The sequence below is a fragment of the Triticum aestivum genome, chromosome 7A (assembly GCF_018294505.1).
Source record: "Triticum aestivum cultivar Chinese Spring chromosome 7A, IWGSC CS RefSeq v2.1, whole genome shotgun sequence".
Taxonomy (NCBI): domain Eukaryota; kingdom Viridiplantae; phylum Streptophyta; class Magnoliopsida; order Poales; family Poaceae; genus Triticum; species Triticum aestivum.
This window is the reverse complement of record NC_057812.1, coordinates 821,597-893,685: the sequence shown is the minus strand read 5'-3', so window position 1 is coordinate 893,685 and position 72,089 is coordinate 821,597. Positions and strand designations below refer to the sequence as shown.

The 72,089-nt window shown below is 46.0% G+C and overlaps 1 protein-coding gene across 1 annotated transcript; it reads left to right on the top strand.

The window, feature by feature from the left end:
* The first annotated feature begins 57,888 nt into the window (after positions 1-57,888).
* Positions 57,889-60,341, top strand: LOC123150639 (uncharacterized). Its single transcript, XM_044570475.1, has 2 exons — positions 57,889-59,589; positions 59,886-60,341. The coding sequence occupies exons 1-2, from the start codon at positions 58,470-58,472 to the stop codon at positions 59,921-59,923; spliced, it is 1,158 nt and encodes a 385-aa protein (XP_044426410.1). The 5' UTR covers positions 57,889-58,469; the 3' UTR covers positions 59,924-60,341.
* Positions 60,342-72,089: the final 11,748 nt, after the last annotated feature.

The following is a 72,089-nucleotide window of genomic DNA, read 5'->3' as shown; positions in this document are numbered from 1 at the left end:
TTCGTCCCTTGCAATGCACAGGCCCTTTTGCTAGTAACTCATATAAGGATGATGCATCATGAGAAATAATCTTTTTGATATAAATAATCTTATGTTGAATTGCCCCAGCGTCGTCCATTGTGCGGTGATCCGATCCGTTTTTTTGGTCGTCCTTTCCCTACGACCTTTCAGGCTCTGCCATCTACGTATAAGAAGATTATGGTCATAGCTTTATGGACTGAAACGCAATGACCTGATGGGCAGCCTACCAACGGATCTGATGGGCAGCCACCGTCCCCGTCCCCGTCCGCCTCGTCGTCATTAGAAGATTATGGTAGGCGGTGAATCCGTTTGAACGCGCTCTTGGGCCGTGAGCTGGGTGCGCCAGGGGGTGGGCCGGTTCGGAGTGAGTCGGGCCCGTGCGTGTTTGGGCCGGTGTTAACTGGGTATGAGGCCCATCCTAACCAGGCAACTACGTCGATCCCTCCTGCAGCCCCATGCACGTTTGTTGTTCCTCGACTTTGTCTGCCATCGATTCGATCTAGGGTTTCGAGTCAGAGCCGGCCGAGGTTTTGTGATCGTGGTGCGGGGCGGGCAAGGCGCATCCCCCCACTCCACGTCATGGCTGGTCGAGGTGCTGTGCCACCCCCTGGCATGTTTGTAGCCCCGAGTGGTGCTGGCCGCGGAGGGCTAGTGCCGCCGACGGGGGATGGCCGCGGCGGGAATGGTCCGCCGCCGGGAACGGGCCGCGGTGGAGTCGGCCTGCAGTCCTGGACTGGCCGCGGTGGGGTTGCCCCGCTGCCGGGAGCTGGGGACAGCAGGGCGGTGCAGGAGGCCAACAGCCCTAGGCTGCTAGCGGCTGGCGGAGTGCCTGGACATGGCGCAGTTGGCCACGGGTCTGTTCCTGTGGGCGCTTGGCCCCGGACGCCGGTGGTGGTTCCGCAGCCGGCTATGGGTCGGGTGGTCCTAGACCCTCGGTGCCAAACTCGGCTGCCGCCGCGGGCCGAGGCACTTCGGGACCGAGGCCGCCTCCTCAAGCTACTGGCTTCCAGCCACGTCCGGTGACAGTGCCACCCGGTGCCAGGCCGCCGCATTTTGTGGCCCGACAGTCGCATAATTCAGTGGCGCCAGTGCTGACGTAGGCACAATTGCCGCATGCTTCGGTCGGTGGGGGTGATTCGACTGCGCCTCGTGGTCAGTGGGGCGACGATAGGTATAACGATTATGGTGATGGATAGCCCCGAGGATACTCATCCACGGGTGGTGGTCGGGGGTATTCCTGGCAGAGCAATGGTTCGGCTGAGAGGCCTTTCATGGGGCCAACGGGAGGCTTTGTCGAAGGGGCGTATGGACCGGGACATTGATGACCCACAAGTATAGGGGATCTATCATAGTCCTTCCGATAAGTAAGAGTGTCGAACCCAACGAGGAGCAGAAGGAAATGATAAGCGGTTTTCAGCAAGGTATTCTCTGCAAGTACTGAAATAAGTGGTAACAGATAGTTTTATGATAGGATAAATTGTAACGAGCAACAAGTAACAAAAGTAAATAAAGTGCAGCAAGGTGGCCCAATCCTTTTGTAGCAAAGGACAAGCCGGAACAAACTCTTATAATAGGAAAAGCGCTCCCGAGGACACATGGGAATATCGTCAAGCTAGTTTTCATCATGTTCATATGATTCGCGTTCGATACTTTGATAATTTGATATGTGGGTGGACCGGTGCTTGGGTGATGTTCTTAATTGAACAAGCGTCCCACTTATGATTAACCTATATTGCAAGCATCCGCAACTACAACAAAAGTATTAAGGTAAACCTAACCATAGCATGAAACATGTGGATCCAAATCAGCCCCTTACGAAGCAACGCATAAACTAGGGTTTAAGCTTCTGTCACTCTAGCAACCCATCATCTACTTATTACTTCCCAATGCCTTCCTCTGGGCCCAAATAATGGTGAAGTGTTATGTAGTCGACGTTCACATAACACCACTAGAGGCTAGACAACATACATCTTATCAAAATATCAAACGAATACCAAATTCACATGACTACTCATAGCAAGACTTCTCCCTTGTCCTCAGGAACAAACGTAATTACTCAAAAGCATATTCATGTTCATAATCAGAGGTGTAATAATATGCATATACGATCTGAACATATGATCTTCCACCAATTAAACCAACTAGCATCAACTACAAGGAGTAATCAACACTACTAGCAACCTACTAGCACCAATCCTGGACTTTGAGATAAGAATTGGATACAAGAGATGAACTAGGATTTGGAGATGAGATGGTGCTGGTGAATATGTTGATGGAGATTGCCCTCTTCCGCTAGGAGGAGCGTTGGTGATGATGATGGTGATGATTTCCCCCTCCGGGAGGGAAGTATCCCCGGCAGAACAGCTCTGCCGGAGCTCTAGATTGGATCCGCCAAGGTTCCGCCTCGTGGCGGCGGAGTCTCGTCCCGAAAAGTTCCTTCCTATTTTTTTCTCATCGAAAGACTTCATATAGGAGAAGATGGACATCGGAGAGCCACCAGGGGGCCCACGAGGTAGGGGGCGCACCCTAGGGGGGCGCCCCCACCCTCGTGAGAAGGGTGTGGGCCCCCTGGCCTTCATCTTTTGCGAGGATTTTTCTTTATTTATTTTAAGATGTTCCGTGGAGTTTCAGAACTTTTGGAGTTGCGCAGAATAGGTCTCTAATATTTGCTCCTTTTCCAGCCCAGAATTCCAGCTGCCGGCATTCTCCCTCTTTATGTAAACCTTGTAAAATAAGAGAGAATAGCCATAAGTGTTGTGACATAAAGTGAAATAACAGTCCATAATGCAATAAATATCGATATAAAAGCATGATGCAAAATGGACGTATCAATTCCCCAAAGCTTAGAACTCGCTTGTCCTCAAGCGAAAAGCTGATAACAATAAATATGTCCTCATGTTTAGAGGTAGAGGCGTCGATAAAAATAAAATACGGAAATGGAGGCATCATGATTATTCTCATAACAGCAACATATATAGATTTTGTCATATGATTACTTATGTTCAAGTGATGATCTATTCACAATGCAAAAGTGTAAATCATAAACCTTATTGGGCTCCAACAAACTATAATCTCAGTCATTGAAGCAATTGCAATTTATCATAACATCGGAAAGAGTCTATGTCAGAGCTAAAAACCAAGTCCACATACTCAACTATCATTTAGTCCTCCATAATTGCTAACACTCATGCAATACTTGTGGTTACAGAGTTTTAATCGGACACAGAGAAAGATAGGGGCTTATAGTTTTGCCCCACAACCTTTTACCTCAAGGGTAATGTCAACAATAATGGTTCATGCTCCCCTACATCCAATTAGATATATATATATATATCATGTTCTTTCCAACATGCTGAGCTTGCCAAAGGATAAAATGAAAAAGGAAAGGTGAAGATCACCGTGACTCTTCCATAAGGTAGAAGATAATAATAAAGGATAGGCCCTTCGCAGAGGGAAGCATAGGTTGCCATGCGCTTTTATGGTTGGATGCACAAAATCTCAATGCGAAAGAACGTCACTTTATATTGCCCCTTGTGATATGAACCTTTATTATGCAGTCCGTCGCTTTTATTACTTCCACATCACAAGATCGTATAAAGCTTATTTCTCCCACACCAATCAATCATACATATTTAGAGCAATTTTTATTGCTTTGCACCGATGACAACTTACTTGAAGGATCTTACTCAATCCATAGGTAGATATGGTGGACTCTCATGGCAAAACTGGTTTAGGGATATTTGGAAGCACAAGTAGTATTTCTACTTGGTGTTGAGAATTTGGCTAGCATGAGGGGGAAAGGCAAGACCAACAAGTCAGAGGAACCATGACAACATACTTTATCTCAGATATAAGAAAGACATAACTCATTACGTTGTCTTCCTTGTCCAACATCAACTCTTTAGTGTGTCGTATTTTAATGAGTGCTCCCAATCATAAAAGATGTCAATGACAATATATCTATATGTGAAAACCTCTCTTTCCTTATTATTTCCTATTAATTGCAACAATGACCAAAGCTATGTCTGCCAACTCCCAACAACTTTTAATCATCATACTCTTTCTATGTGAAGTCATTACTCTCAATAAGATCAATATGAACTTTTTGTTTCTTTTTTTCTTTCTTTTTTCTTTTCTTTTATTCACCCAAGATCATGGCAAAATAGTTAAGCCCTTGACCCAACACTAATCTTTATTATATATAACTCACAGACTCTTTTACATAGGGAGATCATAAAGCAAAACTCAAAACTAGATCATGCCATAAACTTTATTCTACTAGATCAAAATACTACTAATAGGATCGAACTAAGAAAAACGGCAAAGATAGGAGTTGTGATTGTGATACGATACCGGGGCACCTCCCCCAAGCTTGGCAGTTGCCAAGGGGAGTGCCCATACCCAGATACTTAATTCTTCTTTGTTGGAGGAGACAGTGGGGGTGTTGTTGATGATGCGGGCTTGTCATCCATCTTCCAAGGCATAGGTTCACCATCATAGAAAGATGATTGAGTCTCCGGAATCCACAAATCTGCAGACAAACTCATTCTTTTGAATCTATATTCATACACACAGTTTTGGTTTTGAAGGTCATAGACTTGGGCTTGGAGGTGCTCGATCTTCTCATGTAGCTTGAAGATGGCCTCCTCGGTGTTCTTGGCATCCGGCTTGTAGTTGTTAGTGAACTCCGCGAGCATCATGTGGCTAGCGTTGATTCCACACTCCACCATACTTTGGCACTTGAAAACTTGTTGCTCCACTGCTTCGAGCCTCGTCTCCATGCTTCCGGTCCCCTTTGGTCCCTCTTCATCGCGGATGTGCAGCAACCCATCACGCATCTCAATGGTTTGAGGGTGTCGCAGCACCTCCGCGAGGTAAGGGTTGATGACCTTCTCGAAGAACTTGTCCTCGGAGGCACTTGGGGCCATCATGATTGAAGGAAATATGCCCTAGAGGCAATAATAAAGTTATTATTTATTTCCTTATATCATGATAAAAGTTTATTATTCATGCTAGAATTGTATTAACCGGAAACATAATACATGTGTGAATACATAGACAAATAGAGTGTCACTAGTATGCCTCTACTAGAGTAGCTTGTTAATCAAAGATGGTTATGTTTCCTAACCATGGACAAAGAGTTGTCATTTGATTAACAAGATCACATCATTAGTTGAATGATCTGATTGACATGACCCATTCCATTAGCTTAGCACCTGATCGTTTAGTATGTTGCTATTGCTTTCTTCATGACTTATACATGTTCCTATGACTATGAGATTATGCAACTCCCGTTTGCCAGAGGAACACTTTGTGTGTTACCAAACGTCACAACGTAACTGGGTGATTATAAAGGAGATCTACAGGTGTCTCCAAAGGTACATGTTGGGTTGGCATATTTCGAGATTAGGATTTGTCACTCCGATTGTCGGAGAGGTATCTCTGGGCCCTCTCGGTAATGCACATCACTTAAGCCTTGCAAGCATTGCAACTAATGAGTTAGTTGCGGGATGATGTATTACAGAACGAGCAAAGAGACTTGCCGGTAACGAGATTGAACTAGGTATGGGATACCGACGATCGAATCTCGGGCAAGTAACATACCGATGAAAAAGGGAACAACGTATGTTGTTATGCGGTCTGACCGATAAAAGATCTTCGTAGAATATGTAGGAGCCAATATGAGCATCCAGGTTCCGCTATTGGTTATTGACCGGAGACGTGTCTCGGTCATGTCTACATTGTTCTCGAACCCGTAGGGCCCGCACGCTTAAGGTTACGATGACAGTTATATTATGAGTTTATGCATTTTGATGTACCGAAGGTTGTTCGGAGTCCCGGATGTGATCACGGACATGACGAGGAGTCTCGAAATGGTCGAGACATAAAGATTGATATATTGGAAGCCTATGTTTGGATATCGGAAGTGTTCCGGGTGAAATCGGGATTTTACCGGAGTACCGGGAGGTTACCGGAACCCCCCGGGAGGTATATGGGCCTTAGTGGGCCTTAGTGGAAGAAGAGAAGAGGCAGCCAGGGCTGGGCCGCGCGCCCCTCCACCCCTAGTCCGAATAGGACAAGGAGAGAGGGGGACGGCGCCACCCTCCTCCTCTCTCTCTTTTCGCACATCACGAATCCTATTCCAACTAGGAAAGGGGGGAGTCCTACTCCCAGAGGGAGTAGGACTCCTCCTGGCTCGCCTCTCCTGGCCGGCCGGCCCCCTCCCTTGAACCTTTATATACGGAGGCAGGGGCACCCCTAGAGACACAAGTTGATCTTCGTGATCGTTCCCTAGCCGTGTGCGGTGCCCCCTCTCCACCATATTCCACCTCGGTTATATTGTATCAGTGCTTAGGCGAAGCCCTGCGACGGTAGTACATCAAGATCGTCACCACGCCGTCGTGCTGACGGAACTCTTCCCCGACACTTTGCTGGATCGGAGTCCGGGGATCGTCATCGAGCTGAACGTGTGCTAGAACTCGGAGGTGTCGTAGTTTGGGTGCTTGATCGGTCGGGCCCTGGGGACGTACGACTACATCAACCAAATGCTTCCGTTGTCGATCTACAAGGGTACATAGATCACACTCTCCCCTCTTGTTGCTATGCATCATCATGATCTTGCGTGTGCGTAGGAATTTTTTTGAAATTACTACGAAACCCAACAGTGGTATCAGAGCCTAGGTTTTATATGTTGATGTTATATGCACGAGTAGAACACAAGTGAGTTGTGGGCGATATAAGTCATACTGCTTACCAGCATGTCATACTTTGGTTCGGCGGTATTGTTGGACGAAGCGGCCCGGACCGACATTACGTGTATGCTTACGCGAGACCGGTTCTCCCGACGTGCTTTGCACATAGGTGGCTTGCGGGTGACAGTTTCTCCAACTTTAGTTGAACCGAGTGTGGCTACGCCCGGTCCTTGCGAAGGTTAAAACAGCACCAATTTGACAAACTATCGTTGTGGTTTTGATGCATAGGTAAGATTGGTTCTTGCTTAAGCCCGTAACAGCCACGTAAAACTTGCAACAACAAAGTAGAGGACGTCTAACTTGTTTTTGCAGGGCATGTTGTGATGTGATATGGTCAAGAAATGATGCTAAATTTTATTGTATGAGATGATCATGTTTTGTAACCGAGTTATCGGCAACTGGCAGGAGCCATATGGTTGTCGCTTTATTGTATGCAATGCAATCGTGCTGTAATGCTTTACTTTATCACTAAGCGGTAGCGATAGTCGTGGAAGCATAAGATTGGCGAGACGACAACGATGCTACGATGGAGATCAAGGTGTCGCGCCAGTGACAATGGTGATCATGACGGTGCTTCGGAGATGAAGATCACAAGCACAAGATGATGATGGCCATATCATATCACTTATATTGATTGCATGTGATGTTTATCTTTTATGCATCTTATCTTGCTTTGATTGACGGTAGCATTATAAGATGATCTCTCACTAATTATCAAGAAGTGTTCTCCCTGTGTATGCACCGTTGCGAAAGTTCTTCATGCTGAGACACCACGTGATGATCGGGTGTGATAGGCTCTACGTTCAAATACAACGGGTGCAAAACAGTTGCACACGCGGAATACTCAGGTTATACTTGACGAGCCAAGCATATACAGATATGGCCTCGGAACACGGAGACCGAAAGGTCGAGCGTGAATCATATAGTAGATATGATCAACATAGTGATGTTCACCAATGAAACTACTCCATCTCACGTGATGATCGGACATGGTTTAGTTGATTTGGATCACGTAATCACTTAGAGGATTAGAGGGATGTCTATCTAAGTGGGAGTTCTTTAAGTAATATGATTAATTGAACCTAAATTTATCATGAACTTAGTACCTGATAGTATCTTGCTTGTTTATGTATGATTGTAGATAAATGGCCCATGCTATTGTTTCGTTGAATTTTAATGCGTTCCTTGAGAAAGCAAAGTTGAAAGATGATGGTAGCAATTAAATGGACTGGGTCCGTAACTTGAGGATTATCCTCATTGCTGCACAGAAGAATGACGTCCTGGAAGCACCGCTGGGTGCCAGGCCTGCTGCTGGAGCAACACCAGATGTTGTGAACGTCTGGCAGAGCAAAGCTGATGACTACTCGATAGTTCAGTGTGCCATGCTTTACGGCTTAGAACCGGGACTTCAACGACGTTTTGAACGTCATGGAGCATATGAGATGTTCCAGGAGTTGAAGTTAATATTTCAAGCAAATGCCCGGATTGAGAGATATGAAGTCTCCAATAAGTTCTATAGCTGCAAGATGGAGGAGAACAGTTCTGTCAGTGAGCATATACTCAAAATGTCTGGGTGTAATAATCACTTGATTCAAATGGGAGTTAATCTTCCAGATGATTGCGTCAGTGATAGAATTCTCCAATTACTGCCACCAAGCTACAAGAGCTTCGTGATGAACTATAATATGCAAGGGATGAATAAGACTATTCCCGAGCTCTTCGCAATGCTGAAAGCTGCGGAGGTAGAAATCAAAAAGGAGCATCAAGTGTTGATGGTCAACAAGACCACTAGTTTCAAGAAAAAGGGCAAAGGGAAGAAGAAAGGGAACTTCAAGAAGAACAAAAAACAAGTTGCTAATCAAGAGAAGAAACCCAAGTCTGGACCTAAGCCTGAAACTGAGTGCTTCTACTGCAAGCAGACTGGTCACTGGAAGCGGAACTGCCCCAAGTATTTGGCAGATAAGAAGGATGGCAAGGTGAACAAAGGTATATGTGATATACATGTTATTGATGTGTACCTTACTAATGCTCGCAGTAGCACCTGGGTATTTGATACTGGTTCTGTTGCTAATATTTGCAACTCGAAACAGGGACTACGCATTAAGCGAAGATTGGCTAAGGATGAGGTGACGATGCGCGTGGGAAACGGTTCCAAAGTCGATGTGATCGCGGTCGGCACGCTACCTCTACATCTACCTTCGGGATTAATATTAGACCTAAATAATTGTTCTTTGGTGCCAGCGTTAAGCATGAACATTATATCTGGATCTTGTTTGATGCGAGACGGTTATTCATTCAAATAAGAGAATAATGGTTGTTCTATTTATATGAGTAATATCTTTTATGGTCATGCACCCTTGAAGAGTGGTCTATTCTTATTGAATATCGATAGTAGTAACACACATATTCATAATGTTGAAGCCAAAAGATGCAGAGTTGATAATGATAGTGCAACTTATTTGTGGCACTGCCGTTTAGGTCATATCGGTGTAAAGCGCATGAAGAAACTCCATACTGATGGACTTTTGGAACCACTTGATTATGAATCACTTGGTACTTGCGAACCGTGCCTCATGGGCAAGATGACTAAAACGCCGTTCTCCGGTACTATGGAGAGAGCAACAGATTTGTTGGAAATCATACATACAGATGTATGTGGTCCGATGAATATTGAGGCTCGTGGCAGATATCGTTATTTTCTCACCTTCACAGATGATTTAAGCAGATATGGGTATATCTACTTAATGAAAAATAAGTCTGAAATGTTTGAAAAGTTCAAAGAATTTCAGAGTGAAGTTGAAAATCATCGTAACAAGAAAATAAAGTTTCTACGAGCTGATCGTGGAGGAGAATATTTGAGTTACGAGTTTGGTGTACATTTGAAACAATGCGGAATAGTTTCGCAACTCACGCCACCCGGAACACCACAGCGTAATGGTGTGTCCGAACGTCGTAATCGTACTTTACTAGATATGGTGCGATCTATGATGTCTCTTACTGATTTACCTCTATCGTTTTGGCGTTATGCTTTGGAGACGGCCACATTCACGTTAAATAGGGCACCATCAAAATCCGTTGAGACGACGCCTTATGAACCATGGTTTGGCAAGAAACCAAAGTTGTCGTTTCTGAAAGTTTGGGGCTGCGATGCTTATGTGAAAAAGCTTCAACCTGATAAGCTCGAACCCAAATCAGAGAAATGTGTCTTCATAGGATATCCAAAGGAGGCTATTGGATACACCTTCTATCACAGATCCGAAGGCAAGACTTTTGTTGCTAAGTTCGGAAACTTTCTGGAGAAGGAGTTTCTCTCGAAAGAAGTGAGTGGGAGGAAAGTAGAACTTGACGAGGTAACTGTACCTGCTCCTTTATTGGTAAATAGTGCATCACAGAAAACTGTTTCTGTGACACCTACACCAATTAGTGAGGAAGCTAATGATAATGATCATGAAACTTCAGAACAAGATACTACTCAAGCTCGTAGATCAACCATAGTGAGATCCGCACCAGAGTGGTATGGTAATCCTGTTCTGGAAGTCATGCTACTAGATCATGATGAACCTATGAACTATGAAGAAGCGATGGTGAGCCCAGATTCCGCAAAATGGCTTGAAGCCATGAAATCTGAGATGGGATCCATGTATGAGAACAAAGTATGGACTTTGGTTGACTTGCCCAATGATCGGCAAGCAATTGAGAATAAATGGATCTTCAAGAAGAAGACTGACGCCGACGGTAATATTACTGTCTACAAAGCTCGACATGTCGCAAAAGGGTTTCGGCAAGTTCAAGGGATTGACTACAATGAGACCTTCTCACCCGTAGCGGTGCTTAAGTCTGTCCGAATCATGTTAGCAATTGCCGCATTTTATGATTATGAAATTTGGCAGATGGATGTCAAAACTGCATTCCTGAATGGATTTCTGGAAGAAGGGTTGTATATGATGCAACCAAAAGGTTTTGTCGATCCAAAGGGAGCTAACAAAGTGTGCAAGCTCCAGCGATCCATTTATGGACTGGTGCCAGCCTCTCGGAGTTGGAATAAATGCTTTGATAGTGTGATCAAAGCATTTGGTTTTATACAGACTTTTGGAGAAGCCTGTATTTACAAGAAAGTGAGTGGGAGCTCTGTAGCATTTCTGATATTATATGTGGATGACATATTACTGATTGGAAATGATATAGAATTTCTGGATAGCATAAAGGGATACTTGAATAAGAGTTTTTCAATGAAAGACCTCGGTGAAGCTGCTTACATATTAGGCATAAAGATCTATAGAGATAGATCAAGACGTTTAATTGGACTTTCACAAAGCACATACCTTGACAAGATTTTGAAGAAGTTCAAAATGGATCAAGCAAAGAAAGGGTTCTTGCCTGTGTTACAAGGTTTGAAGTTGAGTAGGACTCAATGCCCGACCACTTCAGAAGATAGAGAGAAGATGAAAGATGTTCCCCATGCTTCAGCCATAGGCTCTATCATGTATGCAATGCTGTGTACCAGACCTGATGTGTGCCTTGCTATAAGTCTAGCAGGGAGGTACCAAAGTAATCCAGGAGTGGATCACTGGACAACGGTCAAGAACATCCTGAAGTACCTAAAAAGGACTAAGGATATGTTTCTCGTATATGGAGGTGACAAAGAGCTCATCATAAATGGTTACGTTGATGCAAGCTTTGACACTGATCCGGACGATTCTAAATCGCAAACCGGATACATGTTTACATTAAACGGTGGAGCTGTCAGTTGGTGCAGTTCTAAACAGAGCGTCGTGGCGGGATCTACATGTGAAGCGGAATACATAGCTGCTTCGGAAGCAGCGAATGAAGGAGTCTGGATGAAGGAGTTCATATCCGATCTAGGTATCATACCTAGTGCATCGGGTCCAATGAAAATCTTTTGTGACAATACTGGTGCTATTGCCTTGGCGAAGGAATCCAAATTTCACAAGAGAACCAAGCACATCAAGAGACGCTTCAATTCCATCCGGGATCTAGTCCAGGTGGGAGACATAGAGATTTGCAAGATACATACGGATCTGAATGTTGCAGACCCGTTGACTAAGCCTCTTCCACGAGCAAAACATGATCAGCACCAAGGCTCCATGGGTGTTAGAATCATTACTGTGTAATCTAGATTATTGACTCTAGTGCAAGTGGGAGACTGAAGGAAATATGACCTAGAGGCAATAATAAAGTTATTATTTATTTCCTTATATCATGATAAAAGTTTATTATTCATGATAGAATTGTATTAACCGGAAACATAATACATGTGTGAATACATAGACAAACAGAGTGTCACTAGTATGCCTCTACTAGACTAGCTTGTTAATCAAAGATGGTTATGTTTCCCAACCATGGACAAAGAGTTGTCATTTGATTAACAAGATCACATCATTAGTTGAATGATCTGATTGACATGACCCATTCCATTAGCTTAGCACCCGATCGTTTAGTATGTTGCTATTGCTTTCTTCATGACTTATACATGTTCCTATGACTATGAGATTATGCAACTCCTGTTTGCCAGAGGAACACTTTGTGTGGTACCAAACGTCACAACGTAACTGGGTGATTATAAAGGAGATCTACAGGTGTCTCCAAAGGTACATGTTGGGTTGGCGTATTTCGAGATTAGGATTTGTCACTCCGATTGTCGGAGAGGTATCTCTGGGCCCTCTCGGTAATGCACATCACTTAAGCCTTGCAAGCATTGCAACTAATGAGTTAGTTGCGGGATGATGTATTACAGAACGAGTAAAGAGACTTGCGGGTAACGAGATTGAACTAGGTATAGGATACCGACGATCGAATCTCGGGCAAGTAACATACCGATGACAAAGGGAACAACGTATGTTGTTATGCGGTCTGACCGATAAAAGATCTTCGTAGAATATGTAGGATCCAATATGAGCATCCAGGTTCCGCTATTGGTTATTGACCGGAGACGTGTCTCAGTCATGTCTACATTGTTCTCGAACGCACAGGGTCCGCACGCTTAAGGTTACGATGACAGTTATATTATGAGTTTATGCATTTTCATGTACCGAAGGTTGTTCGGAGTCCCGGATGTGATCACGGACATGACGAGGAGTCTCAAAATGGTCGAGACATAAAGATTGATATATTGGAAGCCTATGTTTGGATATCGGAAGTGTTCCGGGTGAAATCGGGATTTTACCGGAGTACCGGGAGGTTACCGGAACCCCCCGGGAGGTATATGGGCCTTAGTGGGCCTTAGTGGAAGAAGAGAAGAGGCAGCCAGGGCTGGGCCGCGCGCCCCTCCACCCCTAGTCCGAATAGGACAAGGAGAGAGGGGGCCGGCACCCCCCTCCTTCTCTCTCTCTCTCTTCCCACATCACGAATCCTATTCCAACTAGGAAAGGGGGGAGTCCTACTCCCAGAGGGAGGAGGACTCCTCCTGGCGCGCCTCTCCTGGCCGGCCGGCCCCCCTCCCTTGAACCTTTATATACGGAGGCAGGGGCACCCCTAGAGACACAAGTTAATCTTCGTGATCGTTCCCTAGCCGTGTGCGGTGCCCCCCTCCACCATATTCCACCTCGGTTATATTGTAGCAGTGCTTAGGCGAAGCCCTGCGACGGTAGTACATCAAGATCGTCACCACACCGTCGTGCTGACGGAACTCTTCCCCGACACTTTGCTGGATCGGAGTCTGGGGATCGTCATCAAGCTAAACGTGTGCTAGAACTCGGAGGTGCCGTAGTTTCGGTGCTTGATCGGTCGGGTCGTGGAGACGTACGACTACATCAACCAAACGCTTCCGTTGTCGATCTACAAGGGTATGTAGATCACACTCTCCCCTCTCGTTGCTATGCATCATCATGATCTTGCGTGTGCGTAGGAATTTTTTTGAAATTACTACGAAACCCAACAATGATAACCTAGATCTGTCAGAAAATCAGCTCGAAACAAAAACAAGAGATTTTTGCGTGATACGGGAGTCAAAACCTTCGGGAGGTTATATAGCGAATTTTTACCGACCAAAATATGTAACGTGCAAGAAAACGGAGTCCGGAAGGCACACGAGGCGCTCACGAGGTAGTGGGGCACGTCCACCACCCTCGTGGGGCCCTCGTGTCCTTCCCGGACTGCCACTTACTTTTCTATTTTTCTAAATATTCCAAAATGGAGAAATATTGCCTTAAAAATTGTTTTGGAGTCGGTTTACTTACCGTACCACATACCTATTCCTTTTCGGAGTCTGAAACGTTCCGGAAAGTGTCCCTTATGTATTCCTCCGGGGTTATGGTTTCAATAATATTGGTTTCTACATTTATGGGATACCTGAGATACAATGTTTAATTCTTTGACCATTTACCACCTTCGGATTTGTGCCCTCGAAGTTGTTGATTTTTATGGCACCGGAACGGTAGACCTCCTCTATAACATAGGGGCCTTCCCATTTAGAGAGAAGTTTTCCTGCAAAAAATCTTAAACGAGAGTTGTATAGCAATACATAATCACCTACATTAAACTCAAGCTTTTGTAACCTTTTGTCATGCCATCTTTTAACTTTTTCTTTAAACAACTTGGCATTTTCATAAGCTTGGGTTCTCCATTCATCAAGTGAGCTAATATCAAATAACCTCTTCTCACCGGCAAGTTTAAAATCATAGTTAAGCTCTTTAATAGCCCAATATGCCTTATGTTCTAGTTCGAGAGGTAAGTGACATGCTTTTCCATAAAACATTTTATACAGAGACATACCCATAGGATTTTTATATGCAATTCTATAGGCCCATAATGCATCATCAAGTTTCTTAGATCAATTCTTTCTGGACCTATTAACAGTCTTTTGCAAAATTAATTTGAGCTCTCTATTGCTCAACTCTACTTGACCACTAGACTGTGGGTGATAAGGAGATGCAATTCTATGATTAACATCATATTTAGATAGCATTTTATGAAAGGTACCATGAATAAAGTGTGACCCACCCTCAGTCATTAAATAACTAGGGACTCCAAACCTCAGAAAAATAACTTCCTTAAGCATTTTAATAGAAGCGTTATGATCAGCACTACTAGTTTGAATAGCTTCTACCCACTTAGTAACATAATCAACAGCAACTAGAATATGTGTGTATCCATTAGAGGCGGGAAAAGGTCCCATATAATCAAAGCCCCAAACATCAAATGGTTCAATAACAAGATAATTCATAGCCATTCTTGACGTCTACTAATATTACCAATTCTTTGACATTCATCACAAGACAAGACAAACTTACGGGCATCCTTGAAGAGAGTAGGCCAATAAAAACCAGATTGCAATACCTTATGCGCAGTTCTATCTCCAGCGTGGTGTCCTCCATAGGACTCGGAGTGACACTTGCGTAGGATCTGTTCCTGTTCATGCTCAGGTACACAACGTCTAATAACACCATCTACTCCTTCTTTATAAAGATGTGGGTCATCCCAAAAGTAATGTCTGAAGTCATAGAAGAACTTTTTCTTTTGCTGGTATGTGAAGCTAGGTGGTATAAACTTAGCAACAATATAATTAGCATAATCAGCATATCATGGAGTACTACGAGAAGTACTTATAACATTTAATTGTTCATTAGGAAAGTCATCATTAATAGGTAGTGGGTCATCAAGAATATTTTCTAACCTAGACAAGTTGTCTGCAACGGGGTTCTCAGCTCCCTTTCTATCAACAATATGCAAATCAAATTCTTGTAGCAAGAGAACCCATCTAATAAGTCTAGGTTTAGCATCTTTCTTTTCCATAAGGTATTTAATAGCAGCATGATCAGTGTGAATAGTTACTTTAGAATCAACAATATAAGGTCTAAACTTATCACAAGCAAATACAACTGCTAAAAGCCCTTTTTCAGTAGTAGCATAATTTCTTTGAGCATTGTCTAGAGTCTTACTAGCATAATGAATAACATTTAATTTCTTATCAACTCTTTGCCCTAGAACAGCACCTACAGCATAATCACTAGCATCACACATAATTTCAAAGGGTAAATTCCAATCAGGTGGCTAAACAATAGGTGCAGAGACTAATGCTTTCTTAAGTATTTCAAATGCTTCTACACAATCATCATCAAAGACAAATGGTATATCTTTTTGCAATAAATTAGTCAGAGGCCGAGAAATTTTTGAGAAGTCCTTAATGAACCTCCTATAAAAACCGGCATGACCAAGGAAACTTCTTGTACCTTTGATGTCCTTGGGACATGAATCTTTTCAATAGCATCAACCTTGGCTTTATCAACTTCAATACCTCTTTCAGAAACTTTGTGCCCCAAGACAATACCTTCATTAACCATAAATTGGCACTTTTCCCAATTCAAGACAAGATTAGTTTCTTCACACCTCTGCAAAACTCGATCAAGATTGCTCAAGCAATCATCAAAAGAGGAACCATAGATGGAAAAGTCGTCCATGAAAACCTCACAAATCTTTTCACAAAAGTCAGAGACTATAGCCATCATGCATCTTTGAAAGGTAGAAGGTGCATTACATAAACCAAAAGGCATACGTCTATAAGAAAAAGTACCAAAAGGACATGTAAAAGTAGTCTTTGATTGATCTCTAGCTGACACAGGTATTTGAGAGAAACCAGAATAACCATCTAGAAAGCAATAGTGTGTGTGTTTGCATAAGCTTTCTAGCATTTGATCAATAAAAGGTAAGGGGTAATGATCTTTCTTGGTAGCTTTATTTAATTTGCGGAAATCAATTACCATACTATAACCTGTGATAATTCTTTGTGGAATCAATTCATCTTTATCATTAGGAACAACAGTAATACCTTCCTTTTTTGGGACACAATGGACATGACTTACCCACTCACTATTAGCAACATGATAGATTATACCTGCCTCCAGAAGCTTGAGTATTTCTTTTCTTACCACTTCTTTCATTTTAGGATTCAGACGTCGTTGAGGATCACGAACTAGTTTGGCATTTGCTTCCAAATTTATTTTATGTTGACATAGAGTGGGACTAATGCCCTTAAGATCATCAAGAGTATATCGAATAGCAGCACGATGCTTCTTCAGAGTTTTCAATAATCTTTCTTCTTCATGCTATGAAAGGTTAGCACTAATAATAACAGGATATATCTTCTTTTCATCAAGATAAGCATATTTAAGATTATCAAGCAGAGGTTTAAGCTCAAACACGGGATCGCCTTTGCGTGGAGGAGGATCCCCTAAAATTTCAACAGGAAAGTTATGTTGCAGAATAGGTTCCTGTTTAAAGAATACTTCATCTATTTCCCTTCTTTCATTCATGAACATATGATTTTCATGGTCTAGCAAATAGTGTTCTAAATGATCACTAGGAGGTACGACAATAGAAGCAAGACCAATAATTTCATCCTTACTAGGTAATTCTTCCTCATGATGTTGTTTACTAAATTTAGAGAAATTAAACTCATGAACCATATCATCCAAGCCAACAGTAACAACATTCTTTGTGCAATCTATGGTAGCATTGACAGTATTTAAGAAGGGTCTACCAAATATAATGGGACATGACGAAGCTATGTACCTAGGGTAGGGTCATGGACCTGTCCTAACTGCCCTACCCAAGGACATCTCTAGAAGAAATCACCTTTCAATCGACTTGGAGGTGTTCCACTCGATAGACTCGAAGACACTCGACCAAGAAGCAATCAGTCGACGGCCAGGAGACCTAAAGTCACTCCGCATGCTAACGGTCGGGCATTAAGTAGCTTTTATGGTCATCATAGCACTTTATTAGGGACATTACGAGTAACGCCGGACCTTAATGTACTTAAAACCCTGCATAACTAAGGGCCGGAGGGGTCTGGCAAACTCTATATAAGCCACCCCCCTCCTCGGTGTAAAGGGTTCGTACCCCTGTAATTTATACACACATAATCCAGTCAACCACCTCCGGGCTCCGAGACGTAGGGCTATTACTTCCTCTGAGAAGGGTCTGAACTCGTAAACCTCGTGTGCTTACAACTACTCCATAGCTAAGATCTTGCCTCTCCATACCTACCCCCCTACATTACTGTCAGACTTAGAACCACGACAGCTCTGTTCCTGTCGACCAAACCTTGAACGAGAATGGATCTCGCATCAAAGCCTAGTTCCCTGGGGTCGACTGGAATCCTTCGCCCAACACTATGAGGGCACCTGTCATCCTGCTGAGTACATGTTTCGGGGCCAGAGTGCTTTAGTAGAGCCATCAGGGCCGCTGTGATTCCTCCCAACTTCAGGTTGGCGACTGGAGTCAGTAAGTTCACTGGTGAGTCCAAGCCCGATACTTGGCTTGAAGACTACCGAGTGGCTGTCCAGATTGGCGGTGGCAATGATGAAGTGGCCATGAAACACCTGCCTCTCATGTTGGAGGGCTCGGCCAGAGCGTGGCTGAATCAGTTAGCACCCAGCAACATTTACACTTGGGAAGATCTCGCCCGAGTGTTTTTCACCACATTTGAAGGAACATGCAAGCGACCGGCCGGGCTAACGGAACTGTGGTCTTGCGTGCAGAAGCCGAATGAAACTTTGAGGGATTACATCCAGAGATGGATCACGTTACATCACATGGTAGAGAATGTGCCTGATCACCAAGCGGTCTGTGCCTTCAAAGAAGGCGTCAAGTACAGAGAACTGAATCTGAAATTCGGTCGAACCGGAGACATGTCTCTGAATCGGATGATGGAGATTGCCACCAAGTACGCTAATGGTGAAGATGAGGATCGACTCCGGAGTGGCAAGCACAAGTCAGTCGCCCAAGAAACCGGAGGAGGAAATTCCAATCGGAAACAGAAGCGGAAAGCCGAGCCAGCTGCTCCTGGGGAAGCCTTGGCTGTAACTCAAGGAAAGTTTAAGGGGAAACCCAAAGGGCCTTGGAACCCCAAGAAAGTTAAAGACCAAGACAGAAATGATGTGTTGGATTCGCCATGTCACATCCACACCAAGAAAGATGAAGAGGGCAAGCTCATTTACCCGAAACATACCGCTCGACAGTGTCGGCTCTTGATCTAGCAGTTCCAGGGAAAACAGCCCAAAGATAAGGAAAAGGATTCGGACAAAGTTGAGGACAAGGAAGATAGTGATGATGGATACCCCCAGGTCAATTCCACCTTGATGATTTTTGCTGATGTTGAAAGCAAAAGTCGACTGAAAAGTTATCAACCGTGAGGTGAATATGGTTGCTCCGGCGACACCCAGTTATCTGAAGTGGTCTCAGACTGCCATCACATTCGACCAGTCCAATCACCGAACGCACATTGCCACCCCTGGGAGGCAAGCTTTGGTGGTCGACCCAGTTGTTGAAGGCACTCGACTGACCAAAGTCTTGATGGATGGTGGCAGTGGTTTGAACATACTATATGCTGAGACATTGAAAGGGATGGGCATTCCGATGTCCAAACTCAGTACCAGCAACATGAGTTTCCATGGAGTCATTACTGGGAAGAAGGCTGAGTCACTCGGCCAAATTGCTCTTGATGTGGTTTTCGGTGATTCCAAGAATTACCGCAAAGAAAAGTTGACGTTCGAAGTTATGGATTTCCAGAGTGCTTATCACGGTATTTTGGGCAGGCCAGCTTATGCATGCTTCATGGCTCGACCATGTTATGTGTATCTCAAATTGAAGATGCCTGGTCCCAAAGGTGTGATCACTGTTACGGGCAATCGGAAGAAAGCTGAAGAGTGTTTTCAGAAAGGCTCAAAGATCACTGATGCTCAGATGGCAGTGGTGGAGTTGCAGGAATACCAAAAGACTGCAGACCCGAGTGATTTGTTGCGAGCCAAGAAGCCCACTACAGAATCAGCTTTTCAGTCGTCTAGTGAAATGAAGCCGGTTCACATTCACCCGACTGATCCCAGTGCTGCTCCGACTCATATCTCAACAACACTCGACTCCAAATAGGAAGAAGCGCTCATCTAGTTCCTCCGTGAGAACTGGGACATCTTCGCATGGAAGCCTTCTGACATGCCGGGTGTTCCCCGGGGACTGGCTGAGCACCGCCTACGAGTCGACTCAAAAGTGAAACCCGTCAAAGAACATCTCCGACGGTCCGCCGTCCAGAAGAGAAAGGCTATTGGTGAGGAGGTGGCTCGGCTCTTAGCAGCGGAGTTCATCCGAGAGATTTACCACTCCGAGTGGCTCGCCAACATTGTCATGGTCCCCAAGAAGGACAAGTCACTTCGCATGTGCATTGACTTTAAACATATCAATCGGGCCTGCCCGAAAGATCATTTTCCTCTCCCCCGCGTCGACCAGATAGTCGACTCGATTTTTTAGATGCCTATTCTGGGTACCATCAGATCCATCTGTATGGACCCGACAAGATCAAAACAACTTTCATCACTCCATTCGGGTGCTTCTGTTATGTTACCATGCCATTCGGCCTCAAGAATGCCGGAGCCACATTCATGAGGATGATTCAGAAGTGTTTGCTCACTCAAATCAGTCGGAATGTGGAAGCATACATGGATGATATTGTGGTCAAGTCACGGAAGGGTTCCGACCTGCTGACTGACCTTGCTGAAACCTTTGCCAACCTCAGGAGGTATGATATCAAGCTTAATCCATCAAAGTGCACATTCAGAGTTCCTGGCGGAAAGTTACTCAGTTTTCTGGTTTCCGAACGGGGAATCGACGCCAATTCGGTACTATACTCCGGATGAAACGTCATGTGCGAGTGCACGACGTCCAGAAACTTACTGGTTGCTTGGCCGCTTTAAGTCGATTCATCTCTCGTCTCGGTGAAAAGGCATTGCCTCTTTACCGATTGATGAAGGAGTCAGACAAGTTTGAGTGGACTCCTGAAGCTGATGCAGCGTTTGTAGAGCTCAAAGCTCTGCTCTCCACCCAGCCGGTGCTTGCTGCCCCAATTAGCAAAGAGCCTTTGCTGCTTTACATCACAGCCACGGGACAAGTCGTCAGTACGGTACTTACGGTCGAGCGAGAAGAAGAAGGAAAAGCCTTCAAAGTTCAGCGCCCAGTATATTATATTTCTGATGTTTTGACCCCGTCGAAGCAAAGATATCCTCATTATCAGAAGCTTGTATATGGGATTTATATGAACACAAAGAAGGTTGCTCACTACTTCTCTGATCATTCCATTACAGTGGTCAGCGACGCTCCATTGTCAGAGATCCTGCACAACAGAGATGCAACTGGTCGAGTGGCAAAATGGGCGATTGAACTCCTTCCTCTAGATATCAAGTTTGAGGCAAAGAAAGCTATCAAGTCCCAAGCAATAGCAGATTTCGTCGCCGAGTGGATTGAACAACAACTGCCGACTCAGGTTCACTCGGAGCATTGGACCATGTTCTTCGACGGTTCCAAAATGCTGAATGGTTCCGGTGCCGGGGTAGTATTGGTCTCCCCCCGAGGAGATAAGCTCAGATATGTTCTTCAAATCCACTTTGATTTCTCCAATAACGAAGCAGAATATGAAGCACTTTTATATGGGTTGCGCATGGCCATTTCACTCGGCGTCTGTCGCCTCATGGTCTATGGCGACTCAGATTTGGTGGTTAATCAAATGATGAAGGAGTGGGACGTCAGAATTCCGGCCATGACTGGTTATTGCAATGCAATGAGAAAGCTGGAGAAGAAATTCGAGGGGTTAGAACTTCATCACATACCCCGACTGAAAAATCAAGCAACTGATGATTTGGCGAAAATAGGTTCCAAAAGAGAAGCCATTCCCAGCAATGTGTTTTTGGAACACATCCACACACCATCAGTTCAGGAGGATCCCTTCACTGAAGAAGCCCCGCAGCCAAAAAGTGCCACGGATCTTATTGAAGTTGAAGTTCCAGCTGTGGTCGACCTGATCATGGAAGTTTTGGTCATCACTCCCGACTGGATGGTATCGTACATCGCGTACATCCTAAGGATAGAACTCCCAAAGGACGAAGAAGAGGCTCGACAGATCGTCCGTCGATCCAAGGCCTTTACAGTCATAAAGGGACAGTTGTATAGAGAAAGCGCGACTGGAGTCAGTCAGAAGTGTATAACATCAGAAGAAGGTCAGATAATCCTTGATGAAATCCACTCGGGGACCTGTGGTCATCATGCGTCCTCTCAGACCATTGTGGCTAAAGCATACCGAGCGGGATTCTACTGGCCAAGGGCGAATGAAATGGCGAAAGAGATAGTCGACAAATGTGAAGGATGTCAGTTTTACTCCAATATGTCGCACAAACCCGTGTCTGCCCTGAAAACCATTCCACTCGTCTGGCCCTTCGCTGTTTGGGGACTGGACATGGTTGGACCACTGAGAACGGGCAGGAGCGGCTTCACTCATGTGCTAGTAGCAGTCGACAAGTTCACCAAATGGATTGAAGCTAAGCCTATCAAGAATCTTGATGCTTGCACTGCTATCAGTTTCATCAAAGAGTTGATATTCAGATATGGAGTTCTGCACAGCATCATCACCGACAATGGGTCAAACTTCGATTCTGACAAATTCAGAGCCTTTTGCGCCTCTCAAGGCACACGAGTCGACTATGCTTCAGTCGCTCACCCCCGGTCGAATGGACAAGCGGAAAGAGCAAACGGCTTAATTCTCAAAGGACTGAAACCCCGACTAATGCGCGATCTCAAGCACGCAGCAGGTGCATGGGTCGACGAGCTTCCATCAGTTCTTTGGGGATTGAGGACAACCCCGAACCGATCGACTGGAAGAACCCCATTCTTTCTAGTCTACGGAGCCGAAGCAGTTTTGTCGAGTGACCTGCTTCACAACGCACCCCGAGTCGAGCTCTACTCTGAAGATGAAGCCGAACAAGCCCGGCAGGATGCAGTCGACCTCCTGGAAGAAGAAAGAGAAATGGCCATGATCCGATCGACCATCTATCAGCAAGACTTGCATCGATTCCATGCCAGAAATGTGAAGAGTCGAGCCTTCCAAGAAGGAGACTGTGTCCTCCGAGTGGATCAACAGAAACCACACAAACTCGCTCCTACTTGGGAAGGTCCCTTCATAGTCACCAGAGTCCTCCACAATGGAGCGTACCACCTCTATAATGTCAATCGCCAGATTGATGAGCCACGAGCCTGGAATGCGGAGCTGCTCCGCCCCTTTTATACTTGAATTCTCACTCGGATGAGATGTAATAAGAAAAACTTCTGTAGTTTATTTATCAAAGACAAGAGCATTATAGTTTTCCCAGTGATTGTTATTGTTTTTGTTTGCGTGAGAAATCCCCCAGTGGGTGGCTTAGCTGCGAATCCGTTTCGCCTAAGTTTGTAAAAATAATTTCCTACCGAGTGGTGAGCCAGCCTCTCACTCGGAGGCTTAGCTGCGAACCCATTTCGCCTAAGTATTTGAAAATCCTACCGAGTGGTGAACCAGCCTCCCACTCGGGGGCTTAGCGCAGTCCAGTACTCGCCTAAGTGTTTGAAAATCCTACCGAGTGGTGAGCCAGCCTCCCACTCGGGGGCTTAGCTGCAGTCCAGTACTCGCCTAAGTGTTTGAAAATCCTACCGAGTGGTGAGCCAGCCTCCCACTCGGGGGCTTAGCTGCAGTCCAGTACTCGCCTAAGTGTTTGAAAATCCTACCGAGTGGTGAGCCAGCCTCCCACTCGGGGGCTTAGTTGCAGTCCAGTACTCGCCTAAGTGTTTGAAAATCCTACCGAGTGGTGAGCCAGCCTCCCACTCGGGGGCTTAGCTGCAGTCCAGTACTCGCCTAACTATTTGAAAATCCTACCGAGCAGTGAGCCAGCCTCCCACTCGGGGGCTTAGCTGCAGTCCAGTACTCGCCTAAGTGTTTGAAAATCCTACCGAGTGGAGAGCGACCCTCCCACTCAGGGGCTTAGCTACAGTCCAGTACTCGCCTAAGTATTTGAAAATCCTACCGAGTGGAGAGCGACCCTCCCACTTGGGGGCTTAGCTGCAGTCCAGTACTCGCCTAAGTTTGAAAAATCCTACCGAGTGGAGAGCGACCCTCCCACTCGGGGGCTTAGCTGCAGTCCAGTACTCGCCTAAGTTTGAAAAATCCTACCGAGTGGAGAGCAACCCTCCCACTCGGGGGCTTAGCTGCAGTCCAGTACTCGCCTAAGTTTCAGAAATCCTACCGAGTGGAGAGCGACCCTCCCACTCGGAGGCTTAGCTGCAGTCCAGTACTCGCCTAAGTTTGAAAAATCATACCGAGTGGAGAGCGACCCTCCCACTCGGGGGCTTAGCTGCAGTCCAGTACTCGCCTAAGTTTGAAAAATCCTACCGAGTGGAGAGCGACCCTCCCACTCGGATGCTTAGCTACAGTCTAGTACTCGCCTAAGTACGAAACACATCCCGACCCGCAAGGACGATGAGGTGCAGGTTGACTGTCACCTTCTCCTTCGGAGCTTCACCACAAATACAATGTGCGCTCCATCCCGACCCGCAAGGACGACCAGGTGCAGGTCGACTGCCACCTTCTCCTTCGGATCTTCGCCACAAATACAACGTGCGCTCCATCCTGGCCCGCAAGGATAACGAGGTGCAGGTCGACTGCCACCTTCCCCTTCGGAGCTTCGCCACAAATACAACGTGCACTCCATCCCGACCCGCAAGGACGAGAAGGTGCAGGTCGACTGCTACCTTCTCCTTTAGAGCTGCGCCACAAATACAAAAGTAGTCTCGAGTGAAGAACGAGTTCCACTCGACGGAGAATTCATGAAGATATTCAATGATAAACCAAGTTCAGATAAATCCTAAAGGTTCCAGACCGCAGATCGAAGTGCTCGGGCATTCAGCCCGAAAGAGTTTAACGGTTAGAAAAACCACTCGGCATTCCGAGGCAAATTTAAGTTGGGCATAAAAGTTTGTTCACTCCGCAGGAGGAGGACTGGCAGGCTCGACGAACTCGTCCAGGTCGACGCCGTCGGCGATCCGAGTGGCTGCAACAATAAAAGTCTCCATAAAAGATCAGAAGTCATGCCTCTGGGTGTTGGCGACCTTGATTCCTGCGAGCTTCTCTTGTCGCGCCTCCTTGAAGTGGACACGAACCAAAGACAGAGCCACATCAGCACCACACCGAGCGGAGGATTTCTTCCATTCTTGCACTCGGTCAGGGATCTCGTTCAGTCGAGTCATCAGAGATTCCAGATCATTCTGAAGCGTCGCTCCCGGCCAAAGCGTTGAGTCGATTCAAGAGACAACCTCCTTTAGGCGCGCGAGGTAGCTTGTGGCGCTGGCGATACAGGATTCTAGTCAGAGCACGTTCATCGCAGTTTCGTCGTAGACCGGGGAAGCGATAGGGTCCAGACCCGTCTCGACCCTTCCAGTTTCTTCATCAAAGTCTTGACAAAGTTCTGCAGCCAAAAGTCAGTTCAATCAACCGAGCAAAATCCAATGGCAAGCATCAACACAGTCGGATTAAAAGAAATACCTCCCAGCACGAGATAAAGCTTCTTGGCAAGGGTCCTCAGATAAGCTTCTGTGTCGTTCCTCTTGCGGATCGCAGACTCCAACTTTTCGTTCAGGGCGACCTTATCCTTCTTCAGGCTGGTCACTTCGGGGTTAGCTTCATTAAGACAAGATGTCAGTCTAGTCACCTCTCCTTCAAGCGTTCCGACTGAAGCAAGCTTCTCGTCTGCGAGAACGGTTTTGTCTTGGGCTGCTTTTTGTGCGGCGGCGAGGTCCGAGTCCTTCTTGTCCAGAGCCAACTTCATTTTCTCTACAAAAGGAATAATCGAATCAAAAAAAGACCAAAGAGATATATTGAAGTTCAGTCGGCAATCAGTTACCTTCCATACCAGCGGCCTTGTCTTGAGCTTTTTTCAGATTTTGTTGAGCCAATTCCAAGTCAAGGTTTAGTTGGATCTGCTGTTTCTCCAAGTCAGCAAAGAGAGCTCCAAGATCACAAGATTTCTGCAATTAGGGAGGGGAAGTTATTTTACAGTGAAAAACGACAAAGACAATAAATACTAAGACTACGTTTGACTGCCCGCAGTCCACCATAGTCTCGGGGACTACACCAAGTGCGTGCAATTTGCGTGCCCCCACCGGTTCAGTTTACACTCGACACGGCCAGATCGAGCGAAAGAATCAAAATACAAAGACTACAGTCGACTGCTAGCAGTCCACCGTAGTCTCGGGGACTACACCCAGTGGGTGCACTCAGCATGCCCCCACTAGTCCAAAAATTCAATCGACGCACCTAGTGGGTGTACAGATGCAAAGATTTTCGGAAAGAGAGTCTTCAGATAGCATATCCTAACATAACAAGCGGTGACCAACTAACCTGAACATTTCTTTGGAGAGCCGAGCTGGCGTCATAGGCGGCCTGACTGGCGCCCCGCACCGCCTTCATCTTCTCCATCATAATGTCCGCCTGGCGTATGGCTTCCTTGGCAGCATTCACTTCGTCCTCTGGGACATGATGGATCGCAAAAACTGAAGGTGGGTCGGCAGGAGCTTGAGTAGTCGACGAAGAAGGCAGGGCACTCAACAATGGTACAACGAAGGTAACATAACCCCGATTGGCATCACCAGCATCCTGAACGACTCGTTCCGCCATCGGCGTCGACTGTGGCACCTTGCTTGCAGGAGCTTTCCTATTTTTCCTCGTCAAAGGCCTCTCAGGCTCTTCATCATAATCATCGGGGAGGTCAATAATGTTAGGAGCTGTTCAAAGATCAATCGCTAAAATCACATCACCCAATGGTACACATTGTAGTTGAGTCGACCAAATAAAGACAGAATGACAAAAATCATACCCAGATTGGAAGTGACTGCATCCTCCATTACCTCATCCTCGTCCCTGTAAGCTGAGGTCCCGGAAGTAGCAGCGCTGCCAGTTCCAAAGTTCGTCTGGTTAAATCAAGAAAAAATAAACAGTACGGAGCATCGAGTGAACACAAAGGGAGACACTCACGCAGAAGCGACGTCGATGTCAATCTTAATCCTCGGCAATGCCTTCCAAGGCTTCTGCTCTGCAACTTTGGGATGCTTTGACATTTTTTTCAGTTGGGGTTGGTGAATATGTCCGAGGACGCTTTGAAGGCTGACCAGTCTGAGAGATCTCCTTTTCACGGGTGCTCGGTCGTTCTTGGTTAAGCTTAGATCGCCTCTCCTTGCGAGGAGACGACTCGACTTCTTCTTCGTCACTTGAGTCGTCGCTTTCTTCGTCCCCTTCTCCGTCAGAATGCCATTCGCCACTGTCGCCGCCGTTCGCCTCTCCTTCTGGGTCTTGCTCTTGCTCTCCATTGGGCAGTGAGTACATTTCAATAAGGGCCTGAAAGAAAGCAGGAAGAATAAAGTCAGTCGACGCAGTATAGACAGCTGCGCGAGTGAATTCAGATTATAATCAAAATCTCAGAATCGGACCTTTTCTGGTTCATGGGACTAGTCGAATGGAGGAACTCTCCTGGTCCCCTGGGGTTGTCCTTGTTTACGATGATGCCCGATAGCCACCCCTCCAGTGTGTCGTCATCGACCTCCTCCGGGTGAATCCGAGTGGTGTCGTCAAGACCCGAATACATCCACACCGGATGGTCTCGAGCTTGAAGAGGCTAGATGAGCCGCCGAAGGAAAACCTCCAAGACATCCATACCAGTGACCCCGTCACGGATAAGCTGGGCCACCCGTTCGACCAGCACCCTAACTTGCGCCTTCTCCTCCAGGATCACCTTCAAAGAGGAGGGTTTCCTCACTCGGTCCATGGTAAAAGGAGGGAGGCCAGTCGACTGCCCTGGCGTCGGCTGGTCTTTGCAGTAAAACCAGGTCGACTACCATCCGCGGACCGAGTCGGGAAGAATCATGGCCGGAAAGGAACTTTTTCCCTCTCATCTGAACACCAAGACCCCCACACATCTGAATCACTTGTGTTCTCTCATCACTCGGATTGGCCTTTTTCACCGTCTGAGAACGACGGGTGAAAATGTGCTTGAAAAGACCCCAGTGAGGCCGACAACCCAAGAAATTCTCGCACAAAGACACGAAAGCAGCGAGATACACGATTGTGTTGGGAGTGAAGTGGTGGAGTTGTGCCCCAAAGAAATTCAGAAATCCCCGAAAGAAAGTGTGAGGAGGCAAGGAAAACCCACGGTCGACGTGGGTGGCAAGAAGAACGCGCTCACCCTCCCAAGGTTGCGGCTCAGATTCCTTCCCCGGAAGCCGTGACGATCCATGGGGGATCAGTCCTCCGTCGGCTAGGTCATCAAGGTCTTCTTGGTGGATCGTCGAGCGGATCCAGTCGCCCTGGATCCAGCCCTTCGGCAGGCCGGCTCATGAGGAAGATCCACCCCGACTGGTCGCCTTCCCCTTCGCCTTTGCCGTCGCCTTCTTCGCCCGCTCCAGAGACACCGTCTTCTCCTTCCCCATCATCACCGGCGAGACACGTACGGAGCGGCGGCGCTGGGGCGAGAGCGAGCGCGACGAAGAAGCCTGGAGAGGAGAACAGGAAATGAGAACGCACTATTCAAGAAACCCCGGTCCGACGCCTTATATGAGGTTACTTCCGAGTGGCTGACTGGTAGGCCCGGACGATCCTGTCAAATCCCGCAACAGTCGCGCGTGCGATACGTGGCGAAAAAGGTGGTGCGGAGATCGAGGCAGCTCCGTCCTATCCCATCCAATTACTACGGCCGCACCCGTCCCGCGCGCTTCCCAAAATTCGAATCCCGCGAAATCCACGGGCAGCAGAACAACTTGTCAGGCGGAAGATCTCCTCCACACCATTACTCGGAGCTTTTCAAGTAAAGAAACTCACTCGACAAAAAAAACTAGGAATGGATCAAGGCGACTGAAAAGGATGTTGCTGTCGTCACTCAAGTTCATTGATCCGAAATAAGATATGCTCATGGCATGAAAAATGAGTCGGAGAAGTTCTCAACTCCTTCCCCACTCAAACCTCGATCCATTCGGGGGCTAATGGTGAAGCTATGTACCTAGGGTAGGGTCATGGACCTGTCCTAACTGCCCTACCCAAGGACATCTCTAGAAGAAATCACCTTTCAATCGACTTGGAGGTGTTCCACTCGACAGACTCGAAGACACTCGACCAAGAAGCAATCACTCGACGGCCAGGAGACCTAAAGTCACTCCGCACGCTAACGGTTGGGCATTAAGTAGCTTTTATGGTCATCATATCACTTTATTAGGGACGTTACCAGTAACGCCCGACCTTAATGTACTTAAAACCCTGCATAACTAAGGGCCGGAGGGGTCTGGCGAACTCTATATAAGCCACCCCCTCCTCAGTGTAAAGGGTTCGCACCCCTGTAATTCATACACACATAATCCAGTCGACCGCCTCCGGGATCCGAGACGTAGGGCTATTACTTCCTCCGAGAAGGGTCTGAACTCGTAAACCTCGTGTGCTTACAACTACTCCATAGCTAAGATCTTGCCTCTCCATACCTACCCCCTACATTACTGTCAGACTTAGAACCACGACAGGACAAAAGCTATCTTGCGGAGAAGTAAGAACAGGAAAATCAGCAGGATATTTAGTTTTCCCACACACGACTTCAACATCTCTAACAATTGCAATTGGTGAAATAGTATCTCTATTAGCAAGTTTAATTGTAACATCGATGTCTTCTAACTCAACAGGTGCAATGTCATGCATAATTTCTTTGTATAAGGTATGTGGTATAACACTAGCACTAGCACCCATATCACATAAGCCATGATAACAATGATCTCCTATTTTAACAGAAATAACAAGCATGCCTACCACATGTCTATGTTTATCTTTAGCACAAGGTTTAGCAATTCTAGCAGTTTCACCTTTGAACTGAATAACATGCCCATCAATATTATTAGACAAGAGATCTTTAACAATAGCAATATTAGGTTCTACTTTAACTTGCTCAGGAGGTGTATAAGTTCTAATATTGCTTTTACGGACAACAGTTGAAGCTTTAGCATGATCCTTTACTCTAACAGGGAAAGGTGGTTTCTCAACATAAGAAGTAGGAACAATAGGATCATTATAAGTGACAGTCTTTTCTACAACTCTAATAGGTGCATCTACTTTTACTTCTATGGGAGGATGATATTTAAACCACTTCTCCTTAGGGAGATCAACATAAGTAGCAAAAGATTCACAGAAAGAAGCTACTATCTCATAGTCAGTCCATATTTAGCGCTAAATTTACAGAAGATATTGGTGTCCATAAAAGATTTAACACAATCAAACTTAGGAGTCATACCTGACTCCTTCCTTTCGTCGAGGTCCCAATCTTCAGAGTTTCGTTTAATTCTATCCAGTGTTGGGGATATCTCTTACCGGGAACTTGTCGGTCGACCCATGATAAGGGGTAAATCGGCCTATTTATCGGCATATCGGCCGATTTATCACCATATCGAATGATTTATCAGCCGATTTATCTTATCGGTGAGACACAGGTAAGCGATAAATCGGCCGATATATCGGAATATCGGAAGATATCTTGAACAGTGATTCTATCCAATAAATTCCATCTGAATTCAATAGTCTTCATCATAAAAGAGCCAGCACAAGAAGTATCGAGCATGTTGCGATTGTTTTCAGAAAGCCGAGCATAAAAACTTTGCATAATTGTTTCTCTCTGGAGCTCATGATTGGGGCATGAATATACCATTGACTTAAGCCTCCCCCAAGCTTGAGCGATGCTTTCTCCTTCGCGAGGCCAGAAATTATATATATAATTGCGACCACGATGAACAAGATGCATAGAGTAATACTTTTGATGGAATTCCAACTTCAATCTTTTATAGTCACATGATCTCATATCATCACATTGCCTATACCATACCAATGTGTCTTCCTTCAAAGATAAACGGAAGACCTTCTTCTTAGCAACATCATCGGGTATACCTGCAAGCTTAAATAATCCACAAACTTCATCCACATATATTAAGTGCTCATCAGGATGCTTTGTTCCATCTCCTGTAAAAGGGTCAGCTAGCAGTCTTTCCATCATACCCGAAGGAAATTCAAAAGGAGTTTCATTTTCAATAGGTTTAGTAGGTTGAGGAGCAACTCTTTGCTCTACTGGACAGGGTGAAGATACCCCGAACAAGCCCCTCAGAGTATTACTTTCCATAGTAACAAGTGACAGTAAATTTCAGCACACTATATAAATTTTTCCTTACCAAAGGTGCTACACTCCCTGGCAACGGCGCTAGAAAAGAGTCTTGATGACCCACAGTATAGGGGATCTAACGTAGTCCTTTCGATAAGTAAGAGTGTCGAACCCAACGACGAGCATAAGGAAAAGATAAGCGGTTTTCAGCAAGGTATTCTCTGCAAGTACTGAAATAAGTGGTAACAGATAGTTTTGTGATAGGATAAATTTTAACGAGCAACAAGTAACAAAATTAAATAAAGTGCAGCAAGGTGGCCCAATCCTTTTGTAGCAAAGGACAAGCCGGAACAAACTCTTATAATAGGAAAAGCGCTCCCGAGGACACATGGGAATATCATCAAGCTAGTTTTCATCACGTTCATATGATTCGCGTTCGATACTTTGATAATTTGATATGTGGGAGGACTGGTGCTTGGGTGCTGTTCTTACTTGAACAAGCATCCCACTTATTATTAACCTCTATTACAAGCATCCGCAACTACAACAAAAGTATTAAGGTAAACCTAACCATATCATGAAACATGTGGGTCCAAATCAGCCGCTTACGAAGCAACGCATAAACTAAGGTTTAAGCTTCTGTCACTCTAGCAACCCATCATCTACTTATTACTTCCCAATGCCTTCCTCTAGGCCCAAATAATGGTGAAGTGTTATGTAGTCGACGTTCACATAACACCACTAGAGGCTAGACAACATACATCTTATCAAAATATCAAACAAATACCAAATTCACATGACTACTCATAGCAAGACTTCTCCCTTGTCCTCAGGAACGAATGTAATTACTCACAAAGCATATTCATGTTCATAATCAGAGGGGTAATAATATGCATATAGGATCTGAACATATGATCTTCCACCAATTAAACCAACTAGCATCAACTACAAGGAGTAATCAACACTACTAGCAACCTACTAGCACCAATCCCGGACTTTGAGACAAGAATTGGATACAGGAGATGAACTAGGGTTTGGAGATGAGATGGTGCTGGTGAAGATGTTGATGGAGATTGCCCTCTCCCGCTGAGAGGAGCGTTGGTGATGATGATGGTGATGATTTCCCCCTCCGGGAGGGAAGTATCCCCGGCAGAACAGCTCTGCCGGAGCTCTAGATTGGATCCGCCAAGGTTCCGGCTCGTGGCGGCGGAGTCTCGTCCCGAAAAGGTCCTTCCTATTTTTTTCTCATCGAAAGACTTCATATAGGAGAAGATGGACGTCGGAGAGCCACCAGGGGGCCCATGAGGTAGGGGGCGCGCCCTAGGGGGGGCGCCCCCACCCTCGTGAGAAGGGTGTGGGCCCCCTGGCCTTCATCTTTTGCGAGGATTTTTCTTTATTTATTTTAAGACGTTCCGTGGAGTTTCAAGACTTTTGGAGTTGCGCAGAGTAGGTCTCTAATATTTGCTCCTTTTCCAGCCTAGAATTCCAGCTGCCGGCATTCTCCCTCTTTATGTAAACCTTGTAAAATAAGAGAGAATAGCCAAAAGTGCTGTGACAGAAAGTGAAATAATAGTCCATAATGCAATAAATATCGATATGAAAGCATGATGCAAAATGGACGTATCAGACATCGTCACCGCGGTTGTTTCCGTGGTCATCATGGTGGCCGAGGCGGTCGAGGTGGCCGCTATCGTCAAAGACAGCATTCAGTTGTCGTTGAGCATATGGCTGTTGGCGGGGCTACTGAGGAGCCTGGGTTGTCTAGCCAGGCTATGGAGGTGGTGACGACACTGGCTGATGTGGAGGTTCCTGGTAATGTTGAGGTCGGGTCTGTGTCTGTGGAGGCATCTGACAGGGCTGATCTGGACAGGGCGGCCAAGTGGGCGCGCAAGAAGGAAAGAATGGTATGCTACCACTATGGCGAAAAAGGCCATTTCATTGCTGAGTGTGTGGCAGTTTTATGCGATACTTGTGGCAAACCAGCCCATGACTCGGGGGCTTGTACGCTTTTGAGGGATCAGGCACCGACTCTTATGATGTATGGAGTGTACTGTGTTGAGCTCATGTTTTTTGAGTCTCCGATCGAGAGGGTGGTTCCTGATGAGGCTCAGAGTGTGACCACTTGGGTTGTCAAAGTGACCAGAGGAGAAGTCTCTGAGACCCAGATTGTGCAGCGGCTCCGGGAGCTTGCTCCAGGGGACTTCCACTGGGAGCTTTATTCGAATCGTTTTACTATTCCACCTTAGCGCGTTTAACGAGGAGGTTTCCTTGGCACGTCTTGCCAAAGCAGAGATCGTGTCCCCTTATTCCGGGATTCTCATCAATACGGGTGTGGGTAACCCAACCGCGCCATTGATTACGGCGCTTGGGAGATAAGCGAGTTTTACCAGGCCGGTGGGGACGCATAGTCGCGTATGCCCATATAAGGGGATAAGGATCCACCTTTTCATCCACGCCTTCTTCCTCCTTTGCCTATCCATTTCCGCGCACTCGAGGTCCAGCGCCCAAGTCCGCACACCCCACCTTAACCTTCTCCAGCCATGTCCAGAGCGGGAGGCAAGTGGATGGTCTCCTCCGTCACAGAGGGACACATCAAAAAACTGAGAAAGGCTGGATACTTGTCTAACGACATTGTGCACCGCCTTCCCGAAGAGGGGAAGCTCATCCCCACCCCTAGGCCCCATGAGAGGGTGGTGTTCCTCCCCCATTTCCTCCGCGGACTGGGCTTCCCTCTCCACCCATTTGTCTGGGGGCTCATGTTCTACTATGGCCTGGATTTCCACGATCTGGCCCCGAACTTTGTCCTCAACATCTTGATGTTTATTGTCGTGTGCGAGGCTTTCTTCTGCATCCGTCCCCATTTCGGTCTATGGCTCAATACTTTCAATGTCAAGCCGAAGGTGGTGTGCAGCACCCAGGCGGAGTGCGGAGGTGCCATGGTGGGCAAGATGCCCAACGTCCTATGGCTCGAGGGCTCCTTCGTGGAGTCCCTAAAGGGGTGGCAGTCGGGGTGGTTTTACATCACCGAGCCGCGCGGCCCTGAATGGGTCGCAGCCCCCGAGTTCCGATCTGGACCCCCTACGCGGCTCGCCTCCGGGAAAGAGACGGGCCTGTCGTGGGGTAAAAAAGGAGACCTGACCGGACTCCAAACATGCGTCCAAACCCTGGTGGACAAGAAGCTCAAACTTGTCAACGTAGTCCTGGTTATGCTCATCCGCCGGATCCTCCCGTGTCAACAACGGGCTTTCAACCTGTGGGAGTTCGACCCGGCGCGGCACCGAACTCTTAGCAGGCTCTTCGACACGATGTACGAAGATGCCTGGAAGGTGCTTTTCAAGGGCGCCGAGGCTCCCGCATCCGCTACCGAGGATCGCGGATTCAGCACGCAGTGTCACGCTCGTGCGGTAAGCTGTTTTTACCTTTTACAGGGTATTAGTTTTTCATAGTTTGACTCCATGCGGGATCTAAGCTCCCTTACCTTTGACAGGATTGGTAGGAGACGTCTGGACAGATCAACTGTCTGGCTCCTTTGCACGAAGGCCTAGCAGACGCTCGCTTGGCGAAGCTGTTGGTTCCGGCACCCTATGTGGTGCCGGAGAAGAAGGCCAAGAAGAAGGCCACGGGGACTCGAAAGAGTGCCCGGCGCCAAGAGGTGTCGGATTCATCATCCGACGACTCCAAGGCGCACTCCTCCCATGAAGACGAGGAGGAGGAAGAAGAGACCTCTCCCCCTCCAGCGGGGGGAGGAAGAAAAGGAAGGCCGCCCCAAGTAGGGAGGCCGAAGGGTCCAAGAAGGGGAAGACCCCTCCTCCGGACTACTCCACCAATGCCGACGACGACGAAGAGGAGTGGCCGCACAGGGCCAAGCCCCTGGCGAGATCGTAAGTATCCGGATACCAGAGTGATTCATAGTATTCCCCCATAGCACAGCTTTTCCTTACATCGAACACGTTTATGCAGTCCACCCAAAGACCAGCTCGACGTGTCATCGAGCAGTTCCCTGGATTCGTCGGACGTGAATTCGCTTCCGACGGCTACCTCCCCCCATGCTACGGACGACGCCGCGGTGGCGTCCCAATAGGTTCCAAGCCAGGAGGAGGTGGTCCTGGAGGCGCCGCAAGGCAACCTCCCGGACTCCAGGCGTAAAGGGGATAGGACCCCCAAGGGCTCCAAGTCCGGCCTTGAGCCAGACACCGTGCCGGAACCTTCAACGGTTCCGGACTCCAGTAGGCAGCCTCCTTCCAAGAGGAGCAAGCCTACCGAGCCGGTGACCTCCGTCCAACCGGAGACACCAGACAATTTGCTGGAGATGCTTAACGGCGCCTCCATCGACGAGGAGCACCGCACTATTATGAGTGCGGTGATCCAGAAGGTTCAGTCCGCCAAGAGCGGACTGACTGAAGCCTGTGCCAGCCTTCTAACAGGCTTTGAGGTAAGTAAAGAATATGAAAAAATATTACCGCATAGACAGTAGCCCCTGATGCTCTGTTCGGCGTTCGAAAGGAAAAGCCAAATAGAGGATCTAATAACATTCGCAGGAGTCTAACATAATCAAGTCAATATGCGTATGCAGGCTTCGCTGCTGGCCTCCGCCGCACTGACTGCGGAGGTGGATACGCAGAAGCAAAACATCGCGCGGTCTGAGAACGAGCTCGGCCATTCCAAGAGGCAACTCGAGGAGAAGGAAGGTAGTAATACTGAAAGTGCAACTATCCCTAGGTGGTTTTGGTAATTCATAACAACATATAGCACATTGAGCTAATGCTATTCCAAGATAATTATTTCAGGAAAGCTCAATGATTGGCATGGCATGGATGTGAAATTGGAACCCTCAAAATGCTAAGGACAAAGGATTGGCTCAAGCTCAAAAGCTCAAGACTCTTCATTTTATATTTTAGTGATCCAAGATCACATTGAGTCTTTAGGAAAAGCCAATACTATCAAGGAGGGATGAGGTGTTGCTTAATGAGCCTCTTGGTTCATGTGCTTAGTGATATGCTCCAAAACCCTCAACTACTTTCCCATATCCACATATGACCTAAACCCTAAGCCAAACTCGGTCCTACCGATTCTTCCTATCCGGCGCCACCGAGTTTCATTTGTCATAAGCCACTGCCAAACCCTAGCAATTCGGTCCTACCGATAGGGATCTCGGTCTCACCGAGATGGGGTTGCAAACTCTCTGTTCCCTTTCGTAACTTTTCGGTCTCACCGAAAGAGCGAATCGGTCCCACCGAGATTGCAATGTAAATTCAGTGTTTCCCCTTGGTAACTTTTCGGTCTCACCGAAAGAGCAAATCGGTCCCACCGAGTTTGCCTGACCAACTCTCTGGTTAGCTAATTACCAAATTCGGTCTCACCGAGTTTGTGTAATCGGTCTCACCGAGATTACGTTATGCCCAAACCCTAACCATCTCGGTCCTACCGAGTTGCATGTCAGTCCCACCAAAAATCTCTAACGGTCACTAGGTTTACATTTTCGGTCCGACCGAGTTTATTGATTCGGTCCCACCGAGATTGGAAAACTGTGTAACGGTTGGATATTGTGTGGAGGCTATATATACCCCTCCACCTCCTCTTCATTCATGGAGAGAGCCATCAGAACACACACATCATTCCAACTCATATGTTCTGAGAGAGAACCACCTACTCATGTGTTGAGACCAAGACATTCCATTCCTACCATATGAATCTTGATCTCTAGCCTTCCCAAGTTGCTTTCCACTCAAATCTTCTTTCCACCAAATCCAAATCCTATGAGAGAGAGTTGAGTGTTGGGGAGACTATCATTTGAAGCACAAGAGCAAGGAGTTCATTACCTACACACCATTTGTTACTTCTTGGAGAGTGGTGTCTCCTAGATTGGCTAGGTGTCACTTGGGAGCCTCCGACAAGATTGTGGAGTTGAACCAAGGAGTTTGTAAGGGCAAGGAGATCACCTACTTCGTGAAGATCTACCGCTAGTGAGGCAAGTCCTGTGTGGGCGATGGCCATGGTGGGATAGACAAGTTTGCTTCTTCGTGGACCCTTTGTGGGTGGTTGCTTCTTCGTGGACCCTTCGTGGGTGGAGCCCTGTGTGGACACGCGCAACCGTTACCCTTGGGTGGAGCCCCGTGTGGACTCGCGTAACCATTACCCTTTGTGGGTTGAAGTCTCCATCAACGTGGATGTAGGATAGCACCACCTATCCGAACCACGGGAAAAACATCCGTGTCTCCAATTGCGTTTGAATTCTCCAAACCCTTCCCTTTACATTCTTGCAAGTTGCATGCTTTACTTTCCTCTGCCAATATACTCTTTGCATGCTTGCTTGAATTATGTGATGATTGCTTGACTTGTCCTAAAATAGCTAAAATCTGCCAAGAACTAAAATTGGGAAAAGGTTAAGTTTTTATTTGGTCAAGTAGTCTAATCACCCCCCTCTAGACATACTTTCGATCCTACAAGTGGTATCAGAGCTTTGGTCTCCATTTGCTTTGATCTCCATACCTTTTGGTGGTCATAGCCTTGGTTTCACAACCTAGGAGAGTATGGTGTCTAGCGAGGGAAATTATCACCGTAGAGGTCCCTACTTTGATGGTACTAATTTTGCTAGTTGGAAGCATAAAATGAAAATGCATATTCTTGGACATAACCCCGCCGTTTGGGCTGTTGTGTGTGTTGGTTTGCAAGGTGACTTCTTTGATGGGAGAGAACCAAACCGTGAAGCTACCGTGGATGAGTTGAAGATGTTGCAATACAATGCTCCAGCTTGTGATATTCTCTTCAACGGATTGTGCCCCGAAGAATTCAACAAAATCAGCCGTCTTGAGAATGCAAAGGAAATTTGGGACACTTTGATTGATATGCATGAAGGTACCGACTCCGTCAAGGAATCCAAGTTGGATGTGCTTTAAAGCCAACTTGACAAGTTCAAGATGAAGGATGGTGAAGGTGTTGCTGAAATGTACTCTATGCTTGCTCTCATCACAAATGAGATTGCCGGCTTAGGAAGTGAAGAGATGACCGATAAATTCATCATCAAGAAGATTCTAAGAGCCTTGGATGGAAAATATGATACCGTGTGCACATTGATCCAAATGATGCCCAATTACAAAGATCTCAAGCCAACGGAGGTGATTGGAAGAATTGTTGCTCATGAGATGTCACTTAAGGATAAAGAGGAACTTCACAACAAATCAAGTGGTGCCTATAAAGCCTCATGTGAAGCCCCTACATCATCAAGTGAGAAACAAGACTTCAATGAAGAATTGAGATTAATGGTGAAGAACTTCAACAAGTTCTACAAGAGTAGAAGCAAAGATAGACGCTCCAAGTCAAGGTCCTACAATGACAAAAGATCTTCTAGTCAAGAGCGAAACTGCTACAGTTGTGGAAGACCCAGACACTATTCCAATGAGTGTACGGCTCCCTACAAGAGAAGAGAAGATTCTCCAAAAAGAAGAAGCAAAGAATCACCACCAAGAGAGAAAAGGAGTAGAGATGATCGTTATGAACGAAGATACTCACGGAGAAGCAAGGATTCGGAAAGGAAGGAAAAATCATCAAGGAGCTACACAAGACGAAGACATCAAGCTCATGTTGATGAATGGGTATCCGGCTCTGACTCCGACAGCCACTCCGAGAGAAGTTATCACTCCGACTCCGAAGATACTCAAGATGAAGGTGTTGCCGGTCTAGCACTTGTGTCAACCAACTCCTACGACATATTTGACTCACCAAATGAAGGAATTGGAAGATGCTTCATGGCCAAAGGTCCTAAGGTAACACACCCCGAGTATGTTGATTTCAATAGTGATGAAGATGACTTGTTAGGTGATGATTTGCTTGTTGAAAACTCTAGTGATGAATACTATGATGAAATGTCAATTAAACATGCTAATCAAGATAAAACGAATGACAATGATAAGGAGAAGATTGAGGCCCTAACTAAAGAACTAAACACTCTTAAGTTAGCTCATGAAACCATCTTCGAAGATCATCGAGAACTTTTAAGAGCTCATGAGAAATTACGCTTTGAAAAGCTCAATCTTGAGAAAGAGCATGAGTTCTTAAAAGCAATCAATGATGATCTACGCAAGAAAAGTTCTTCTTACATTGCCAAGCGTTTACTCTTATACACTTACATGCCTCAAGTCAAGTGTAGTAACAAGAACAAGAAAGATTCTTCCTCTAGTAGTAACAATGATCATGCTAAATCCAATATTGTTACTTCTAGTAGCTCTCTTGATTCCACTAATGATTCTCTTAGCCAAGTTACACTTGAGCAAGAAAATAGCTTATTGAAGGGAATTATAGAGAAAGGAGTGTACAAAAGCCTTGCCGGGAGTAAGCAATTCGAGGAAATTGTGTGCAAGCAAGGAATGCACCAGAAGAATCAAGGTGTTGGTTTTGAACGAAAGTTCAATGCCAATGGAGTTGAGTGGGAAGAAGATCAATACCCCAAGACTACTTCAAGTTCAACTTCATCAAGTACGACTACAACTCCAAGGATTCCCATCAAGATGATGTGGATCCAAAAGAAGAAGAACTAGAGAGTTCTTGAGGGTGACTCCGCCAACATACTTCACTCTCATCATTTTGGCAAGAACAAGTGCAATCAACTTCCACATCGTGCACTAGTTCAAGGAGTCACAAACCCTCTTGTTGGTAAGACAAGGGACAAGGTAACCTAAAAGTTTTCATGGACATCATCTCTTGTGTGCATCACTCTATGTCTATGGATATCCTTGTTTGTTCCTTGTGGGACTAACCCATGTAGGTGTTGAAAGTGCAATTCACTCAAATGGATAGCTCCAAGTGATCTACATCAACATTGAGCATCCACATCTTCAACATCTACATGAAGTCATCATCGACAAAACCCAAGGTTAGTTCATCCCTCTTAGGGGGGATATCACATCTAGGGGGAGCTTTAGTCTAAGACTTGAGCTAAAGCAACTCTAAAGATGTGAACAAAACAATGCTTTATGTAAAAGTGGTAACCCCACTTGAGCTTAAACGATGAGTATGACCTATGATCAAGTGTTCTCACTTGAATCCTAAGTCAATATACTCACATATAGATGACCTTGTCATCGCAAATTGCTTGATAGATGCTAGAATTGGTTGTGCATGCCTTGCCACATATTTCATTTGCCATCTTATTGTGTGAGCATGCTGGTTGCATATTTTACTCATTCGAGGACATCCACTTGTTGTTTTGATTGTTTGGTTTTATCTTCTTTTGCCAAGTGGATGGACAAGAATGCCTAAGAACCTCCTCTAGATATCTATGCTTTTCTCGTCTCAAACTCTATTCATGCTGCATCACAAAATTTAATCAAGTAAGATTCGAACCCCTCTGTGTGAGGAGCGCTCGGAGTCCCCGATTCGTCATAGACTTAAACTTCCAAAACCTCTTTATGATTCTCGGTCTGACCGATACTCCACTTTCGGTCCTACCGAGATCATTAAGTTGATCTAGGTTTTCGATCTCGGTGCAACCGATTTGAACATTTCGGTCACACCGAGTTTCAGTAACTACTTGTAGTTATGAATCTCGGTGCCACCGAGTTGTTACACTCGGTCACACCGACAGGGTCGGGCTATATATAGTCACGGGCAAAATTTTGGAAATTTCTTCGAACCCCTTCGCCCGCGCGATAGCCTGCTCTGCTCTCGTGGTCTTCGGATCGTCTTCTCGCCGCCAGCCGCCTCCAGTCGCTGGTCTCTGTTGCCGTCAATGGGAATTCTGCCCCGCCATTGCTGCCGTAGCAAGTCTCCGCCGAACTAGGGTATGGACTTGATCACAGTGCTATTCCCTGTTCGATTCCTAGCACATTGTGTTCTTCATGATTCTTGCCACGATTGAAACACTTCTATCCAGTCAATGCGCCCGTAGATTAGCTTTGATTTGATAATTTTAGGGTTAGGTTTCCGCCGAAACCATCTCGGACCCACCGAGTTGAAAAACTCGGTCCCACCGATTTGGCTTATGCCATTGCACAAGTGAGACTCGGTCTGACCGAGAATTACTTATCGGTGTGACCGATTTTGGAACTCAGTGAAACCCTAGCAGTCTCGGTGCCACCGAACTGTGACTCGGTCTGACCGAGTTCACCAGTTTAGGTGCCAAAACTGCTTCGGTATCACCGAGTTTAAAAATCGGTAGATCCGAGATGATTTCAGTGGGAAACTAAAACTAAGTTTTTAGATCATTCTTTTGCAAAAATCTCTGCATTTTGTGATGCTCATCTTTTCTATCTCATCTATAAACTATTCACAGGGTCAGCAGTCAGAGTGCAGCATGTCTGATCAAAGTGATAGCCAGAATATGTTAGAGCAGTAGGTGCACATGAGTGAGGGCACTAGTCCCTCCAGCTCTTCTGATGAAGGCAGCAGGAGCACTCCTAGAAATTTGCCAAAGGCTGCCACGAGACAGAGGAAGAAGAGGACTTCAGATTCCGAAGATGAGGACTATGTGGCAGAGGAAGAGGCCACTTCCAAGAGAGTTGAGCCAGCTCAAGGCACAAAGCCAGGGCTGAAAATCAAAAGGCCAGCAGGCAGGTAGCCAATGTCAAAGGCCAGAATGTCAACTGAGAAGCCCATAGAGCCAGTTGCAGCTGAGGGCAAGAAAAGAAAGGAAAGGGTGAAGAAGACTGTGGCTAGAGTGCTTGGCAAAGCTTCCATCATGGAAGAGGAAGAAGAAGAAGAGGTAGCTGCACCAGCACCCAAGGCACCCAAGCTAATGGGAGATGCCATAAAATCAGGGGGAGCTGCTTCCAAGGCCAAGCCAGCTCCAAAGCCAAAGCCAAAGAGGAACACAAGAAGCATTCCTGCAGCTGAGAAGAACAAGGCCCCAGTGCCAGAGACTGTTGCTGAAGAAGAGGATGAAGAGCAAATTCTGAGAAAGCTAAAGCCCAAGATCCCAGACCACAACGATGCTCATCCTGTGGCTGAGGACATGAAGCTCAGGAGAGATTCAGGGCTGAGGAAGTGGAGAGAAGCAGATCCGTATGCTTCAAGGAGAAGGACTGCCGTGGACTACAGGTTTCACTCCAAGGAGCAGCAGGATTTCTATGAGACTGTTTTGCTTGATAAGAAGCCAATTGTCTGTGACATGAGATGGGTCGACTGGACCTACATGAGGGAGAAGGAGGAACACTACCCAGGAATATATGACAGCTTTAATGCTTGTGGAGTTGCTGACTTTGTTGGGCAGAAGCTCACAAAGTGGAACGAGGAACTGATCATGCAATTCTACTCCATGGCACACTTTTATCCAGATGGGAGGATCACATGGATGACTGAGGGTACGAGGTACCAATCCACTGTTGAGGAATGGGCAAAGTTGATTAATGCCCCAGAGGAGCATGATGATGACATGGACATATATGCCAAGAAGAAGATGGACCACAACTCAATGTCCAATATGTACAAGGAGATCCCACATGAAGCACTTGATACTTTCAAGTTTGGCTCAGTGCATTATCTTCTGTCAGGTCTGCCTACGATCAATTGGATACTAAGGCACACCTTACTGCCCAAGTATGGAGATCACAAGATGATCAGAGGCCATGCTATCAACTTGCTACATGTGTTTGATGTGCCTCAGAAGTTCAAGGTGATGAGCCTCATAGTGGAAACAATCAAGAGGACTGCAGCAGATCAGAAGAGGAGTTGCGGATATGCCCCTCAAATTTAGGAGCTCATCAACTCCAAGATGGGCATGGGCATATACTTATTGGACAAGGAACATTTGCCCATCCGTCCAGATTTTGAGGACAATCAAGTTGTCATGACTGAGAACGAGCCATCATCTGCCCAAGCATACGCAAAGAAGGAGAAGGCGAGGAAGGAGAAAGCTGCCAAGATGCCTACTCAAGAGGAGGCATCTGAGTATTTCTTGAAGACTAAACAAGAGCAGCTTGGTTACTTGATTGCATCCACGCTGAGGATTGAGCAAAGTCTGGCCACCCTCACTCAGAATCAGCAGAGCCTAGAGAGAATCATGGAACAGAAGTTCTATGACTTGGATGTCAAGGTAACGGAAGTTCAGTCTGCAGTGGAGCAGCTCCAGGAGGACATGCAGGAGAGGAGAGGCAGGACTACCACTCATGCCTTTGCCAGAGTGCCAAGAGGTCCGAGGTCGTCTGCCGTGCCAGTTGCTGACACCAGAGCCACCACTTCAGCACCAGCTACAGCCTCAGTTCCACCAGCTCCAGCATCTACTTCAGCTCCAACTCCAGCGTCTACTTCAGCATCTACCGAAGCCTTCGTCCTTGGAGTGATCCGGACTCCACCACCACCTGAAGATCAAGCCTGAGCGTCGATCTAGTGCTATGCATTTTCTAGGAACTTTTTGGTAACTTGTTGCCAAAGGGGGAGAAGATGTATAGATCATAGGCTTCGAGAGAGAGAGAGAGTTGCTTTTTCTCTCTTGCTTTATTTGGTGGTTTTTCGAACTTGTTTACTTTTGAGTGCTTGAGATACTATGCTTGTGAGACATTGATGATCATGTGTTTGATCATAAGCTACACTTAATGTTTGCTTAATGCTATTATCTTATCTATCTTATGTGATCATTCACTATTCTTGGTGATGAGTGCATGTATTTCATTCTTATCATTTTAAGCGCTCCACCAAGATGTATGTGACATGGAAGAGTAACCCATGACTCTAACTCTTTGTGCATTTGCAGTCCAAAGCAAATTTTAAATATGCACAAATTTAGGGGGAGCTCTTACTTATCACATACTTCTCAAAGCGACGATATATTTCATGCTTATTATCATTTGTCGAAGCTTTGATCTATATGTTGTCATCAATTACCAAAAAGAGGGAGATTGAAAGTGCAACTATCCCTAGGTGGTTTTGGTAATTCATAACAACATATAGCTCATTGAGCTAATGCTATTCCAAGATAATTATTTCAGGAAAGCTCAATGATTGGCATGGCATGGATGTGAAAGTGGAACCCTCAAAATGCTAAGGACAAAGGATTGGCTCAAGCTCAAAAGCTCAAGACTCTTCATTTTATATTTTAGTGATCCAAGATCACATTGAGTCTTTAGGAAAAGCCAATACTATCAAGGAGGGATGAGGTGTTGCTTAATGAGCCTCTTGGTTCATGTGCTTAGTGATATGCTCCAAAACCCTCAACTACTTTCCCATATCCACATATGACCTAAACCCTAAGCCAAACTCGGTCCTACCGATTCTTCCTATCCGGCGCCACCGAGTTTTCATTTGTCATAAGCCACTGCCAAACCCTAGCAATTCGGTCCTACCGATAGGGATCTCGGTCTCACCGAGATGGGGTTGCAAACTCTCTGTTTCCCTTTCGTAACTTTTCGGTCTCACCGAAAGAGCGAATCGGTCCCACCGAGATTGCAATGTAAATTCAGTGTTTCCCCTTTGTAACTTTTCGGTCTCACCGAAAGAGAAAATCGGTCCCACCGAGTTTGCCTGACCAACTCTCTGGTAAGCTAATTACCAAATTTGGTCTCACCGAGTTTGTGTAATCGGTCTCACCGAGATTACGTTATGCCCAAACCCTAACCATCTCGGTCCTACCGAGTTGCATGTCAGTCCCACCGAAAATCTCTAACGGTCACTAGGTTTACATTTTCGGTCCGACCGAGTTTATTGATTCGGTCCCACCGAGATTGGAAAACTGTGTAACAGTTGGATTTTGTGTGGAGGCTATATATACCCCTCCACCTCCTCTTCATTCATGGAGAGAGCCATCAGAACACACACACCATTCCAACTCATATGTTCTGAGAGAGAACCACCTACTCATGTGCTGAGACCAAGACATTCCATTCCTACCATATGAATCTTGATCTCTAGCCTTCCCAAGTTGCTTTCCACTCAAATCTTCTTTCCACCAAATCCAAATCCTATGAGAGAGAGTTGAGTGTTGGGGAGACTATCATTTGAAGCACAAGAGCAAGGAGTTCATTACCTACACACCATTTGTTACTTCTTGGAGAGTGGTGTCTCCTAGATTGGCTAGGTGTCACTTGGGAGCCTCCGACAAGATTGTGGAGTTGAACCAAGGAGTTTGTAAGGGCAAGGAGATCGCCTACTTCGTGAAGATCTATCGCTAGTGAGGCAAGTCCTGTGTGGGCGATGGCCATGGTGGGATAGACAAGGTTGCTTCTTCGTGGACCCTTTGTGGGTGGTTGCTTCTTCGTGGACCCTTCGTGGGTGGAGCCCTATGTGGACTCGCGCAACCGTTACCCTTGGGTGGAGCCCTGTGTGGACTCACGCAACCGTTACCCTTTGTGGGTTGAAGTCTCCATCAACGTGGATGTAGGATAGCACCACCTATCCGAACCACGGGAAAAACATCCGTGTCTCCAATTGCGTTTGAATTCTCCAAACCCTTCCCTTTACATTCTTGCAAATTGCATGCTTTACTTTCCGCTGCCAATATACTCTTTGCATGCTTGCTTGAATTATGTGATGATTGCTTGACTTGTCCTAAAACAGCTAAAATCTGCCAAGAACTAAAATTGGGAAAAGGTTAAGTTTTTATTTGGTCAAGTAGTCTAATCACCCCCCTCTAGACATACTTTCGATCCTACAAATACCTTGCGCAAGTATATAGAGAAGATGTGGTTGAAAAAAATGAGAGGATCAATGTGCTATTATAGGGGCCACGACCGAGGTGGCAACCCTTAAGAAAGCGTTGTCCGAGGCCGAAAGTAGAGCGGCCGCGGAGTGCACAGAGAGAGGGAAGGAGGAGGCGCGGGTGGAGGAGATGCAGAAAGAGCTCCAGGCTCTCGTGGAAAAAAACGAGAGTTTGGAGCTTGACTCGAAGACGCAAGCGTCCGAGCTTGGGGCAGCCCTCGAAAGCGCGAAGTCTGCCAAGGCCGAAGCCCAGAAAGCCCTCCAAGAAATTGGAGATATGAAGAAGATAGCGGCGGGTAAGGCATTCATTATGCAAAGCAAGCAAGTAAAAGTGAATTACTTGTTACTTACCCGAGTCCGGAGCTCTCCAGGAGCATTTGCAGATTTGCCCCATAGTGCGTCTGATGCCGCCGCCTACTACTGAGCCGAGGAGGGGAGCTCGACGGAGAAGGTGTTCTGGTCTCAGTATGCTGAGGCCGGACACCTGGTGCCTTTGAGCAACCAGCTGAAGCAAATGTTCGAGCTCCACAAGGTGGCCGAACAGGCCATAAAGGGCCTCATAGTTCGGCTTTGGCCTGGAGAGGCTCTGCCTAGGAGCTACTTCGGGCTGGTGAGGCGGTTGGTGGATGCCTGTCCATGGCTTGAAGTAATCAAGCGCTCCGTCTGCATCGAAGGTGCCCGTAGGGCGCTTGCCCGTGCTAAGGTGCACTGGGGCAAGATGGATGCGGAGAAGCTGGTGAAGGACGGGCCGCCGCCGGGCAAGGAGCATCGCGTCTCGGAAGCGTATTATGAGGGCGTCCTGAAGGGTGCCCGCCTTATAGCGGATGAATGCTCCAAAGATGTAATTTTTGAGTAAACTCGCATTTGTGATCCTGTACGTTGAAAACTTGTTCATATGCGATAAGCAACGCTTTTGAATTTAAAATATTACCTTCTGTACGGTCGTTTATCAAATTTGAGAGATGGTGAGTCATCGGCTTCTGCCCCCATGCCGCGAGTGCTGGGGTGTTCGGGATAAACATGAGCGCTCTTTTTCCCATTCTTGGGTCCTTCGAGGGAGGCGCTCAACACAACGAACAAGGCAATCGGACTATAATGCTTGAACACTCTCACTTAGCCATAGAATTCTATAATTTTAAATTTCGGCAAAGCCCCTAGTGTTCGGAAGACCGAGTTCGGGGCGCTATCCACGCCTAGGCCGGACAAAGCCGACTCCTCGCTCTAAGCGGCATAAGTCTTTAGGGACTCGAAAACCTCTCGAACAGCGACCAGCTCTCGCCTCATCATGACGGTCAGTTTTAGCTTTCTCTACTGAGGTGCTTAGCCCAGCTCAACTGGGGCACAATCGCAGTAGTTCTCTTAGTTCTACCTTAGCCGATATAACGGAACGTAAGGTACCAAAACATAGGAGCCGGGCAAACCCAACTATTGACCCAAGACATGATTCGGAGCCGACGCATATAATGCTATAAGTTCGGGGTGCCGCACTTGTGAAAGTGTTCGGACTTCTCACACCGTATTGTGGGGTACTTAAGCCCCTGGCGTATTGGCCGTACCAAAGTGTACGGGTGCAACATGTCATTAATGAACATATATTCGTAAAAAGGAGTAATGCAATAATAGACGGAAGCTATGCATTGTTTATTTAAAAAAGCTGCGATCCAAGCAGAACGATACAAATACTGCAATAAGCAAAAGATGGGACTATTTAACATGTCCTTTCCAGGGGCAAGCTGCGGAATGTTATGTGAAACAGGTATACTGCTCGTTATAGAGACCACCTTAGAGTTCCATAGTGCGGCGTAGTTTTCTGCTTCCCTGGTTGTATCGTTTGTGCGGCAATTGTATTGCTGGACAAGCCTTCCGACGAATGGAGTCCTGAAAATGAGAGAAAATTAAGAAATCGGCAGCCCCTAGTGTGGTTTAAGCCGCGTTTCGGGCGTGCCGTGATGGTGCCCCTCCCCCTGTGCCCATGGTATTTCCAGAGCGTAGTTATGTACGCACAACACTGGTTTCGCAAGTTCGCGAGGGCTGGGGTTGGGGCCGCATTGCTACACTTGCTCGGAACGTGCCAGGCGGTCTTGTTGTAGGTTACTCCGGGCACGCTTGACGGTGTCCAGACGTTTAATGGCCGGACTGGAGAATTGCCTTGAGAGGCTGCTTTGTACTTCTGCAGCGATAGCCGCCGTATGCTCCTCCGTTCGAAGAGAGCGTTCGGTGTTTCCATTGACCGTGATGACGCCTCAAGGGCCTGGCATCTTGAGCTTGAGGTATGCGTAGTGCGGCACCGCATTGAACTTGGCAAATGCGGTTCGCCCGAGCAGTGCGTGATAGCCACTGCGGAACGGGACTATGTCGAAGATTAACTCCTCACTTCGGAAATTATCCGGAGATCCGAAGACCACTTCAAGTGTAACTGAGCCTGTACAGTTGGCCTCTACACCTGGTATGACGCCTTTAAAGGTCGTTTTAGTGGGTTTAATCCTTGAGGGATCGATGCCCATTTTCCGCACTGTATCCTGGTAAAGCAGGTTCAGGCTGCTGCCGCCCTCCATAAGGACTCTAGTGAGGTGAAATCCGTCAATAATTGGGTCTAGAACCAATGATGCGAATCCGCCATGACGGATGCTAGTGGGGTGGTCCCTTGGATCAAAAGTGATCGGGCAGGAAGACCATGGGTTGAACTTTGGGGCGACTCGCTCCATCGCGTATACGTCCCTTAGCGCACGCTTCCGCTCCCTCTTGGGGACGTGGGTTGCGTATATCATGTTCACCGTCTGCACTTGTGGGTGAAAACCTTTCTGTCCACTATTGTTCGGCGGCCGGGGCTCCTCCTCGTCATCGCTATGCAGCCCCTTGTCTCTGTTTTCGACATTTAACTTTCCTGCCTACTTGAACACCCAACAATCCCTATTGGTGTGATTGGCTGGTTTTTCGGGGGTGCCATGTATCTGGCATGAGCGGTCGAGTATTCGGTCCAAACTGGACGGGCCCGGAGTATTTCTTTTGAATGGCTTTCTCCGCTGGCCGGGTTTAGAGCCTCTGAATCCGGCATTAACTGTCGTATCCTCAGCATTGTCGCCGTTAATGTGGTGCTTTTGCTTGTTGCGACGTGGCCCGCCACTGCTGTCCTTGGTATCCGAATTACCAGGGCTCTTGGTCATGTTATTGCTACGAGCTAGCCAGATGTCTTCTCCTGTGCAAAAGCGGGTCATAAGTGTCGTGAGGGCTGCCATAGATTTCGGCTTTTCCTGCCCTAGGTGCCGTGCAAGCCACTCGTCGCGGATGTTATGCTTGAAGGCTGCTAGGGCCTCTGCGTCCGGACAGTCGACGATTTGATTTTTCTTGGTTAGGAACCGTGTCCAGAATTGTCTAGCCGATTCCTCTGGCTACTGAATTATGTGGCTAAGGTCATCGGCATCTGGTGGTCGCACATAAGTGCCCTGGAAATTGTCAAGGAATGCGGCTTCCAGGTCCTCCCAACAACCAATTGATTCTGCTGGCAAGCTGTTAAGCCAATGCCGAACTGGTCCTTTAAGCTTGAGTGGGAGGTATTTTATGGCGTGTAGGTCATCACCGCGGGCCATGTGGATATGAAGGAGATAGTCCTCGATCCATACCGCAGGATCTGTTGTCCCATCATATGATTCGATGTTCACGGGTTTGAAACCCTTGGGGATTTGATGATCCATTACTTCATCTGTGAAGCATAGTGGGTGTGCGGCGCCTCTGTATTGGGCTATATCACGACGCAGCTCAAACAAGCTTTGTCTACTGTGTTCGGCCCGGCCAGATTGACTGTATCCGGAGTGACGATTACCGTCTCGTGCCGTGGGGCGCCCACGCGATCCGTAGATCGATCTTGTTTGCCTTGCCTTGTCCTCCAATATATCTCGCAGGTCTGGCGCATTTTCCAGTGCCTTGGTATTTTTTGAGCGGCGCCGGGGTGCGGCTTGAGTGGAGGGCCGAGAGGCTTCTCTGTCGCAGCCACGGGGTGGCCGATCGGCCGCATCATGCACTGGTGATGTAGGTTTAGGTGCTTCCTCCTCTAGTCGGGGTAGCAACCTGCGCTTTGGGTAGCTCTTGGAGGGGCGTTCGAGTTCATACTCTTCGGCCGCAAGGACTTCAGTCCATCTGTCGGCTAGCAAATCTTGATCAGCTCTAAGATGTTGCTGTTTTTTCTTGAGGCTGCTCGCCATGGCCATAAGCCTACATTTGAAACGCTCATGTTCGACGGGATCCTCCGGCACGACAAATTCGTTATCGTCGAGGCTTGCCTCGTCTTCGGAGGGAGGCATATAATTATTGTCCTCGACCTCTCTGTCTGCCGCTCTCTCATGAGGGCTGGCTTCTCCATCCTCCTGTGCTGAATCTCGCTGGAGGTGGTTGTCTTCGGCACTGTTCGGGGTGTTATTATCTCCCGTGCCGGAATCACCGTTTTTGCTTTGGCGGGATTTAGAGCGGCGCTGCTGACGCCGGCACTTAGGGTGCTTCTTGGAGGGGTCATCCTCTGTTGTTCCATCGCCATCGCCTTCTTTTGGGGTGTCCACCATGTATATATCATATGACGAGGTGGCTTTCCAGTGCCCTATAGGCGCTGGTTCTTGATCGTCTCCTACATCAGCGTCCATACCGTCGATGTCTTCGGAGTCGAAGTCGAGCATGTCGGTTAAATCATCGACAGTGGCTACGAAGTGGGTGGTGGGTGGGCTTTGAATTTCTTCATCATCCGCATCCCAACCTCGCTGACCATAGTCTGGCCAGGGCTCTCCTAATAAAGAGAGAGACTTTAGTGAATTCAGAATATCGCCGAAGGGCGAGTGCTGGAAGATGTCCGCGGCGGTGAACTCCATGATCGGCGCCCAATCGGGTTCGATCGGTAGGGGAGCGGAGGGCTCGGAATCCGGAGAGGAGTCCGGCTCCTTGGAGTCACGGGCTTCGCAGAGAATAGGGCTGGTGTTCGGCTCGATCGCCGTAGAGATTGCAGCCCCCGAGGCAGTGTCCAAACACCCATCCTTGATTGGCACAGTTGGCTCCGAATTAAGGGTCGGGGCTTATGCGGGTGCGGCCTCCAGGGCACTGTTCGGCGGCAGAGCTAGATCATGCCCATCGTGACAGTGCGGCGTGCTCGGCCGCGGCTCGAATCCGTCGAAGATTAAGTCTCCGCGGAGGTCGGCCGTGTAGCTCAAACTTCCAAATCTGACCTGATGGCCAGGGGTGTAGCTTTCGATCTGCTCCAGATGGCCAAGCGAATTGGCCCGCGGTGCAAAGCCGCCAAATACGAAGATCTGTCCGGGGAGAAAAGTCTCACCCTGGATTGTATCGCTGTTGATGATCGAAGAAGCCATCTGGCCTAAAAGTGACGACACAGAGGAACTCTCAATGAAGGCACCAATGTCGGTGTCAAAACCGGCGGATCTCGGGTAGGGGGTCCCGAACTGTGCATCTAGGCGGATGGTAACAAGAGGCAGGGGACACAATGTTTTACCCAGGTTCGGGCCCTCTTGATGGAGGTAAAACCCTACGTCCTGCTTGATTAATATTGATGGTATGGGTAGTACAAGAGTAGATCTACCGCGAGATCAGAGAGGCTAAACCCTAGAAGCTAGCCTATGGTATGATTGTTGTTTGTCCTACGGACTAAAACCCTCCAGTTTATATAGACACCGGAGAGGGCTAGGGTTACACAGAGTCGGTTACAATGGTAGGAGATCTACACATCCGTATCGCCAAGCTTGCCTTCCACGCCAAGGAAGGTCCCTTCCGGACACGGATGAAGTCTTCAATCTTGTATCTTCATAGTCCAGGAGTCCGGCCGAAGGTATAGTCCGGCTATCCGGACACCCCCTAATCCAGGACTCCCTCGGCTCCACCTTCCTCGGTGCCTTCGACCACTCTGAGATTTGGGTCTATCGAGCCTGCTACTGCACCTCCGAGACTGTGGAGTGAGCGGGTGGAGTCTTTTGAGGCTTTTGAGCACTCTTTACCAGCGTTGGACTTTGAGGGTCCGGGCTTGGAGGGTTCTTGTGCGGAGGTGGGGTTCAGAGCTGTTGTTCTCGCCTCCCTCTGATTCTGTTGCGACGACGGAACTGCAGGTGGTGGTTCCGAGCTCTGAAGGGGGTTCGAGGCAGGTGGCCTCGGCGCCCCCTTCTCCTTTCGCACCGGTCGGGGTTACCGTGATGGAGGCTTTACCTTCGGGAGGGGGTCCATGGCACGTGGCCTCAGCGCCCTCTTCACCTCTCGCTAGCCCGGGACAGCAGGTGGCAGGTCCGGTCTATGGAGGGGGCTCGGGGCGGGTAGCCTTGGAGCCCTCTTCACCTTCCGCGCCTAGGGTGGCCGCCCCACCGTTGGCGCCGGCGAGCACCTTTGGCCAGCGGGCTGGGGTGGATGGGGAGCGTGGGTAGGCGGCCCATGGTACCCCATCAACTGACTCGACGCCTTCTCCTAGCCGTGGAGACCGGTTGAGTGTTCGGGGGGTGACAGGAGGTCACTCCCCGGGCAACTTCACTCGGGAGGAGGTGATAGCGTTTGGCGGGATTCCGGACCATGCGTCTGAGGGCCGACGGTTGAGCTGCCGTCTTCAGGACCGACCGGAGGTGGACGACATGCAGCAGCGGTGCGCCATGAGGGCGGCCAAGCTTCGTGACGTCCAGGTCACTACTGGTATGTCGGTTAATACTTCTAATTCAATCTTTCATTTTTTGAACGATGAGATTGTTGATAATGCAAACCAATTAGGGAATTCACTAGGTAGTAGTAATGGTGAAATTTCTAATTCCATTAATGATTTACTGGATTTAGAGGCCGATAGGGCTTTAGATATGATCCCTAACTTAGCTACCGTCAAACCCATGAATGACTCCGAGATTGATGCTTTGGGGGTCCGGGTGCTGAATAATTTCTGTGCCGATCTCGCTAATCCCCTCCCGGAGCCGGAAGAGGAGGATGAGAGTGTCGAGATTGATGTAGTAAGACCTCCAGAACCTGGGAGTGAGGACCGGGTGGACAGGAGGACCAGCCCTAAGCGCAAATGGAAGCACAAGATATACCCGACGTCCGCAGTTCGTAGGAGTGCTAGTATTCGCACGGCTAAAAAATTCCATGATGAGCTATGAGAGGAATCTTTTGGAATAGCAGAGGTCTTGAGGACTTGGCTAAAAGAAGGTTTCTTGCAGAAGCATCCATCGATCATAGATTGGACTTTATTGCGTTGTCTGAACTGGTAGAGAAAAATTCTCACCACAATTTCTCAATACTTTATCGGGTGGTATTGAGTTTGACTAGCACTGTCTGCCACCGCGAGGAAGATCGGGTGGGATCTTACTCGGTGTTAGATGCGAGTCTCTCGAAGTTCGAAGTGTGGTCATGGGAGATTTTGCTATTAAGTTCAGGGTGCGGTCCAAGGTTGATGGATTTGACTGGGCTCTGGTGGCGGTGTATGGTGCCGCACAGTCAGAATTCAAACCGAATTTCTTGGCTGACCTTGTTAGAGTTTGCGGGTCTGAGCAGCTCCCAAGCCTGGTTGGGGGAGACTTTAACATTATTAGGAGGCGTGATAAGAAGAATAATGATAACTTTGACGGGAGATGGTTGTTCATGTTCAACACTATTATTGAAAGCTTGGATCTGAGAGAGATTGATCTTTTGGGTAGGAAGTTCACATGGGCTAACGCCATGCCAAATCCAACGTTTGAAAAGTTGGATCGTGTACTCGCAAGTGTCGAATGGGAACAGAACTTTCCCTTTGTAACAGTTCAGGCTCTCTCTCGTGGTATTTCTGATCACACGCCTCTATTTCTTGACTCTGGTGGGGCTACATACCCGGGCAACAAGAATGTGTTCTCGTTCAAGCTTGCGTGGTTCGAAAGAGAAGGCTTCCTGGATCTCGTAGCCAGAGAGTGGGCTAAGGATGCAGGTGGTAGGAATGCGCTTGAGCGCTGGCAGAATAAGATTAGGCACCTGAGAAGTTTCCTACATGGGTGGGCTAAACATCTTAGTGGGATTTATAAGGTTGAAAAGGAACGGCTCCTTGCCCTTATTCAGTCCTTAGATGTAAAAGCAGAAACCACGGTTCTGCCAGTCGCCGAGCTTCATACCAAGCTTGACGCTAAGATGAGGCTGAAAGAACTCCTTCGTGAAGAAGAATTAAAGTGGGCAATGCGGGCCAAGGTACGAAGCATGGTCCAGGGGGACGTGAACACTCAATTCTTCCACATGATAGCCAATGGAAAACACAGGAAGAAGAGAATCTTTCAGCTTGAACAAGATGAGGGTACGATTATCGGCCAGGAGAACCTAAAGCTATACATTACTGAGTACTACAAACAATTGTTTGGACCACCAGAGGAGAACTGTGTGTCTCTGGACGAGTCTAGGGTTGAAGATGTACCTCAACTTACTGCCGTCGAGAACGATATTTTAACCGCTCCTTTTTCGGAAAAGGAGGTGTTCGAGGCTATCTCACTGATGAAAAATAATAAGACCCCCGGCCTGGATGGTTTCCCGACTGAGTTTTATAAGAAGTGCTGGCATATTATTAAAGGGGACCTGTTGCCGATGTTCCATGATTTGTTCTCGGGACAATTGCAGCTTTTTCAGCTAAATTTTGGAACAATAACCCTACTTCCTAAGAAAACAGAGGCCATGAGAATCGAGCAATTCAGGCCTATCTGTCTTCTGAATGTCAGTTTCAAAATTTTTACCTAGGTCGGGACGATTAGGCTCACACATATTGCGCATGCTGTGGTGCAGCCTACTCAAACTGCTTTCATGCCAGACAGGAACATCCTGGAAGGGGTTGTGGTCCTTCATGAAACGCTCCATGAGATTCACACGAAAAAACTAGACGGAGTTATTTTCAAGGTGGATTTCGAGAAGGCGTATGATAAAGTCAAATGGCCGTTCCTTCAACAGGCCTCACGCATGAAGGGCTTTGATGAAGCTTGGCGACGCCAGGTGGAATCGTTCACGCAAAAAGGGAGTGTTGGAATTAAAGTGAATGACGATATAGGTCATTATTTTCAGACACACAAGGGCCTGAGACAAGGTGATCCTATGTCTCCAATCTTGTTCAATATTGTGGTTGATATGTTGGAGATCCTGATAGGGAGGGCAAAGGAGGCCGGTCAGGTGGGTGGCTTGGGGCCTCGTCTAGTTGATGGTGGTGTGTCCATCCTGCAATACGCTGATGATACAATCATCTTTATGGAACACGATTTGGCCAAAGCGAGAAATATGAAATTGGTGTTATGCTTATTTGAACAATTGACTGGATTGAAGATTAATTTTCATAAAAGCGAGCTGTTCTGCTTTGGTAGAGCCAAAGACGAACAAGATGCTTATAGACAATTGTTTGGATGTGAATTGGGGGCTTTGCCTTTTATGTATCTAGGTATTCCCATTCACCATCGTAAGCTAACAAACGGAGAGTGGAAGTGCATCGAGGATCGGTTTGAGAAGAAACTGAGTTGCTGGAAAGGAAAACTCGTGTCTTATGGAGGCCGATTGATTCTTATTAATTTGGTGCTCACGAGTATGCCTATGTTTCTCCTATCCTTCTTTGAGGTCCTAGTTGGGGTTAGGAAAAGGCTGGACTTCTATCGATCCTGATTCTTCTGGCAGAGTGATGAACTTAAGAGAAAATACCGACTCGCCAAATGGGATATCATCTGTCGACCAAAGGACCAGGGGGGCCTTGGTATTGAGAATCTTGAAGTCAAGAACATATGTCTTCTCAGTAAGTGGCTGTATAAGTTGTCATTTGAGACGGAGGCAACATGGGGGCAGATTCTACGTAGTAAATATCTGCAGTCCAAGACCCTGTCCCAGGTCACACTGAGACCAACTGATTCGCCGTTCTGGAAGGGGCTTATGAGAATCAAAGCTACCTTCTTTAACAGAACTAAGTTTATTGTCGGTAATGGCAACACCACTCGCTTCTGGGAGGATACGTGGCTTGGTGATGCGCCTTTGGTGATCCAGTATCCGTCCCTTTATCGTATTGTTCAGCGTCGTGAGGCTCTTGTTGCCACGATTATGCAGTCAATTCCCCTCAATATTCAGTTTAGGAGGGTGCTTGTGGGTGAACGATGGGAAGCATGGCTTCACTTGGTGCGTAGACTGATGGAGGTTCAGTTAGCTCCTCAGCCCGATCAGTTGTGTTGGAAGCTTACTAGATTTGGGGAGTTCACAGTCAAATCGATGTATATCGATATCATTAACTCTAGTGTTGTTCCTAGTTCCAAAGATGTTCGGAAAGTCAAGGTTCCTTTGAAGATTAAAGTGTTTATGTGGTTCGTCCATAAACAAATAATTTTAACAAAGGATAATTTGGTTAAGCGCAACTGGACAGGTTCTACTAGGTGTAGTTTCTGTGATCGGGACGAGACTATCAAGCACCTCTTTTTTGACTGCCCGTTGGCAAGAGTTTTGTAGCGCTATGTGCAAATTGCCTTTAACATTACTCCTCTGACTTTGGTCAACACGTTATTCGGGACGTGGCTTGCTGGGATAGAGTCCGAAACAGTTAGACACATTCGTGTAGGAGTATGTGCGTTGTTATGGACAATTTGGAACTGCAGAAATGATTTGGCTTTTAACAGAACAACAACTATTCATTTTTTGCAGGTTTTATTCTGGGCTACTGCGCTGATCCGTATGTGGTACTTACTCACTCCGACGGCGGCCAGGGAGTGTTTGGTTACTGGATCTGTCCGGTGGGAGATGGTAGCGCGGGATATTTTCAACCAGTTTGGATGGCGGTCATGTAATAGGATAGGCGATTAGTTTACCTATCTTCTATTTTGCCAGCCGGTTGTGGCTTCCTGGGCATTTTGTTATCGGCGTTGAGGCTCTGTGTGAGCTAGCCGTTCTTTTTTGTTTCCAGACTTTAAGACCTTGTTGAACCTCTTTTACTTTTTAATAAATGTGGCTGTATACATCGTTCTGATGCAGAGGCCGGGGAGTCCCCTCTTTTCGAAAAAAAATGAGGTAGAGCATGCCGCCAACAAAGGTACTTCTACTCCGAAAGAATAGCTTAACTTTCTCAGCCATCTCATTATCCCTATGAGTCCAGACTCCGGTCCGCGAAGAGTAAATGTTCACTCCTGTGGTGTACTTTTCCTGAAAGGTCTGCTCAAAGTGAAAACGTGGAAATGGGATGATACGGCCGGATCGAAAGCCAGGCCTGTGGTACGGCTAGCTCTGTTTGCCGCCGGCTTTGGGGGCAGCGGGGGCAGCTCCACCCACCTCTGGGTCACCGGATTGCACACGACAAAACGGAAATCATCCTCTTTCGTCAAAGGGGTCACCTCGTTGTTTTTCTTGTAGCGGCGGTAGATAAGGAGGCCATTGGAGGTGTTGACCTGGATGATGCCCTCGTCCTTGTTATGGTCGTGCAGGTAAGGGAGGGAGGGGTCGAACGGGGCTGCTGCGCCATCGCTGGAGATGCTGGCGAAGTGGTGGCCGCTGACGGTCATGTAGAGGAAGCCAACGAGGGTCTGGGGCAGCTTGTTGCGGTTGGCGGGGACGGCGATGAGGTCGCGCCATGGCACGGAGACGCACTTGAAGCGGTGGACGGACCTGGCCGGGAGGCGGGAGAGGATTTCCAAGATAAGGTCATCGGTGAAGAGGCTGGCCGCCGTCGCTCCCGGATGGTCGTCCAGCCTTGGCTTTGTGTTCCTCTTGAAGTTTGCCTCCAACTTAACCGGTTCCCTTCCATCAACAATATCTGATCTGATGACAAAAATTTCCAGCATCCTCGACTCCAGAATCATTTAGTTATAAATTGTGGAAAATGGTTGGAGGTACCAAAGTTGCCCTCATCGGTTGAAAAATTGCACATCGCTCGTTGTGCCAAGCTGGTGTCAATGCCAAGAAACCTTTGGAACATCACAAAATTGAGAGAAATCATTGTGATGGACTGTGCTACCCTGACGACGTTTCCAGATGGAATGTATAGAGTCACTGTGCTCAAGACGCTAGAAATGAGGCGGTGCCCAAGGTTAGAGACACTACCGGAGGGACTCCTGCAGCAGCTCCCGGCCCTCGAGCAACTTACTATCATAGACTGCCCGAACTTGACGGGAGCCTTCTCAAGAGGAGGTGTTTACTGGAATTTGGTGAAAGCAATTAGACATCGATTAGTTGATTGAACCAGTGCGCTGAATGCTTTGGTTGCATCAAATTGAATGCCTACGCCAGTACATGTGTATGTCGGCTTTGTAGGGCTTTGCATTCCAATGAGGTATATATACTCTCTTTTCTTTACCTTATTCTCTTATTCTTTCGAAATTATACCTTGATCCAGAACATTGCACAGTAATCCATCCGTAAGAAATATAAGAGTGTTTAGATCACTATATTTCTTTCCGGAGGGGGTACTTTGTGTTGAGTTTAGGTGTAAATTTGTATTTGGCAGGATTATGTACTAAAGTGTAAATTATAAATGTCAGGAGGACAAGAGTGTAAAGAGGAAGATAGAGATAAGGAAAGGAACGGACAAGAGCTCGGGAGGGAGGGCTCCAGTTCTGATGTGTAAACTCCTCTCAAATCCACTATCAAATCCTAGTTGATTTACACCAAAATTCGGTTCTTTCTTGAGGATTTCATCGTGGCACCAGAGCAATCGGTCCTGGATTCAGATTTGATCTGATTTGTGCTACGCTTGCTGCTCGTGGTGGTCGTGGCCGGCTGACCCCCTTTGTGCGCAGCAGCCATCGTCGTCAAGGTGGCCGCCGTCGTCGTGCGGGGCCGCATCTTCCGGCTGTGCGGCGTTGCCTTTGTGCCGCCTCGCTGCCACTGTCCTCGTTTCAGGCCGCATCCTCCTGCTGCTGCGCTACACGTTGCCTTTGTGCTGCTCCGCTGCCGTCGTCGTGCTGTACAGGTCTGAATTCTAAAGTGTTCCTGTGCTGCACTAAGTAGGAGCTGCCAACGACCAGCTAGTATTTTCTTTTTCTCTCAACAAGGTAGAAGTGTTTTTAGTCCAGCAGCTTGTGGTGGATTGAATCTTCTTGATGTGTGGTAACTGGTGTAGAGAGAATTGAAGTGTGTTCCAAGGGTTGTAGCTGTTCAGTTTTTTCAGGAATACACCAATTGTTCAGTGGTCATGGGAGATACCAGTAGGGATTCCAGTATTGAGAAATTGTGTGAAAGTATGCAGCGTATGATTTCACAGCTGATGGAGCAGGCACAAACAAAAACAAGCAGTACTTCTGAAATTTTGAAGACCCTGGAACCCAATCCTGTCAAGTTAACTGGCCCGGGTGATTTTTTTAGCTGGTCTCAGAATGCTACTTTGATTCTAGAGTCACACGGACTTCAGAAATTTTTGAAGGAAGATGAGAAAAAGCCAACAGATGTCACACAAGAGCAGTGGGATCAGAATCAAAAGCGACTTATGGTATGGCTGTTGGGGTCAATGGAGAAGACCGTGAGGGAACATGTTGAAGGGTTTCAGTCTGCAGCTGAGGTGTGGACGAGCATTGAGAAACAGTTCTCAGGGAAATCGAACAAGATGCAAGTCAGTAGGATTTTCCATGAATTAAGGAAGATCAAGCAAGAGCAGAAGACAGTGACCGAATTTGCGGGAGAAATCAAGAAACTCTATAGAGACTTGGAGTATTTTAGACCATTTAAGGCACATGATCCCAGGGACGTACCCCTCCTTCGAGAGTGGTTTGAGCCATTGTTGGTTCAGACTGTTCTTGATGGTCTGAACTTAGAGTTCAATCTCCGTTCCCAGCTCATACAAGCCACACCAGATTGGCCTACATTGGATCAGGCCATCTCTAGTATACTGGAGGAAGAAACACGGTTGGCCAATCAGATCACAACTTCACAAACAAATGTTGATGGCAGAGCTGCACTATCTTCGGTTAAGCAAATTCAGTCTCCTGGTACTTCAAGAAATGAGCAAGCAAATGCTAGTAGATTCGACTACACAAGGAAGCCTAAGATGGTGTGTGACCACTTTAAAAAACCAGGCCATTTGAAGAAGAGTTGTTTTGATATAGTTGGTTACCCTCCTGGATGGCAATCGAAACAATTTACCAGATTCACCAGTGGTGGTAGTAATGCAAGAAGGCCAGATCGAGCTCATCTTACTTTATTTGGGGGAGAGCGGTCTGCGGTAGCAGCCCAAGCACTTGAAGAGTTTAAAAGCAAACTTATGGCGAATACTTCAGAAGGCCCTGCTGAAACAACATCTGATGCTCATTCTGGGAAAGGTATGAAGAATTTTTTAACATCTTGGATAATTGATTCAGGGGCCACAAATCACATGACAGGCTCATCTAAGAACTTTTCATCATATACCCCTTGCTCTGGAAGGGATAGGGTACGCATAGCTGATGGATCCTTAGCTCCGATAATGGGTTATGGGAACATTAATTGTACTCCATCTCTATCCTTAAGCCCAGTCTTGCATGTCCCTAATTTGCCAGTGGACCTCTTGTCAGTTAGTTCACTTACAAAGTCACGTAATTGCAAGGCATCCTTCGACCCTCACTCATGTACATTTCAGGATCCGAAGACAAGAAGAAATCTTGGGACTGGGATTGAGCACGACGGCCTCTACTACCTTACCAATGCCCCGTCTCCATCTCCATATGCCCTCAGTATGATGAATAGCTTGACCAATGATGAATTTCTACTAATGCATTATAGACTAGGGCATCTGTCATTCCAAGCCCTTAGTCGCATGTTTCCATCTCAAGTTAAAAATTATTGTAAGGAGAAGCTTTTGTGTGATGTGTGTGAACTGGCTATACACACTAGAACCAATTATCCTAGTAGTAATGAGAGAAATAAGATACCGTTTGATGTGGTGCATTCGGATGTATGGGGTCCATTGGTTGTAACTGCCCTCACAGGGGATAGATATTATGTGACCTTCATTGATGGTTTTAGTAGGTGCACATGGCTGTACCTCCTAAAGCATAAATCTGAAGTTCTGCCTGCATTCAAAGATTTTTTTTAATATGGTGCGTAACCAGTTTGGCATGAATGTGAAAATATTACGCTCCGATAATGGTACCGAATATATCAATGGTAAATTTAGTAATTTCTTGTCTTCTTATGGTATTATACATCAAACAACTCGCGTGAATACTGCAGAACAAAATGGTGTGGCAGAGAGAAAGAATAGACATCTACTGGAAGTTGCTCGAGCTCTCATGTTCATGATGAATGTGCCAAAATTCCTTTGGGGAGAAGCGGTCAAAACTGCTGCCTATCTAATAAACCGTATGCCTTCTAGAGTTTTGGGCCATAAGACTCCTATTGAATGTTTGCAGGGCTCTAACTCATTTATTGTGCCACCAAAAATATTTGGATGTACCTGTTTTGTTCATGATTACAGGAGTTCAGCAGGAAAACTTGATCCAAGAGCCATCAAATGTATCTTTGTGGGCTATTCTCCCACAAAAAAGGGATATCGGTGTTGGTCGCCTACTGAAAGGAAATTGTTTGTGAGTATGGATGTTACCTTTCACGAAAAAGAACCATTCTATTCCTTAAAAGGAAATGATAATGATACAGGTAGCAAGGGGGAGAATATCATAGGAGAGAGCAATGATAGGGGAACTGTAATAATACCTATCAGGGATATCATACGCTCAGAAGATGAAACCGAGGGGGAGAAAACTGCCAATACAACTGTAGAAGGCGATAATACATTAATATCTGATGCGTATGAAAATCTTTCAGGTCAACAGGAGATGCAGAAGGTGTACCGCAGGAAGTTGATGAAGAAGTTGTGAATCAATCACAAGTACTAGAGGAGGCACCAACAAGTGAAGAAATGGCCCACGATGAGGGTGATGTTGAAGGTACTCAAACCCATATACCATCCTCTAGTACTCAAATAAATGATGAACCGATTGCCTTACGAAAGGAAAAAAGAAAAGTAGATATACCTGCGCGTCTGAAGGATTGTGTTGGATATAAACATGATCTTGCAAAATTTGTTTCCTATGATAGATGTACTTCCTCTTTTAGGAGCTTTATTGCATCCTTGGATTCTACATCAGTACCTAAAGATTGGAAGGATGCAATGAATGATCCTAAATGGAAGGCAGCAATGTTGGAGGAAATGTATGCTCTAGAAAAGAATAATACATGGCAATTGGTAGAATGGCCGAAGGGCAAGGAACCAGTCGGATGCAAATGGGTTTACACCATTAAGTGTAACCCTGAAGGTAAAATAGAAAGGTATAAAGCTCGGTTGGTGGCCAAAGGCTACACACAAACTCGTGGTATTGATTATGAGGAAACATTTGCTCCTGTAGCAAAAATGAATACAGTAAGAACTTTGATATCTTGTGCAGCTAATCTTGGGTGGAATTTGTTTCAGATGGATGTAAAAAATGCGTTCTTACATGGAGACCTTCAGGAGGAAATTTATATGCATATACCACCAGGTTTCAACACGGTACAAACTGAAGGAAAGGTCTTGAAGCTCCGTCGTTCACTATATGGCCTAAAACAATCTCCTCGTGCGTGGTTTGGTCGATTTAGAAAAGCTATGCTGAAATTGGGTTTCAGCCAGAGCAATGCCGACCATACTTTATTTTATAAAAGATGTGGTGGAAAACTGACGATATTAATTGTCTATGTTGATGATATTGTTATTACAGGAGATGATGATCAAGGTATTGAAAAAGTGAAGCAACATTTGAGTAACGAGTTCGAAGTCAAGGATCTAGGACAAATGAGGTACTTTCTTGGAATTGAAGTCTCACGAAGCTCAAGAGGTATCTATCTATCTCAAAGAAAATATGTGCTAGATCTGTTGTCAGAAACTGGTATGTCTGGGTGTCGTCCAGCATTAACACCAATTGAACAAAACCACAGATTGACTAGTGAGTCAGGGGAACCTGTTGACCGGGAGAAATATCAGAGACTTGTTGGCCGTTTGATTTATTTATCGCATACTCGTCCTGATATAGCTTTTGCCGTAAGCGTGGTGAGCCAGTTTATGCATAATCCTAAAACTCACCACATGGATGCAGTAAATCGAATCATTCGGTATTTAAAGGGGTGCCCAGGTCGAGGTTTATTGTATAAGTCAAATGGCAATTTACAAATAGAATGTTATACTGATGCTGATTGGGCCGGTTCATTAGATGATAGAAGGTCTACCTCAGGATACTGTACGTTTGTTGGAGGAAACATAGTTACTTGGCGTAGTAAGAAACAAAATGTTGTTGCAAGGTCCACTGCTATGGCTCATGGTGTATGTGAGGTCTTACGGCTAAAAATCATACTGATGGAGTTGGGTCTATTCCAGGCAAGACCATTGATGATGTATTGTGATAATAAGGCTGCACTAGATATAGCACATAACCCGGTTCAACATGGTAGAACAAAGCACATAGAAATTGACCGACACTTTATCAAAGAGAAGCTTGACCAAGGAATAGTATGTATACATTATGTGAGCTCTTCAAACCAACTAGCGGATATTCTGACCAAAGGTCTCGCTGAAAAAGTGTTTTCTAGCTTATGTAGCAAGATGGGGTTATATGATGTTTTTGCCCCATCTTGAGGGGGAGTGTTGAGTTTAGGTGTAAAATTGTATTTGGCAGGATTATGTACCAAAGTGTAAATTATAAATGTCAGGAGGACAAGAGTGTAAAGAGGAAGATATAGATAAGGAAAGGAACGGACAAGAGCTCGGGAGGGAGGGGCTCCAGTTCTGATGTGTAAACTCCTCTCAAATCCACTATCAAATCCTAGTTGATTTACACCAAAATTCGGTTCTTTCTTGAGGATTTCATCACTTTGTAACTCAACTTCAGTTGTTAATCATAATATACTTGCATCTATCTGTATAATCTATTTGGTGTCTTTGTAGATGTCAAAACTGAAAAGCACTTGTATTGTATCTATCTAAGTGTCGGTGTCATTTTCAGGTTCAAATGAATAGCATCGGGTGCATTGCAAAAGCAAGGAAAATCCCTTTACTGTACAATCAAGCCCAGTCAGGTTTATACTTACTAGCAGGCGAAGTATACAAATGATGCGGCTGTGCAAAAGCCAAAGTTAGAGAAGCATCTGTGTACCAGAAGATGCCAAGTGGGCAGCAAGAGCTAAGCTGTATAGTTTCAGAGAATAAGACCACTCAAACTGACATACTACAGAGCGCAGAGACACCCCAGCCACTGCCCTTGTGTGTGTGTGTGTGTATATATATATATATATATAGTATCAGTGAAGTTTATAGTTACTAGTAGGTCGACCAATTCTCTCCTTCCTAATCCTCTTACAGAGTACACTTGTCCAGTCTTCACTGTGAATGAGGCAAATTATGTTCAAGTTATCAGTGATCACTACCCTTGTGTATGGTTTCTTAGCAAATTATGTTGGTAGCTTTATGGACTGAATGAGGCAATGTATGTATATCACCCAGTCTTCAAGTAATCAGTGTCACCGTATGAATGAATTTAGTGACTGCGATTTGCTCTAGTTCCCAATCAAGTATGTTGTATACGTACACTAGAAGATGCGATTTTGTAAATGCAACATTTGCAGAATGTGAATCTCAGCGCTTACTTATGGCAAAGAATATGTTCAGCTTGTATTGGTCAGTGCCGCAGTACAGTACATATATGCAAGAGGGAGCGAGCCTAACCGAATTTAGTGAGTGTGTATATATAGTATCAGTGAAGTTCATAGTTACTCGTAGGTCGACAAATTCTCACCTTTCTAATCCTCTTACAGAGTACACTTGCCCAGTCTTCACTGTGAATGAGGCAAATTATGTTCAAGTAATCAGTCACTAGCTACCCTTATGTATTGTTTCTTAGCCAATTATGTTGGTAGCTTTGTGGACTGGAATGAGGCGATGTATAACACCCAGTCTTCAAGTAATCAGTGTCACCATATGAATGAATTTAGCGATGGGGATTTGTTGTAGTTTCCAGTCAAGTCTGTTGTATACTTTCATTAGAAGATGTGATTTTCTAAATACAATATTTGCAGAATGTGAATCTCTGTGCTTACTCATGCCGAGGGAACGAGCCTAACCGAATGCCTGGCATCGGTTGTGATCCTAAAAAGATACAGCTGAAGACTAGGCATCATGCAACAAATACAAAGCTAAGATAGGGACACGTTAACATGTTGAAGCTAGGCTAGGAGTGTGTCCTATTGAACGTTAAGAGGATCCAGAGCCAAAATTGTAGTACTAGAGTTTACCTTGAGCACGCAAAATTCTACATCACTCAATCTTCAAGTTTTTTTTAGAAAAGGAGGATTACCCCGGCCTCTGCATCAGCATGATTGCACACAGTACTGAATCTTCAAGTAGTCACCGTTCCTGTATCAAAGAATCCAGTGATTGAGATTCCCTAGCTCATCAAAGAGTCAAAGACCTCCGAATGCATCCAGTTCCAGAGCATTGTGCACTTACATGATGTCAAACATATATAAGATGGATCATGTGATCCAACTAATTGCCTGGTCCATTGTCCAATGCACCGTCCATTGCTTCTCTGACCCAATATAATGGAAGTGATATATGCAGCATGTAACATTATAAGTCATGTGCTAGTCCCTGAATCTCAAACAGAGTAGAAGCATTTACAACTGTTTACAATGAAGGTCTTGCATCATATAAAACCTGTCTGTTCAAGCTAAGAAATAAGAAGAAATAGAAACTAATAAGATGCAGAGTTAGGGTTGAACTCGTATAGTGGCACTGTTGACAAAAATACCTTGCGCACTTTTTCTTTATTTATTTTGTTTTGTGTTTTTGCAAGATCTACTTATCCAATCTCATACAATTTAATCTATCTCAATACCGTAGAGGGATTAACAACCCCTCTTACACGTTGAGTTGCAAGTATTTGTTATTTGTGAAGTTGCCGTTTACATAGTGTTGCTTGGTTCTCCTACTGGATTGGTAACCTTGGTTTCATAACTGGGGTAAATACTTACCGTTGTTGTGCTGCATCATCCTCTCCTCTTCGGAGAAAAACGAACGTAGATACAAGCAATCAGGGGTCCGGGGAGGCTGTTGGAAGAGCTCCGTGCGGCCATGGACGAGGACGGCGAGGGGAGGTCACAGGCGCACTATAGAGCGCACGTTTGGCACGCTCCAGAGGTGGTCACCACTGGCATTGCATTTGGCAGTGTCCTCCAGGCTGCCAATTCATGTCTAGGCTATGTATGGAGGTCAAATAATGTATGTGCATGTGTGTGTGTGTGTGTGTGTGTGCTTCTGACCCAGGGCAAACAAGTGTTGGACTGCATCCTCAAGTCCAGTCTAACAGCAAACTTGTGGGGTTGATACAGTGCAGGTTGTTATGATTCAAGTTTTGTATCCATGTCTAGTAGTGATAACTCACTAAGGTGCAGCTCTCCACAAAATTTTAGCTCTAGCAAATCCTTCAAGCTTGCACTTCCTTCACAACTTGAATTTTAGGGCCAAAACTTAGATTTGGCCCAGTGATTTTGTGTGGCTGTGAATGACCAAATTTGTCAAAATTTTTGACAAATTTGGTGTGACAACTAGGTGTTGCCCAAATTATTTGATAATTTTTAGAGCTACAAAATGGTAATTCTTTCACAGCAACAACCTATGTCATATTGCTTTGATCAATCAATTCAAGACCTTGCCTTGACCTAATTGAGCCAATAGTTTTACCCGAGCTTACCATAGGCCTAGTGATCATCTCCATTTAATTTCATGAATTAGATGTGGCAGAAACTGAAATTTTTCTGGAAGAGGAATATTGCGTTGGACTTTGCAATATTGGGTCACTCGTTTGATCAAGATGGAGTGGAGAGTCTCTTAGAAAATTGGAATGATCTAGCTCAACAAAGAAAGCTAGGTTCCTTTGTGCCAGTCAAAGCTAGGGTTTCAAATTCCAGCTGGCTGGCATTTGAGTTGGTTTGGTCTTGGTTGTGATGTGATCCAGCTATAACTAGGGGCAGGTGAACTTTAATTACAAATTTCATAAGAATTTTTTTGGAAGAGAGTCCAAAGTCAATAACAACACAAAAATCAAAAATTCTGTTTTTTGACGTGTTACATGGAGAGGACGAAAGACTAGGGGGCAGAGGAGATGAGGTGCACATACAGCCGGGAGGATGATATGGCTTATGTGATAGAGTGGGAAGAAATATATTTGTACAACATCAAGAATGACAACATCACCAGGAAGCTTCATATCCCTATATCACTGTAGCAGGGGATGGCATATGCGGGGTGGCTAAAGTGGACCCGCTCACAAACAAATAGTTGAAGGAGATGAGGCACACATACAACTAAGAGTAGGAGATGGACTATGTGAGAGAGATCGATTGGGGGAGGAGAAATACTAGGAGAGGACCGAGATAGATGACAACACCAGGAAGCTTCCTGTCTATGTTGATGTAGCGGGGAATGTTGTATGTAGGGGGCTAAGTTAACCAGCTTACACACCAATAATTGAAGAAGAATGAAGGAACGGAAAATCACCCAACCAACAGCCCGGTTTTGCTTCGGCGTCACTATAGCAAGGGACATATGGGTTCCCAATAGGACATTTCCCTCAATAACTTGTATCGGTACTTACGTTGTGGGTGTCTATTGGCTTAGTTTGATCATTGTCATAGAATCAAAGTTGAACTATGTTTGCTATCTAAGAAAAGCAGCTACCTACCAAATAGACACTGCTCTATGAAAAACGTGATGCATACATGCATGCACTTTATTTATGAGAAATAAGGTCATTAAGTACAAAAAAGAGTACAACAATCCACACACACGCACACACCCCCACTAGCTTGAACATCACAGTAGCCGCCATGATTAGCACCGCCGAGACGACACGCCTGAATGCAAATGTTAGCATCACTGCATGCAAGCGTGCTAGGGTAATTTCGACACTTCTTAGCTTGAACTGTGTATATGAAAATAGAGTAAAACAAAAGTGTTATTGCATGTTATCAGAACAACAAAATTCTATGATCAAACATATCTTGAAGCATGTCATTACCACAAGAAATGAAGAGTGCAAGTATCAAGACGGCCACAACAACGATGCGGGTCTTGCAAGCCATGGTGAGCACTTTGTGTTGGGTTTCGTAGTAATTTCAAAAAATTTCCTACGCACACGCAAGATCATGTGATGCATAGCAACGAGGGGAGAGTATTGTCTACGTACCCAACGCAGACCGACTGCGGAAGCGATGACACGACGTAGAGGAAGTAGTCGTACGTCTTCTCGATCCAACCGATCAAGCACCGAAACTACGGCACCTCCGAGTTCGAGCACACGTTCAGCTCGATGACGATCCCCGGACTCCAATCCAGCAAAGTGTCGGGGAAGAGTTTCGTCAGCACGACGGCGTGGTGACGATCTTGATGAACTACAGCAGCAGGGCTTCGCCTAAACTCCGCTACAGTATTATCGAGGAATATGGTGGCAGGGGGCACCGCACACGGCTAAGGAATAGATCACGTGGATCAACTTGTGTCAACTTGTGTGTCTTTGGGGTGCCTCTACCTCAGTATATAAAGGAGCCAAGGGGGGAGGGGGCGCCGGCCAAGAGAGAGAGGCGCAGGAGGAGTCCTACTCCTACCGGGAGTAGGACTCCCCCCCCCCAATCCTATTCCAACTAGGATTCCCAAGGGGGAAAGAGGGAGAGGGGTGGCCGGCCACCTCTCCTAGTCCTAATAGGACTAGGGGAAGGGGGGAGGCGCGCAGCCCCCTTGGGCTGCCCCTTTCTCCTTTCCACTAAGGCCCATGATGGCCCATATGGCTCCCGGGGGGTTCCGGTAACCTCCCGGTAACCCGGTAAAATCCCGATTTCACCCGGAACACTTCCGATGTCCAAACATAGGCTTCCAATATATCAATCTTTATGTCTCGACCATTTCGAGACTCCTCGTCATGTCCGTGATCACATCCGGGACTCCGAACAACCTTCGGTACATCAAAATGCATAAACTCATAATATAACTGTCATCGTAACCTTAAGCGTGCGGACCCTACGGGTTCGAGAACAATGTAGACATGACCGAGACACGTCTCCGGTCAATAACCAATAGCGGGACCTGGATGCCCATATTGGCTCCTACATATTCTACGAAGATCTTTATCGGTCAGACCGCATAACAACATACGTTGTTCCCTTTGTCATCGGTATGTTACTTGCCCGAGATTCGATCGTCGGTATCCAATACCTAGTTCAATCTCGTTACCGGCAAGTCTCTTTACTCGTTCCGTAATACATCATCTCACAACTAACATATTAGTTGTAATGCTTGCAAGGCTTATGTGATGTGTATTACCGAGAGGGCCCAGAGATACCTCTCCGACAATCGGAGTGACAAATCCTAATCTCGAAATACGCCAACCCAACATCGACCATTGGAGACACCTGTAGTACTCCTTTATAATCACCCAGTTACGTTGTGACGTTTGGTAGTACCCAAAGTGTTCCTCCGGTAAACGGGAGTTGCATAATCTCATAGTCATAGGAACATGTATAAGTCATGAAGAAAGCAATAGCAACATACTAAACGATCGTGTGCTAAGCTAATGGAATGGGTCATGTCAATCAGATCATTCAACTAATGATGTGACCTCGTTAATCAAATAACAACTCATTGTTCATGGTTAGGAAACATAACCATCTTTGATTAACGAGCTAGTCAAGTAGAGGCATACTAGTGACACTTTGTTTGTCTATGTATTCACACATGTATTATGTTTCCGGTTAATACAATTCTAGCATGAATAATAAACATTTATCATGAAATAAGGAAATAAATAATAACTTTATTATTGCCTCTAGGGCATATTTCCTTCAGTCTCCCACTTGCACTAGAGTCAATAATCTAGTTCACATCGCCATGTGATTTAATAGCAATAGTTCACATCACCATGTGATTAACACCCATAGTTCACATCGATATGTGATCAACACCCAAAGGGTTTACTAGAGTCAGTAATCTAGTTCACATCGCTATGTGATTAACACCCAAAGAGTACTAAGGTGTGATCATGTTTTGCTTGTGAGATAATTTTAGTCAACGGGTCTGTCACATACAGATCTGTAAGTATTTTGCGAATTTCTATGTCAACAATGCTCTGCACGGAGCTATTCTAGCTAATTGCTCCCACTTTCAATATGTATCCAGATTGAGACTTAGAATCATCTGGATCAGTGTCAAAAACTTGCATCGACGTAACCCTTTACGACGAACCTTTTTGTCACGTCCATAATCGAGAAACATATCCTTATTCCACTAAGGATAATTTTGACCGCTGTCCAGTGATCTACTCCTAGATCACTATTGTACTCCCTTGCCAAACTCAGTGGTAGGGCATACAATAGATCTGGTATACAGCATGGCATATTTTATAGAACCTAAGACTGAGGCATAGGGAATGACTTTCATTCTCTTTCTATCTTCTGTCGTGGTCAGGCTTTGAGTTTTACTCAACTTCACACCTTGTAACACAGGCAAGAAACCTTTTTCTTTGACTGTTCCATTTTGAACTACTTCAAAATCTTGTCAAGGTATGTACTCATTGAAAACTTATCAAGTGTCTTGATCTATCTCTATAGATCTTGATACTTAATATGTAAGCAGCTTCACCGAGGTCTTTCTTTGAAAAACTCCTTTCAAACACTCCTTTATGCTTTGCAGAATAATTCTACATTATTTCCGATCAACAATATGTCATTCACATATACTTATCAGAAATGTTGTAGTGCTCCCACTCACTTTCTTGTAAATACAGGCTTCACCGCAAGTCTGTATAAAACCATATGCTTTGATCAACTCATCAAAGCGTATATTCCAACTCCGAGATGCTTGCACCAGTCCACAGATGGATCGCTGGAGCTTGCATATTTTGTTAGCACCTTTAGGATTGACAAAACCTTCTGGTTGTATCATATACAACTCTTCTTTAATAAATCCATTAAGGAATGCAGTTTTGTTTATCCATTTGCCGGATTTCATAAAATGCGGCAATTGCTAACATGATTCCGACAGACTTAAGCATAGATACGAGTGAGAAACTCTCATCGTAGTCAACACCTTGAACTTGCCGAAAACCTTTTTGCGACAAGTCGAGCTTTGTAGACAGTAACATTACCATCAGCGTCAGTCTTCTTCTTAAAGATCCATTTATTCTCAATTGCTTGCCGATCATCGGGCAAGTCAACCAAAGTCCATACTTTGTTCTCATACATGGATCCCATCTCAGATTTCATGGCTTCAAGCCACTTTGCGGAATCTGGGCTCACCATCGCTTCTTCATAGTTCGTAGGTTCATCATGATCTAGTAGCATGACTTCCAGAAAAGGATTATCGTACCACTCTGGCGCGGATCTTACTCTGGTTGATCTACGAGGTTCAGTAGTATCTTGTTCTGAAGTTTCATGATCATCATCATTGGCTTCCTCACTAACTGGTGTAGGTGTCACAGAAACAGTTTTCTGTGATGAACTACTTTCCAGTAAGGGAGCAGGTACAGTTACCTCGTCAAGTTCTACTTTCCTCCCACTCACTTCTTTCGAGAGAAACTCCTTCTCTAGAAATGATCCATTCTTAGCAACGAATGTCTTGCCTTCGGATCTGTGATAGAAGGTGTACCCAACAGTTTCCTTTGGGTATCATATGAAGACATATTTCTCCGATTTGGGTTCGAGCTTATCAGGTTGAAGCTTTTTCACATAAGCATCGCAGCCCCAAACTTTAAGAAACGACAACTTTGGTTTCTTGCCAAACCACAGTTCATAAGGCGTCGTCTCAACGGATTTTGATGGTGCCCTATTTAACGTGAATGCAGCTGTCTTTAATGCATAACCCCAAAACGATAGTGGTAAATCGGTAAGAAACATCATAGGTTGCACCATATCCAATAAAGTACAATTATGACGTTCGGACACACCATTGTGGTGTTCCAGGTGGCATGAGTAGTGAAACTATTTCACATTGTTTTTTAACTGAAGGCCAAACTCGTAACTCAAATACTCTTCTCTACGATCAGATCGTAGAAACTTTATTTTCTTGTTACGATGATTTTTCACTTCACTCTGAAATTCTTTGAACTTTTCAAATGTTTCAGACTTGTGTTTCATTAAGTAGATATACTCATATCTGCTCAAATCATCTGTGAAGATCAGAAAATAATGATACTTGCCACGAGCATCAACACTCATTGGATTGCATACATCGGTATGTATTATTTCCAATAAGTCAGTAGCACGTTCCATTGTTCTGGAGAACGGAGTTTTAGTCATCTTGCCCAAAAGGCACGGTTCGCAAGCATCAAATGATTCATAACCAAGTGATTCCGAAAATCCATCTTTATGGAGTATCTTCATGCGCTTTACACCGATATGACCCAAACGGCAGTGCCACAAATAAGTTGCACTATCATTATTAACTTTGCATCTTTTGGTTTCAATATTATGAATATGTGTATCACTACGATCGAGATCCAATGAACCATTTTTCATTGGGTGTGTAACCATATAAGGTTTTATTCATGTAAACAGAACAACAGTTTATTCTCTTACTTAAATGAATAACCGTATTGCAATAAACATGATCAAATCATATTCATGCTCAACGCCAACACCAAATAACACTTATTTAGTTTCAACACTAATCCCGAAAGTATAGGGAGTGTGCGATGATGATCATATTAATCTTGGAACTACTTCCAACACTCATCGTCACTTCCCCTTCAACTAGTCTTTGTTTATTCTGCAA

What these genes read in the sequence shown, in the direction of transcription:
- LOC123150639 (XM_044570475.1), top strand. Translation starts at nt 58,470, where the DNA reads ATGGGAGATACCAGTAGGGATTCCAGTATTGAGAAATTGTGTGAAAGT. An exon ending in TGATGCTCATTCTGGGAAAG is followed by an intron (nt 59,590 to 59,885) that starts GTATGAAGAATT and finishes TGTACATTTCAG; the next exon opens with GATCCGAAGACAAGAAGAAA.